At 35.2% G+C, this 72089-nt stretch overlaps 1 protein-coding gene and 1 long non-coding RNA gene across 2 annotated transcripts; one reads left to right on the forward strand and one right to left on the reverse strand.

Annotated features, from left to right (window-relative positions):
- Positions 1-18440: 18440 nt before the first annotated feature.
- Positions 18441-53257, reverse strand: LOC129757672 (adenylate cyclase type 5-like). Its single transcript, XM_055754955.1, has 11 exons — positions 52800-53257; positions 42492-42651; positions 41620-42435; positions 41219-41550; positions 41063-41147; positions 40881-40997; positions 40738-40818; positions 40512-40669; positions 20659-20899; positions 20243-20594; positions 18441-20183 (listed from the first exon to the last, which is right to left on the reverse strand). The coding sequence occupies exons 1-11, from the start codon at positions 53174-53176 to the stop codon at positions 19927-19929; spliced, it is 2976 nt and encodes a 991-aa protein (XP_055610930.1). The 5' UTR covers positions 53177-53257; the 3' UTR covers positions 18441-19926.
- On the forward strand, positions 29829-30812 carry LOC129757678 (uncharacterized). The gene is made up of 3 exons (XR_008739761.1): positions 29829-29953; positions 30046-30245; positions 30638-30812. It is a non-coding gene; the product is annotated as an uncharacterized LOC129757678 (long non-coding RNA).
- Positions 53258-72089: the final 18832 nt, after the last annotated feature.

The raw sequence follows: 72089 nt of genomic DNA on the forward strand, positions 1-72089 counted from the left end.
ACTTTAAAAGAACATGTTGGGGCACTAAGTTTCTTAATTTCCACAAAACACCGCAAAGAGGAGAAATTTTTTTTACTAGGTTCTCTGTGTGACAACTCCAAGAAAGTGTTTCATCCAAGAAAATTCCTAAGTACTTGAAGTAATGAACTCTCTCAATAACAATTCCATCCATAATTGGGTCATTATTTGATAGTATTTTTTTATGTGAAGAACGAAACAACATATATTTGGTTTTTGAATAGTTTAGAGAAAGCAAGTTGCATTTAAAATATTTTGATAGTAACTTCAAATCATTTTCAATTTGTTGAGTTATAACATTCGTTGATGCAGCTGAATAAAAAATAGCTGTATCATCAGCAAATAATCGAGCTGTGCCTTTCAGTGGTAAATTACAAAGATCGTTTACATACAAAAGAAAAAGTAACGGACCAATGTTGCTTCCTTGGGGTACACCAATATCAATGTTTTTCAAATCGCTTCTAGTATTTTCGATCGCTACGAATTGTTTCCTTTCCGATAAATAACTGCGAAGGATGTTGTTAGCAGCACCTCTTATTCCGTATTCATTCAATTTGGACAATAATATGTCGTGGTTTAGTGTGTCAAAGGCTTTTTTAAGATCCAAGAACAAAGCACCAACGATATTCTTTGAATCAATTTTTGAAATAATAGAATCAACTAACTCTGTGATAGCAATTAGCGTACTCGATCCAGGTCTGAAACCGTACTGCAATTTGTACAGTATATTTTCCTGATTTAAGAAATTTTCAATTCTATTCATTAGAAGTTTTTCAAAAACTTTGCTAAAAAAACACTTAAGGTTGAAATTGGACGGTAATTATTTACGTCATGTGGATCACCTGCCTTAAAAATGGGAATAACTTTTGCAACTTTAAGACAATCCGGATAAACTCCTGTCTCTAACATGTGATTAAAATATTGCATGAGTATACCAGAGAAAATTTCGTTGTTATTTTTTAACGCATCTACAGGAAATCCATCAGGTCCACGACTCTTTTTATTTTTAAGAGATAGAATTACTAGTCGAACCTCGTTGACACTAGCTGGACGTAAAAATATTGTATTTTGTACACTATTAATATGCGACAAAGGATCACTGCCGGGATCAGATGGGATTTCATTAGCTAGTTTTTTCCCAATCGTAGAAAAATGTTTGTTAAATTTTTCACAAATCTCAGAATTGTTTGTTGTTACGCCTTCTTCATCAGAAAGATTTATTGGAGCGGTGATTTTATTTTTACCAAGGAGTGTATTTATGTTTTTCCAAAGCTTTGAATGTGGAGTATTGTTTAACAATCGCTCGTAATATTGTTTTTTACATTCTTGTTTTTTAAAGTTTAGCTTTTTGTTTATATGATTCAACATTTCTTTGAGTTGGACATTATCGGGATGTCGTTTACAACGTTTCAAATGGTTATTTTTTATTCTAATCAGTGTCCAAAGGTCTAGTGACATCCATGGACAATAATTGCCTTTTAGTTTTACCTTTTTATTGAGTGTTTTAGTAGACATTGAGAGAAAACGGTTGTAAGTTGTTGTAATGTGCTGTAGGCCATCATTAACATTTTCTGGTAGTTGAATATTATTTAGATAATTTCGAAACAAATCGTTAAGTTTGGAATGATCAATAATTTCTTTCTTCAGAATTGTTTCCTTCTTATCACATAACAATTTTAGGGATGTAACAATTTGTAAATGGTCACTTACATCTGTAAAAATAGTATCGTTTTTAAGTCGGTCTATGTCAATCTGCTTCGAAATAACGTGGTCAAGGATATTTTTAGTTTTTGGTCTTGTTGGAAAAGTATTTGTGCAAGCATAACCGAAAGATTCTAAAATTGATTTATATTTCATCACAGTGTTTAAATTAACTAAATTCACGGGGATATTAAAGTCACCAACAATAAGACTCGAATGGTTAACAGGAACAGATGCTAATAAGGATTCAATTTCATCACAAAACAGGTTAAACGAGAACGCTGGTGGTCTATAAATACCATGAACACTGAAAATTTGACCACTCAGACATATTTCAACACTTATTCTATGAAAACCCTCAACAACTTTGTTTTCAATTTCTTTAAATTTCAAATTCGTTTTAATATACATCACTAAGCCTCCATATGGTTGATCACGACATGAAAATATTGAGGTGTATCCTGGAATGTTATAAATATTACAATTATCTTTGACAAGCCAAGTTTCAGAAATGACAATAACATCAATACAATTATTTAATTGATGAATAGTTTGTAGCACAGAATCAAATTTACATAAACTATTCATACTGCAAATATTCCACTGCAAAATTCTTAAATTACCCAAATCATTAGCACAAGTACTTAAATTAAATTCATCTATATTTTCATAATATTTATTAATTAAACTATCCATTAAATTATCTTTATACTAAGGTTAAACACTTACAATTTTATTTTTGAATTTTATTTACTTTATCCTGAATCAGCATTGTTCCTTTTACGTTTTGGTGACGGAGTTTCTTTTGGAAGTGTGGAACTGCTCTTTCCCTGTTGAATAACGTGTTTGCTCATGAAACGACTCAAATCTAGTTTTGTTTTTATAATCTCAGGTTTAGAAATGTCAGTTTGTTTGATAAGAATGGCACCACCCCTACCAGGCCAAATATATTTAACTCCCAGTAAATCTTGGTACTCGCGTAGTTCATTTAAGATTTCTATAGATAAAGGCGTAAGCTCATCTCTAACTGTGACGTTTAAAGGTTTTCCGTTTACTAAAAATGATGGATCCACTAAGGTAGAAGCAAGTTTTCCAAAACTTCGTTTCTTGCTAAAAATTTCTTCCTTAATAAGTGTATCTTTTAGAAATACTTTGATTGGTGGGAAATAATCGTTTGATTTATTTGAAGAAAACAATCTGACAGCGTTTTCAATGTGCTCAATTTTTAATTCATAGCCGAAAGACCCACAAATTTTACGGACCAAATCTAGGGTGTTCTCGCCACTTTTAAAAGGCACCCCAAAAATCATCATGTTTTTCGAAATAGCTTCTTTATTAAAACGGTCCAGGTTAATTTCTAACTTTTGAACTTGATCCGTAAGTTTAGAATGTTTAGATTTGAGACCAGATAATTCTGTTTCTAGAGCATCATTACGGGATTTTAAATCTTCGAAGTCTGTCTGAATTTCGTCAAATTTCGAAGATAAAAACTCCTGTGACGCCTCTATTGCAGACGTAACTGATCTCATTGTAGTGAATAGACGGGGATATAGAAAATAAATAAAACCTGTCATCCAGAATACACAGCAGCTCAGGTGCATCGTTATGGCATTTATAATTAAATTTATTCAACAAGACACTCACTACGCCCGTTTAAAACTTAAACCTCAAGAGAGTTGCAAAATTATTAGCGTGTAGACTTACATGCTGGGTATTCACGCACGAGTATGAGAGAGAAAGAGAGTGAGTAAGTAAGCAAGGACGTTTAGGAAAAAAGATCATTCTGAGGAATAAATTTGGCAGTAATAGTCGCGTTTTGTTCGAAGTCCAAAAAAAAGTGGTAAAGTGCTAGTTTTCTGTGGTCAGCGTATCAGGAATGGATCCCGAAGGATACGACAATGGCGCAGTCACTGCTCCGATGCGGTAAGTTCCTATTTAGCACCTAAAAAAAGTACGAAATGTTCTCAAAAGCGAAAATAGAGAAAATGGCGGCGTGACCTATAAGTGATTTTTTGGGCACAAGATGGCTGTTAGTCGCGTAAGAATCAACCATATGAATGTGTTAGTGTTACATTGTATTTCGTAGAAAAAAAAAACGACACAGTTCCTGATCATAATTAGAGTGCTAGTCTATACCGATATTTATGATTTTTTTTATAGAACGATAATTTTCATAATAAACTCCCACCGCGCTGTCGAGTTATTGACCCTTGATGAACAAACTTAATCGTTATTCAGAATCATAGTGTTCTACATTGATGATAAAAGTTGCGAGTGCTAGTCTCGATTCCTCGAAATTCATTTCGACTGATAGTTTCGATTGTAATTTTCCAACTCTAAAATAGAATGAAAAAGAAGAAGGAAGAATCAAGTGATAGTCTCGATTTGAAATTGTCCTATTTTGCGATAAACAACATCGAGTGCTAGTCTCGATTATTTAAAAATAACTTCGAGTGATAGTCTCGATTTTAATTAATTTGTTTGATTTCGACTCAAAAAAAGGAAGAATCGAGTGATAGTCTCGATTTCAATCTGTACTAATTTAGTGATAAACAACATCGAGTGCTAGTCTCGATTCTTTAAAATTTCGAGTGATAGTCTCGATATTAATATGTTTATTTGATTCCGACTCAAAAAAAAAGGGAAACGAAAAGGAAGAATCGAGTGATAGTCTCGATTTCAATCTGTACTAATTTAGTGATAAACAACATCGAGTGCTAGTCTCGATTCTTTAAAATTTACTTCGAGTGATAGTCTCGATATTAATATGTTTATTTGATTCCGACTCAAAAAAAAGGGAAACGAAAAGGAAGAATCGAGTGATATTCTCGATTTTAATCGGTACTTATTCCGCAAACAACATCGAGTGCTAGTCTCTGTTGTTCTTTAGTTAATAGTGAGTGATAGTCTCGATCTAAATTTTTCCCCTGTGTTCTTTTCCAGAAAATCGAAGAAGAAAGACAACGATCTTAAATTAAATCAAATGTTGAAGGAACTCACGGAAGAAAGAGCTAAGTGCGAAGAATTGAAATCCCAATTAGATAAGGCCAGGGATACTATCACCTCTTTACAACATACTATAAGAGTGGTAAGACAGGAATCAAATGTCGAATCGAACATGAATGTTGGTACATCCACTTCTCATCGCTCTACCGCTGCACCCAATGTTGATGGATCTCGAATTTTAACAAAAATTAATCAATATTCGTTATCCGGAATAAATATCCCTGAGTGTAAAGCGAATGAAGGCGGCGGTATTGGACGTAGTACGTTTGAGAACTGGATCGATTTGTTAACGGACCATTTCAAGCTGGCTGGAGTAACCGATGAAACAACTAAATACACATTTCTGAAAATAAAAGCAGGAGAAAGATTACTAGAAGTGCTAAAAAGCACTAAATCATCAGTAGAGGCTCCGGATGAAACATCGAAACCGTTTTCGAATGCATTACACCGGTTGAAGGCATATTTCGCAACGAGTTCAGAATCAATGCTCCAACGTCGGAGATTGACACTTGTGACTCAAGGCAAGGACGAATCCGATCTACAGTTTGTCGAACGCGTAGGTGCTATTGCACGCCTGTGTGATTTCGAAGATTCGAAAGAGTTTTCAGAAATTGCTAGTACTCTGGCAGGCCAAGCGCGAAATCTTGAGGTGCGTAAGATGGCATTGAAAATGCTTTCCCGTGGGGGATCATTCACTGATTTGATCGACAAAGTGCGAGAAATTGAAATGTTCAGTATAAACGAACAATATTTTTTGACAAAGTACAACAACGACCAGCAGCAGCAAGCGATTGTCGCGCCAGTTAATATTCATGATCCTAAACCTGGTTCATCGTCACAGTTCTCTTATAACGATGCTACTTACATGCGCTCCCGAGACCATCGTAACCGTTTTTCAACCCGAGGGGGGCCTTCTTGGAATAGGCGACATTCGAACCAAAACAGTATCCCATGGAAACAGTCGTTTAACATAAACGAGTCTTCAGGAAGTCCTGCTTGGAAACAACCTGCTAACTTAGACAGGTCATGGAAACAACCACCGGCGATCAACAATCCACTTTGGAATCAACCGACAAAGATTGGCAAAAGACGCTGCTTTAGATGCTTAAGTATCTTCCATCAGCCTGAGGAATGTGAAGCCCGACACCTGCCATGCAGAAAATGTTTCGAAATAGGCCATTTCGAACGCACGTGTGGCTCGTTCGAGGTTCTCGCAGAACTGTCGACAAGGGCATCCAAACGTCGTGGAGATCCTTTGACTCATCAAGTGGGCTCGAAGAAAATTGCTGCAATAGAAGCACCAGAGGAAAAAATTAATTTTGAGAAAAATGTAGGTGTTGAATAATGAATTATCTAATTCAACAAAAATTTCAGTACATATTTCTACTTGTTTTCTTAAACTGCGTTCAACTTTATATTCATTCAAAAAAAAAATCAATTCGTTATAATTTTCATGAAATACGGTTCAAAGTTGCTAAGTTTTCTAGTACTGGTGTACACAAGAACTTTTCGTTTCAAATAAAGATGTTACTTGAGGTTTAAACATTTTCTTTACTTCAGGTTTGTCAAGAGCACAAAACATCGGCTTGGATATTAATGGCATCCTCCGAAACAGACGCATTTATCATGGCAAAAGTAGCAGGAATGCATTGTCGTTTTTTGATAGACTCCGGGGCTGAAGTCAACACCGTCACCGAAGAAGTTTTTGAAAACTTACAGATGAACAGTGATTTTAAGGATAATATTCTTAATCAAAGTAACCAACCTGATCGTCCTCTTAAAGCGTATGCATCGGCTAATAATTTGAACGTACCCTGGATGTTTGATGCTCCACTATATATATCAGATGATCGTCCTATATTTATTGAGAGGTTCTACGTAGTGAATGCAAGACAGTCTCTTTTAAGTAGAACAACGGCATTGCGTTACAGCATTCTATTGCTAGGACTAAAAGTACCCATCGCTTGGAATAATTGTCGAATCAACAACCAGGGCGAGATTTCCACGATAAGCGGTGAAGTTTTCCCTAAATTTAACATTCCTCCAATCAAGATCGAATACGACAAATCAAAACCGCCTTGTAGAAATGTATTTTTTAATGTACCGATTGCCGTAAAAGCTCTAGTACATGAAAGACTTCGGCAGTTGATATCTGCCAATATAATTGAACACGTTACGGACAACATGGAAACGTCATTTTGTTCGTCCATGATAATAGTACCAAAGGGGAAAACAGATATCCGATTGGTAATTGATTTAAGAGGGCCTAACAAGTACATTAAAAGAACACCTTTTGCTATGCCTACATTAGAGCGTATTCTGGCAGAATTGCACGAAGCCAAATGGTTTTCGACAATTGATTTAGAAAACGCATTTTTTCACATTGAACTAGATGAGAGTTGTCGCCATCTGACGAATTTTTGTACTGAGTTTGGAATGTACAGGTGCGTTAGACTTCCCTTCGGGCTGTGTAACGCACCTGACATTTTCCAAGAAGTAATGCAACGCAAAATTCTTGACGGTTGCGAAGGCGTACGCAACTACCTAGACGATATTTTGGTCTTTGGAAAAACCAGGGAACATGATAAGAGGCTAGAAATCGTTAGACAGAAATTAGATGAGCACAACGTGAGAATTAATACCAGTAAGTGTGTATTCTCGAGCAATACTGTCAAATTTTTGGGTTTTTGTCTAACTCCAGCCGGATGGGAAATTGAGGAGAGTAAACTAAGTGCAATCAAGAACTTCAGAACCCCTGCGAGTTGCGCCGAAGTGAAAAGCTTTTTAGGGTTGCTCACCTTTATGGATAGATTCATTATACACAGAGCGACTATGACTGAACGGCTCCGTCGATTATCAAACGCTGATCAATTTACCTGGTCTGACATGGAACAAAAAGAATTTGATTTCCTCAAGAACGAGGCTCTGAAATCAATTAAGAAGTTAGGATACTAGGGTAACGGACTTATTTTGGACCGGGTACATATTTTGGACCACCTTTCCGCTTTTTTCCAATATTGCACTCAAAAATCATGTTAATCATGAAAATTTTGAACAAATATAGTTCAAGCTACTTCTTCTGATTCTAATCATATCTAACATTTCATTTAAATAAGTTGATAAGGGAGAGAAAATTGAAAATAAAATTTTGATTTTTCACAGTTGGACCGAATCAAGGCCATTTCAGAAGGACGTGTCATTATTTGAGTCAACTTTCAAGAGGTTTTCTGCATAACTGTGATAAATTTAACAATTACATACATGTTCAAAGATCTGATAAAACACTTGAAAACAAGTTTTCCAGCCCGAAGAACCAAAAAAACTTGTTTTAATCTTAATTTGACCCATGTCGAAAATAGGTCCTACTGAATTCAATGGGGACTTATTTTGGACCACTCAACAAAACCTTAATACTAAGGGGACTGCTAAATGTTCAGGGACGTAATAAGACGTTGTACGACTATATGAAAGACATATGCACACTATTTCAATCACATATTGTAATCCATGTTATTGGCAACGGTTTGATAAGCAGTTGTCAAAAGCTACAGCTTAAAGAAGCTTAAAACATGAAACAACTAGACTTGCACCAAGTTCTTATTTTTGATGCTTCATGAAAAATTATTGACAGTTTAGTATAAAAGTTATCACTATTCATGGTTGAGTTTTTAGTAGAAAAAAAACTTGGTTAGGTAGAAGAGACGAAATATATACCCGGAGGGGTTTGGAAAAAACGACCGCAAATCGGCAAATATACAACAAGTTTAATTTTTGTAACAGTTGAATTACCTCAGTTTATGTTTAAAAATTTTTAATAAAAATATATCCAACTATAGTTTTACATGTTTCAAAAATTGGAAGAAAATTGTAGAAATGTGTAAAAATTACAAGCGAAAATGTACTAAAATCCAGTTTTTCAGCCCCTGTGGTTATGCAATTGGAAAAAAAAACTGTTGAAAATTTTACTCCAACGATAATTTTTAATTTGGAACAAAAGTTGTTTTAAAGATGATATTTTGTCGATTTTTCAGTGGAAAAAAATCTGGCTTCTAGATGGTTAAAAAGATAAAATAATTCTCGCACATTTTTATCATTTTGAATCTATGTTTCCTACAGAACTGAAGCCAAACCAAATCAAATAAGTTTTTGGAAGTCAAAATGCCTCAATTGATGTCGCGGAGTTAATGATGTCAGACTTTCTTAACTTATCGTTTGGTCGCCTGAAGGAGATTTGCGTTTTGAAAATTGATCCCAAAGATAAGCCATTGGCCAGTGTTTAACACTGCAGAACAAATTTTGTCGAGATTGCAGTTTGCTATCGGAATTTTTAAAACGTTTGAAACACGCTATATATCGGAGGAGTTTTTCTAGTTTTAACTCTATTCTTATCGAACAAATAAAACTTGACTACAAGAATAAGAAACAACAAGATTAACTGAATTATTTGCATAATTGCGCAACAATCGCTGTCGTAAATATAGCAAAATTTAAAAAAAAACTTATTTAGTTTAAGGGTGGTCCAAAATAGGTCCAGAGGGTGGTCCAAAATAGAAATCTGGTGGTCCAAAATACCAACCAGAGTAATTATCGAAGAAACGCGTTTTTAGGCTTAAATCTTGTTACATTGCAACAAACGACGATATATTTCGAAAGAAAAAGCCTTGATCTTCGTAATGAAAGGATAAAGCAGTCAAAAATTGTAACATGCACTTTTTTATTTCAGAAAATAGCATAGCCACTTCACAAAGCGGTCCAAAATTGGTCCGTTACCCTATAGTCCAACCGACAGAACTGAATTGTATGTCGATGCTTCTCCAGTCGGCTTAGGAGCTGTATTAGTGCAGTTTAATAACGAGAACGTTCCGAGAATAATCGCATGCGCCTCTAAGGCCCTAACACCCACAGAGCAGAAATACCCCCAGACCCAAAAGGAAGCACTGGCGGTTGTCTGGGGAGTAGAGCGGTTTTCGTTTTACTTAATGAGTCGTTCATTTACAATCCGAACTGATGCAGAGGCCAACCAATACATATACGATGGTTATCATAGAATCGGAAAAAGGGCGACGACACGCGCAGAATCATGGGCGCTACGACTCCAGCAATATGATTTTTCGATCGATAGGGTACCCGGAGAACGTAATGTGGCTGATATTCTCTCAAGACTGATACACCGATCACAACAAGCGGAACCTTTTGAAGAAGATAATGACCACCATTTCTTGTTTGCCCTAGACGGCTGTGCTATGGACATAACATTGAACAAATTGAGAAAGCCTCAGAATCCGATGAAAGCATACAAATGGTCATAAAGGCACTAAAATCTAATTCTTGGCCAGTAGAAGTGAAAAAGTTTGAATGTCACAAAAAAGACCTTCACTTCCTAGGAAATCTTCTTTGCAAAGACAACAAAATTGTTCTTCCTTTGTCATTACGTTCTAAAGCGATGGAATCTGCCCATGCAGGTCACGTAGGGGAGGTGGCCATGAAGCGGATCATGCGCGAACATTTTTGGTGGCCGGGAATAGCGAAGTCGACTGAACAATTTGTTAAAACATGCAGCACATGTGCTATGCTTTCAAGGAAAAATCCGCCGGTCCCGCTCTGTAGTAGGGTTATGCCCGAAGGACCTTGGGAGGTCGTACAAATTGACTTCTGTCTTTACCGGGTTTCGGAACTGGTGAGTTTCTCGTCGTAGTCGATTTATACTCGAGATACTTATCTGTAGTAGAAATGACCCACAAAGACTCGGATTCGACTAATAAAGCACTTTGTGAAGTATTCAGACCCTGGGGTTGGCCACGTATCATCCAAAGTGATAACGGCCCACCGTTCCAAGGCAATCCGTTTTGTCATTTCTGGGAATCCAAAGGGGTTAAGGTGAGGAAGTCGATACCCCTAAGTCCCCAATCGAATGGAGGCGTAGAGCGCCAAAATCAGGGGATCACCAAAGCCGTCTCAGCTAGTAGAATCGATGGCACTAATTGGCGCACTGCATTGCAAAAATACATACACAATCATAACACTTTAGTGCCACATGCTAGGCTCAACGTAACTCCATTCGAGTTATTAGCAGGGTGGAAGTATCGAGGTACTTTTCCTGCTTTATGGTCCGGGTTTAATGAAAAACGTTTAGATAGAACAAACGCTCACGAAAAGGATTCGGAAACAAAATTTTTAAGCGAACGTTACGCGAACAAGTCCAGAGGAGCTAAAGAATCTGATATTTCGATAGGCGACAAAGTGCGTTTGGCTCAACTAAAGAAGATCAAAACTGATCCCTCTTTTTCGAATGAACACTTTACCATTTTGGCAAGGCAAGGGGCCAAGGTCGTTGTAGCAAGTAATTCCGGTGTTCAGTATACCAGAAACATCGGAGATGTTAAGAAAGTTGATTGGGAGCAAGTCCCTGATGATAAAAGTCACTCGAAAGCAGATGGAGATCAAACCGGCATAGCAACAAGTTCTGATGGCTCGATGGAAAGTCTCAGCAATCAGCTGACGAGAAAAGAACTTCGAAACAGGAACAGCATAAAAAAACCTCTCCGTTACGATGACAACTTTATATATCGTGTGTTCTGCTAACAGGTGAGCGATTTTTTCAGCTAAAATAAAATGAAATCATTCAATTAATTGAATATGTTAACTTACCATTTCTTTTGCGGTTCTGCAGCCGACGAAGTTTTCAGCTATTTGTTTTGATAGAATATCCCCAAAGAGAAAACGAAATCTACACTAGGAAAAATACTCTCCAAATAATTAAGATTTTTTTCGTGAGTGAACATATCTGTTCGTATGAAAGTGTCGTCGCAAGGGTTAATGAAGCAAAATAGAAGATCAGAGGGCAAGAGGAATTCAATCAATCTTAACCCAAAATCAGCTAACGGGAACAGAGCTTTAAAACGGAATTAAATTACTCGTAAAGAAAATCAAAAGCGCGTGGTTTTTAAACAGGTAAGCAAATTCCTTAGCTGAAATAAAAGCCTTAAAATTATCGGAATGAATTTATAATACTTTCTGTGGTTCGACAGCTGATAAAATTTGTCAAAGCAAAAGATGATATGAACTGTACTTTTACCTACACCAAGAAAAATGCTCGCCAGATAAGTATGGAAAATTTGTCGTAAAGTGAACATATTTGTTTTAATATGAATGTTGGTAAAAGTTTCATGCAAAGAAGCGAAAAAGATGGAAAAAACGGTTCGGAAAAAATCACGAAGAATCAGTCGTCGAGAAACAAAACATACAAGTAAAAAAAAATTAATTCTAGAATTGTTAAATTAGGAAACGTTACTGGTGCGATGACAAATGAACAGGTGTTTGGAGCAACAGCTGATGAAATTTCTGGCATCTGCACGCGAGTAGTTCTGATGTTTTGTTAGATAAGACAAGAAGATAAAAAAACGAAATATAAGTACACATGTTAAATTGACTATAAATTTTTTTCCAATCAACTTTGACATTTATTCTGTTGTTAAAGTAGAGACGAAAGGCAATGTAGTGAATAGACGGGGATATAGAAAATAAATAAAACCTGTCATCCAGAATACACAGCAGCTCAGGTGCATCGTTATGGCATTTATAATTAAATTTATTCAACAAGACACTCACTACGCCCGTTTAAAACTTAAACCTCAAGAGAGTTGCAAAATTATTAGCGTGCAGACTTACATGCTGGGTATTCACGCACGAGTATGAGAGAGAAAGAGAGTGAGTAAGTAAGCAAGGACGTTTAGGAAAAAAGATCATTCTGAGGAATAAATTTGGCAGTAATAGTCGCGTTTTGTTCGAAGTCCAAAAAAAAGTGGTAAAGTGCTAGTTTTCTGTGGTCAGCGTATCAGGAATGGATCCCGAAGGATACGACACTCATATCCGTTTTGATAGAATTCATCTCATTGGAGACAACATTGTGAACAGTCTGCTCTATTTTCATGTTTATGCTTTCTATAATTGTTTCATGATCTTTACGCAACGATATTATTTTGGCATAAATGCACGCGCAATTCGAATCGCAAAAGAATTGTTGTGCCTTCATTTTTCGAGCGGCACTGCCAATCAAATTTTTACAACGCAAATGGACACTTTTAAAACAATACGAACATGTAATGATTTTATCAAGATTGTTTTCCACATTTTTGCATTCAGTACAAATTACTTCATCATCCCCGTCCATGTTCGTCAGACCAAAATAAAATACAGCTACAAAAGATTAAAAAAAGAAACAAAACTTGTTTGGATACCTCACAATCAAAATTTAAATTAAAACTGATATGACTTTTATCAATGTTATATTATTTACAAGGAAAAAAGTATGCGATAAAATGAATAAATAGATAAATAAGATAAATAAGTGGCGAAATTAAAATAGTTCAAGCTGCAAAATACTAAGGACAGCACAGGACAAAGACACGTAAAAGGATAAACAGTTTAAAAAAATAACTCAGTATCAAAATATAATATGTGAAACAAAAATTATGCGGAATCAAATAAAAATATTAAGGACTAATTAATTGGAACATATTAAAATCAGTTTCAGAGAATAAGAATAATAAAAATTATTGAGAAAAGAAAGAGAAAAATCTGTCGATAATTTTTAACATTGCTTTCCAAAAGAAACGATTTCCAAGTTTATACAGTACATTTCACGGCAATCAATCAAAGTACTAGTGACAAGTCACCAATAACCAGCAAGCGCTGATGTTGTGTGCTACTGACGGAAGCAAAAAACTCTTTCGGTCATCTACTCGTGTGTGCTGGCTGCGTTTGCCTAATCTTCACCGCTAGCGATCGAGATTCACTAACAAGCTAGCAAGTGCAAGAAACACAACCCTTTGAAGTGCGCAAATAACAGAGTCACACACTTTCGCTCTACTCGAGTGTTCCGATGTTGGCTAAAAGCTACACCGCTCAGCGACGAGATTCACTAACTGCTGAACAAGTGATAGAACCACAACCGTTTGGGCCAATGGGCCGTTTTTTTAATTGATTAACCGAAACATTAACCGAAACATTTGTATAAAAAAAATCAACGGATCACATGTTGATCCAAATCATAACTTAATGCTAAGTTATTTGGATGAACATGTGATCCGTTGAGTTTTTATACAAATAAACAAATAAACAAATCACTCGGAAGTTAATACAAATTCTGTACGGGAAATTCAAATAGCCGTTTGCTGTCAACACAAAGACACATTCGATTTACGTGAAAATCCAGTGATCCGCTAATTACAAACGGAGTTGATGCATTTTATGTTACTTATGTTCACGTAGTTCTGAATAACTTACGCACATAAAATCTATATGAAAGAGCACATTTCTCAATATGGCTTTCATCTAACAGTTGGTGCAGGCAGTTAGAGAAATTGCGGGTGTGAGAACTGATTTTTCGTAAGTATATACCTTAAAATTTTGTTGTTTGATTTTTGATAACATCTTTTCCCTTTTCAACAGAATTTGGAATTAAACAACTGGGACGAACAGGCAACGGCTAACAAGGGACATCAATGAAATTGTCGCGGCGAAATATTTTTAAATAAAAAAGTGAAGTGAATTCAGTGTATAGTGTGATTATAAATAAGTGCGTGCTTGGTGTTATACCAATTTATCCAAAAAATGAAATGTGTCTGGAAAATCAAAACATTTTTTTTATTTGTTCGGAAAAGACTAACTACGTTAACGTAGTTCATCTTTAACTGAATTTATGTGAAAGGCATGGAGCGGAACGAATCCCTATTCACATTCGATTTGCGTGTTTTCCACATACGGCCTAGTGGCCATTCGGTCTAACATACAAAAAAGCGATACTATGTCTTATATGGCCTAGCATAAATTCGGCCCGACGACCATTCAGCCGAACAACCATTCGGCCTAGTGGCGATTCGGCCTTACGACCATTCAGCGTTATGACCATTCGGCCTAACGACGTTTCGGCCAAGCATCTATTCGTCCTTACGACCATTTGGCCATAATAACCATTCGGCCAAATGGCCATTCGGCCAGAAGACCATTCGGCCTAAAGACCATTCGGCCAAATGCCCATTCGGCCTAATGACCATTCGGCTTGATGACAATTCGGCCTAATGACAATTCCGCCAAATGCCCATTTGACCTAATGACCATTCGGCCTGATGACAATTCGGCCAAACAACCTTCGGCCTAATGTCCCATTCGGCCTATTGTCCTATTCGGCCGAACATCCGTCGGCTTTTTAACTCATTCGGCCTAGCGACCTTCGGCCTAACATCTTTCGGCCTAACATCTTTCGGCCTATCGGCCTTCGGCCGAATGTCCGGCCCCCTAATAATAACAACAAATTAGCAGTATTTGCATGATTTCAAATAACTATTTTTCAATTTTTCTAGAGTTTTCCTTACTCTTTTAGATTTTTTTATATTGTACTCTTCTAAGCATTGCGGGATATGGTAACCCTATGCTAGCCGTTCCATCGGTAAGTACTACATTATTCTGATTATTGGTCCAAGAAATTTATTTATAGTGACCTTGATGCACTTCTAAATTTTTGATTTAGTGATCTTAGTCGGACTACGACATCGCCAAAAAATTCAATGCCGACCGGTGCACCTTTAGAAGGATTCGTCTGCGCGAAGAAATACGATCCTATTGGGCCAGTAAGCAACCAAAACGGACATTGAAGCAGAATTTAGTAGCCAAAGGACGTGCCCGGAAGTTATACGACAAGATTCCAACGAAGTTCGACGGATGCATCCTCATGGATGACGAAACGTACGTGAAAATGGATTTTGGGCAGCTTTTTGGCCAAAAAATTTGTTCTCCACTGCAATGGTGCACTGCACTGGTTGAGGTGATGTCCCCGGCAAGTTCGAATTGGTTTTTGCCGATAAGCTTTTGTGACAAAAAAGACCATGAACTCCGAAATGTACAAAGTGGAGTGCCTGAAAAACGTTTTTTTCCGTGCATTAGATCTCACAAAGGACCAGTAAAGTTTTCGCCAGATTTGGCAAGCTGCCACTACAGTAAAGAGGTACTACCAGTGGTATCGGGCCAACGGGTGGATTTTCTCGAAAAGGACATCAACCCACCCAACTGCCCTCAATTCCGCCCTATAGAAAATTTTTAGGCAATTGTCAAGCAGAAGATTGCGTTTTTTTATGCGCAGATTTTATGCGTTTTTAATTCATAGTTTTACTGCATTAATTTGCATTTGCTCATATATTTTGTCTCATTGGTTTTATTTGGAGCTGCAAAAGCGTACAAAAATTTAAAGATACAAAGGATTACATGTTGTTTTGATCCTCCATTTCAATCTGAAGTATCCACTTTTATCAGACAATCCGGCTTAAACCTATCCGCATGGCGCCGGATGTTATAAAACTTTCACCATCGCTCTGTAGTGAAATATGCCACTAAATCTTTGGCCGAAGTTTTTCGTCGTAATGATGCCCAAATTTTCTTCGTTATCTTGTGGAATAAGTTTGTTTTTGTCGGAGCCAAATTACTATTGTCCGGACAGGTTGAAGCTTGATTGCACAGATTCAGAACTGCAAAAAATGTATTTTTCTTCAAGGAAAACAACGTAAATCATTTTTTTCTGTTTTGATAGGAGTTCAAAACAATTAATATTTAAATTACCACACAATACGCTTTTTTTCGGGGACAAATTTATCAAGTTTCCTCGGGTCATGATTGCCCAGTTCCAACGGTATTTCGGTTCAGACCGGGTCCACGTGGACTGCGCTGTGAATGTCCACCGATCCGATAGTTTGGTATTCGTCGGGGATTATCCTAGAGAGAAGGAAAAATGTTAAGATGATGGAAACAAGCAAAATCCGTTCAACTTACAATTTCATTTGTTGATTTTTGTCCGTTTTTTTTATCTGCTGGCACGCTTGTGCAAGTAAAGTCAAATTTTGGATTAAGTCAAGGTAATTCAAAAAACATCAATTTAATTTATATTTGTTTTTATAATAGGTCGATTTATCTTCAAATACATTTCTAAAATTCAAAAGACTAGCTGAAAAAGTTGAATCATCATGTCGACCTTCTTCTCCGTGATGGAACCAAATTGGAACCAAATGGAACCAAGTTTTCAGAATACCTGGAGAGCTGATCGAGCAAATGGAACCAAATTTGGCATGTAGGATATTTGGACACGAGAAATATTTCTATGATAAATTGAAGCCCCACCTTTTTTGTCTCAGTGGAAAGATAAGAAGGGGGAAATTTTTTGCATAACTCGAGTATTAATCGACCAAATGAAACCAAATTTGGCATTAAAAAGGTATTTCTATGAATATTTCTATGAATATTAAGTTCTTACCCCTCCATTCAATGGGGAGAACGGAAGGGAGGAGGGTAGTCCCTTTCAAGTTTATTCATAGCTCAAGAAGCAAATAAAACCAAATTTGGCATGGGACGGTATTTCAATACGAGAAATATTTCTATGTGAAACAATTCCTATCTTACAGAAGGAGGATAGAATTGGGAATAAAGGAAGGGAAGAGGAAGACTTACATTTAACTTTTTTTTTTCTTACAAAATCCGAGAAATGGACAAACTTTAACATGGAAAATCATTTTAGTCAGATTCTATGATTGTTTGTCACACCATCCTCCTTCCAGTGAGTATGCTAACGAAGCCAACAAATGGAAACATATATAGCATGGGAAAGTATTTGACTACGAGATACATATGTTTCTACCATTGTTATACATCCTTACGCTCTACTGTGTAGAGAGGGGAAGAAAGGAGGGGGCTCCATATAAATTTTGTTGTTAAGCTTATATTTTTTTTTTAATACGAACACAAACACATACAGGATCTCGATGAAACTTTATGTTTCCTCGAAGAGATTCCTTTTCCTTTACTCTAAGCGTACATCTTTCGAGGATATGATAGCTAGCATCTTACAAATGCTAAAACCACCAAGCCACAGAATGTGTACTCTGTATGCCGTGACCAAGATTCGATCTCATGCCCGCTGGCTTAGAAGACCTAAAGGCTATCCTCTACGCCATGAGCTGCGGCAAATTTATCAACCAATGGAACTGTTCTTGATATAAGAGGAATTTTAAGGACGAAAAAAATTGGTATGATTATTGAAGACCTCGACCTCCATTCAGCAGGGGGTGAGGGAAAGGCCAGAGGGCTCTCTTATCAGTTATTTAGCATAAATCCAGAACATATCGAGCGGTTGCGTACGGTTAATTTGAGACCTTCCTTTTTCAGGGCGAAGCTTAAAGAACAAGATTTAAATTATCAGATCTTTAACACAATTTTATAGAACAAGATTCAGAAAATTAGTTTAAGTCATCTTTGTTTTACAATTCGAAACTCCAGCTGCAGCGCTCATTTTATAGCGGTTGCTCATGAATTATGTTATAATTTGATTCAAAATAATGCCAATAAAACAATACAACTTAATTACCGTAATTGTATAATTGTTACTTTAACTTATCCGCCTTATCAGTGAAAAGTGATTTCCTTTTAAGTAGGAACATCTAAAATTATGACATTTTATAGATGGATGGAACTTTAGATGAAATGAAAGATGGTGAAAATGAGTGGGTAAAATTTATGTCGAAAGAATAAATAATTTTAAAAATATGCTGAAGACAAATTAGTAATGTGAACACAATTTTGCTCAATGCAGGGCCTTGTGATAGTTAGAGCAAGAATAAAACAAGGGTTGTAATTTAGATTTATATTTATAGAATCTGCTTTCAACTTTTCCATTTGACTTTCAGTCACCGAAAGTCAAAACAGATACTCACTATAATTTTTTTTTTTGGTTGCTTCTTTTCAATAAATTACACTGACTACTATCTCTTTCTTAGGCAATTTTCGATTTCAACATTTATTTCTGTTTCACCTTCATTCGGTTCAGTTTTGCCGCTAATAAATGAGCATACAGGTATGTATAAATTCCATCTATATTATATTTTAGTAGTAGAATCAACAGAGTATAGTCTATCCAATGTACAACATTTTTCTTCTATATTAGTAAGTAAGTAGCCTCCTAGAGTCCTTCTTTTTTGTTAATCAGATCGGCGTAATACTGTTTCAGCATAGTTTTTTTTTCTTTGGTTAACTTATTCGAAAAAAAAGTTTGCTTTTTTTTATTAACGACAGGTTACGAGTGATTGTTTTAGGCAAAGTTGTATGAAACGAAGCTAAGAGCAAATTTTATTACTTTTTTTCAATTATTTTTGTTTCAAGTATTTCAGTATTTGGTCTTCACTTTGGTTGATGAAAAATGTCTTCGGAAACCTTTTTCTCAAAATATAGCTTTCTTATCTTTTGAAAATCAATTTTTTTTCAAAAATATTTCTCATTCAAACAGTTCTACTGTTTTGTTTTTTACTCTTTCGATTCCAGCTTTGTGGGAGCCCTGCATTTAAGTTTTTGTGATTGATGATGGTTGGATTGTTTTACAAAATTTCCTGTTTCAGGTGGATTTTGGTCAAGTCATGTTTTTGCTGAGCTTTTTGTTTCTATTTTAAATAAATATTTTCCACTGTACAACAGAGCGTGATTTTAATTGACAGAGATAGTCTAGGACTTAATTTTTTTCTCCACGGGATGTAATCTACAACTGTTCATCAACTACAAGATGTTTTGTATTTTTCGGTTCTAACATCGGATGATTGCTACAATCTACGTGCCATGGACTTGGAAGCAGTGAATCTTATTTCGGTTATTTTGATTTAGTTCCTCAGCAATTTGAAGATGTGAAACTCTTAGTTTACGATGTTTTTTGCGTCTTGGTTTTTTTAAACTAATTTCTGTACTCGATCTAAAGGTGGAAAATCAGTCATTTGTTTATATTTTTCCAGTGCAAGAACTAACCAAGAGTGATTTATTCGACTACTATTTCGAACATTTGATGTGAGTTTCATAAATACTTTGGGTGGATTGATCGAACTTCAATTAAGTAGTTTCCTCTTCAATGTTCAAATGAAAACAAAAATATCGTAATTTGATGATTGTTTGATTTACAATAAACTGAAATGGCAACCCTTCAGGCAATAATTAAAACATTTGAACTAAGGACTTCTTAAACTAAACTATTCGTCTTGCTTGATCTCTCCTTTGGACTATTTGTGTGGCTTGACTACAGTAAAATCTTCATGCTTTGATATGTCACAGAATAACACTTTTCGTTTCGGCTTGGAAATGTAAATGGAAACTGCTCTCATCCGCCACTCGACAACTTGCTATCTCTTAGTTCTGGTCCTTGGCAATTCCGGGCATTAAGTAGGTGACCATCGTACCCTTGCCCTTGACGTTGATCGTCCCCCGGCAGGTCAGATTGTAACCCTTGTCCTTCACGATCTCGTAGATGTCTTCCGTGACCTGGATGTGGTCCATTATCCCTGTCGAATCCATCCGGGAAGCTACGTTAACCGCATTACCCCAGATGTCGTACTGGGGCTTCCGGGTCCCGATTACCCCGGCCACTACCGGACCAATGTTGATCCCTAAAATAATCCATTTTATCAACTTATGTTTTTCTCAGACCTTACCTCGAAATACCAACCTATTCTCATCCGGAAGTTGTTGAAGGAATGCTCGTTGACGTCGGTTATCTTCTTGAACAGTTCCAGGGCGTAGTCCATCATGGCGAAAACGTGTCCCGTTTCTTTGACATCATTGGCCCTCAGCGTGAGACCGGAAGCGGCCATATAGGTCGATCCGGTCGTTTTAATCTTCTCGACATGCTTGAACTGATCTAGGCCCAGCAACTCATCGAAATCTACAATAATTTCGTTGAGTAACCGTAGACATTCAACGCCCTCGTTGTTACCCTCCAGTTCGATGTAGAACTCGGAAAAGTTGGGAATCGAGGCGAACATTACGCAAGCCCGATCGCACTGCTCGTGGTAGATTTCCTGTTTAAGACCAAAAACATTAAAAACAATAATCTTCAATCAATTACATAACTCCAATACCCACCTCAATGTTCTTCTCCCTTCGCAGAAAATGATCGGCCACGTGAACAGGCAGGATGTTGGCCAGCAGCTTCCGGTTGTAGGCCTGCAGATGTTCCATGTCCTCCTTCTCCTCGGTGGCCTGCAGCTTCCAGATGAAATCCAACCGCCGGGTGATTTCCGTCTGTTGGCTGTGCATGATCTGACCGATGACGAACACCACCAGAAAGGCCACGTCGATCAGGAACCGTTCGGTCGTTAGGAACCTGTGGTGGTGGAAAAATGGAACATTATTCTGGATTTCGAGAAAAGCTGAGGAAAGTTGAACTGTTGAAATGAATGATCACCAGTGCCTCGAGACCTGTAATTAATTTGATATGAATCCTCAATCCTCAATCCGTCCAGAGGTACGTACACTGAACTTTATTAATTCCGTAGTAGTAACTAAAATTTACAAGGCAATTCCGGCAGATGACATAAGTTGCCGTGTAAAATGTGCACTGACACGTAAATGTCATCCCACATATGCAATGGTTTGCGTGAAACTAGTCAATTTCGTTACCTGTTGTTATCTCATTGAAATAAAATTCTAAGACTATGACTTAAACTATGAAACTTCAGGTTTCAGGTTTCAGAGGTGGAATAGAGCTAGGGTGATTTGCCAATCGTTGCACAGCTAAGCACATAATTTTGGTGATTATGCTGTATTTTAGTCATTTCAACCAAATTCACTCGATTTATTTTGTCGATGCACTCATACAGGATTGGTCAACAAGATCCAAAAGTTCAAGGGTTGAAAAAGGTGACATAAAAATTTAAAAAATCATTTAAAACAGCTTGTCTGTGCCAATAGTTGCACAGGCAAATTTTATGTCGTGCATAATGTTGTCCGATTTTTTCCATTTTAAAAATCAGCCACCATGAGGTCGAATAGGCTGATATTTGTTTCGGAACTTATGAGAACTTCTAGTTCCAATGTAATATAATTTTAAGACGGCCTCTTATGAGGGAGGGGGGGGGGGTCTTCCATATAAACTGTCCAATGCACAATTGAAAAATTCGGACCCAAAATCTAAAAAAAAAAACACAAAACCGCCGGTTTGAGTGTCTGGAATAGCATTTATCATACGTGAAGTTTTCTCAGAAACTCAAATCCACCTCTTAATTTACCCCAAGCCATTTGTGTGGAGTGTTATTTAACCTAATTTGACCAGTGTTGAGCCTTTTTCTTCATATGTCTTACCAACATAAAATTGTATGTCTTTAAAATCCCATAGAATGAACTGAAAGGTATTTAATGCTAAATTTTAAAGTGGCTATTTACAGGTGAAAAGATTAGAAAACGTGATCTGTATTGCCCCCTATGAAGAAGATGCAATTATATAAAACAAATGTTTTAGGACTCACTTGGAAGTCGACCGATTTTTACATAATGAATCTCAATTTGAAACTTGAAAATGGACACAACCACGCCCAAAGTTTCAGATCGTTTGATTGATATATGCTTATGGTACACAATTTTGTTCAAAAATTTATCTTTTCGAAAAGTTAAATGATTCAAATATCTTTTTCATGTAAGTGGGTTTATTTGTAATTAATGTAACCTCTGTAGCATTTCGTCAATCTTCAGGAAACAATCACATCACATAGAAGTGTTTCCCAATAGTTTTCTGGCTGAAAAACGGGTTTGGATCAAATTAAGTTTCACAAAGCTATGACTGTTTATTTTTCTGGATGATAAGGGCCAAATAAAGCTTCACATAGATGTCTCCCGTGACGGCAACTCGACGGCAGATTCGAATTCCTGAGGAAATTGCACGTCAGATAAGTAATATTTTGGTTTTCCAACCTTCGACTTCTAGTTTTTGGGATTAAGGGTCGTAGTTTTCTTCCTGTACAATATTCTGACAATATTATTAACAATATCAAGGGGATCGCTGGCGACATGGAATACAATTCTTTAAGATTTGTTGTCACGAAATTAGAGAAATAGATTTTTTCTGAACAATTTTTAGATTCTTTGCATAAAATGTTGTGTAAATGGTCGCGATAAAGGATTTAAAAATAAATCTGATAAAAAAGTAGTCTCTCAAAGCCAATGCAGTTGGATTGACACTTTTCAGACAATGCAAGTAGCCTGACTTTCATACATACATAAGTTTTTTCAACGAGTTATATGATTTCAAAACTTCATTTTCAAGATTTTTTTAGAAAAAATAAACTTATGGATATATAAAGTGTCTTTTAATTATTGAATTAATTATTAAATTTCAACATTGAGTGCAAAAAATGTGAAAATTCTGAGTGGAAAATACTTAATTAAAGCACAGAATTTACTAAAATTACTAGTTAAACGTAATTATCCACTTATTCGGAACAAAATATGTCATATCAATAGATAATTCGAGTTGTTTTAGTTGCATGCAGTCAATGAACGTGTTCAATGTTGTATGACAATTTGTATGGAAGAAGAACTTTTCGCATATACAAGAAATTCAAATAAGTTTGAAATAAATTTTGTTTTAAATTATTGATTTTGCCCATTCTTAAGATTAATTGTTTGCCAACATGAGAAGAAGCAAAATATTTCATGAAAAAAGTTATAACCATTTCGAAATAAAAAATCGTAATCCATTGAAAAGTATTGTAAAATTGCAGGATTTACTTTCTGGAGCTTTCAATAATTTCATGACATGTTTTTCCGAAAGTTTTAAATCAACACACTTATAGCTTTCAAATTAGCTGTCAAAACACTAAAATTAAAAAATATTCACTTATTTTGAATTTTTTGTATGGCAACGAATATCATTTCTGGGGTACAAGTTAGGTTTAGTTTTTGTTCACATGCAATGTATTGCAAGAACCAAGAAATATTTTAAAAATCCAAAATGATGTTTTTTCGAACTTTCAGTATATCTCTGATGGTTTTTGAATGAAAATTTGAATTTTTCCGTGCAAGCCTCCTTACTAATTCAAAACAAGTTGTTATAATTCAGGACTTAATCAATCGCTTACAACATTTTTATTGCTATTTTTGGCTGTAAAAACAACTAAACAAAGTTATTGGAGGTAGACGGATTTATAAATTTGAAATTTCCAAAGAAATTTGGCAGCGGAATGTTGTACTACAATGGGGCAGGAGGAGATTCAGCGGACCAATTGTTGCACGATCCAACATATTTTCTGGTTAAGTATGGATCATATTTTTTTTTCAAAATCATGGTGTTAAAATTGTTTAGCAAACGTTTCGTATAGAAAACTGATAAGAAAAATGTTTTGTTCTGACGTAAAACCTTATTTGCCGTAGAAGAAATGTTAAGGTTTTTGTTAACAATTAGCACAAAAACCGCGCGAAAAAAACAAGAAAAATTAAAACTGTCGTAGGATACACATTTAACAGCAGAAATTATCACAAAAACCTAATTTCATCAGAAAACATTCCGAATTACATGATTCAGTATTATTTTTGAGGAAAAGTGGAAAAACTGATGAAATATTGACAATTTAAGTCATGCTGTGCAACAACGGGTTAGGGGACAACGATTGGCAAATCATCCTATCATTTATTTCCATTCTTCGTCTAGTCATTATAATATCATCTATTACACTAGCGATTGCTTTTTGTCACTTTCCATTTCTCTCATTCCCTAACCCGGAAACTGCTCATTTCTTAATGAGTAGTTTGATATTTCTACTCAGAATTTATGGCAACACTGCTGTGTTACCAAAAACCTAACTTGAGTAGTTTTGTTTTACCGTTTGAGGATGTAAACATTTGTACTGTCTTCATCATCACTATTCTATTGTTCCCAATCATTAACACACCTAAACTAAAATTGTTTTGGCTTTGCTGGTAGAGCAACAAGCAATGAATCCAAAAATGTATGTCTTCCGGAGGATCCGAAACGTTTTGCTGCTGGAGGAAGCTGATGGTAATTAACATGTAAGCGATGGGCAACTGTAAAGAAAGCTCAAAACTTTTGCCAGGCTCACTGACTGACAACGCAGAGGAGACGAAGCAATTGTAGCTCCTCTTTTTTATTTGATTGTCCAGGTGGTAAATCCGCTTACGGATTGCATTTTAACGCACGGCAAGCCACTGCATCTATTCGTTTTCAAGCCAACTCCAGCAAACTTTTTTATTACGATTCAAGATTGGGACCGCTCCTCTAACGAGTTGAGATCGAGCCTTTACTCGTACCTCGAGGCCCGCTCTCATTCCACAAACTTTCGTGTACTACGCCTCAATTCGAGTCTTCTATCCTAAACTCGATCTCTTCTTTATCGACTTGAGGTCTTGGTTTCAGTGTTGGCTCGAAATCTTCTCTTTCGCTTGTACATGTGCCGTATCGAGAGCATCTTATCCCCTACACGCACCTTCTACAGCACACGTCCGGGACTTTATGGAACCCGGCAAAGACGTCATCCTACACCGACTTGAGTAACCCACTACTCTGCCGGCAATGTTAAGCCACTCTACCCGAAAGCATTCCGCAACGTGGTCCCGTACAAGTTCAACTGCTAAGAAAGGTATTATCCGTCAGATCCAAAAATATTAAATTTGCTTTCGTCAGTGAATATGACGTTCTGCCAGAACTCATCCGGTTCCAGGACAAACTTTTGAGCGTATTCCAGCCGCTTTTTCTTATTCATAGCAGATAAACGCTTCTTACGAGCAACACGACCTCGGTATTTTTTTCTCATGAAGTATGTTCCGTACCGTATGAGGATTAACCTGTAGGTATTCAAAATTCTTTAGGCTGTCAGCTAGTTTTGGGGCACTGATTTTAGGATTCTGACTGATTTCCCTGACAATGATGCGATGGTGACGATCCGTAAGCTTCATTTTACGGCCTCTTCCTGGAGAAGTCTTCAGGGAGTTAGTCTTCTTAAAGTTCTGAAGGACATACTGAACCGACGATCGTGGCCGTTTTACTAAACCTGCAATTTTGGACAAGCTTTTACCATCGTTCTTCAGGTCAACAATCAGTTTCCGGATGTCAACGGGTATTTTTTGTGCGGAGCAGACATTTTCTTGTTAGTTTTTGTGGATTAAATTAACATTAAAATGACTGCTTCTCACAAAAAATACCCGTTGCCATCCGGAAACACGAAAATCTACTGATTTATCCTAAATAAAGTTCATTTTACCGTATTTATAGCTCAGACCACTGGAAATTGTCTTTGCTGAGATTCAACTGACATTTCTGCGTTTGCCAGACTGACTGACTGTTTACTTGACTAATATTTGACAAAGGCCTCAGTGTACGGACAATTTTTGACGTCGTTTTTGGGACTTTCTATACAAAATGAATTGGATTATTTTTAAGGTTTAATTCATACGTATTTTTAATACTGATCTACAAAAAGGACTAGTTTCTGCAGCGAATGATGTATTTGTAGTATTTTTATTGACTGAAAAAGTGCACTTTTTGATTGTTTGGATTTCAAGGTACGTGCTGTACGGATTATTTTTTGATACAGTGTACATGCGGTTTCGAAGAAGACCTTCGGAACAAAACGGCCACCCAGGTCAAGTTGGGATAGGTCGAGGCAGGGAATGAAGGTAACTGTGCCCATTTCTCAACCACTTTGTATGATTTACTGCTAGATTCACATCCCGATGATAAAGTTATCCTGCACCGGTCGTGAACTGACGCTGGTTCCAACTTCTCTGTAGGGCAATCATAATCCGGGCGAACCTATCGCTGCACTGACCATGTGACAAGTATTGGCATCTTTGCATTTCCTCTGCCCGATTCGGCTGTAGGTTCGGGCCACAGGCGATAAGCATGTTCAAACGTACCTCTTCGAATCTTAAACTGCTGAATACTACTTGCTTCGATGTCTCGTCTGAAGCATCCGTAACCAGTTAGGAACTGCATCATATAGAAGTCACTCCGCCATTTGAGATCAAGCGGTGGGTTCACCGGCTTTTTTCAGAGCTGTCCCACAACTGCTGCCAGTTGACCATCGATACCTCTCTAGCATATCTCCGTACATTGGATATGTACTTGTTCTCGTATCCTAAGACATCTTCCTTCAACAAAACTAAGTTGGGCATGACCCCCATCACTACGCAAGTCGCTACCGAGTAGACGGTCCGATATCTGTTGGTCACCTGCAGGTGTGCGCCAAATCGCGGAAAGGACGAGGTTACAATTGCCTGGACTCGACGTGACTCGTAAAGCTCAGACGGTTATAAATCATCGTGCCCAGATATTTGGCTGCGTACTTGGACTCGATTTGGCACGTTCCAATTGTAATCGTGCCTGTTTGTGTAGAAATCGTATTGCTGATCAGTGCCATCTGGGGTTTGTGAAGAGCCAGGTGTAGGCTCTTGTAGCGCATCCAGCTTTCACCCCTTTCGATCTTTACTGTGCAGCTGTGGCACGAAGCTGAACATTCTCTGTGGAGAAGCCCGACGCTACGAGGACCACATCATCCGCAAATCCAGTCAGTCTCACTCCCGTGGAGCGACACAACCTCAACCATTTGTCGTAGACGATATTCCACAGTACTGTTAGTTGTTGTATCCATCCAGTTGTTTATGCTTGATTGTGACGTAACGTGACGCCATCAGGGAGTCAAGTATTAGGCGTTGTTTATTATTTAGAACTCATAGCGTCGTCGTACTAGGCGTCAAGAAGAAAAAGCGGAAATAAAAGGGTGCTTTGATTGTGATTTTTCAAATAACATGAAACGTTGCATGTCGTCGATAAACGGCGACTTTAACGTCGAGACGTTCATGAACGTTTGTGATGTAGCAATCAAAACATTGAAAAAACTGATTCTCACACTCGTGCAAGGGTAGCCTTGTCCTCACCTATAGATAAACCACATAGGGTGCATAGTACTGTTATAACCCCCTAACAAGCCATATACTACAGTTGACTCTTATCGAAGTAGCCCATCCTACACATTAAGTTCACTTTTATTTTTTTGACTTTTGCACATTCACCTCTTAAATTGAAACCCTTGAAAAGGTAATATTTTGAAATGTTCAAATGCTTTTCTAAGAATGTTTAAGTGATTTAGTGAGACATTTCGCTTAATTGGCGGCAGGCTTTATTGAGCCTTTTGGTTTAAAGGAAATAGACAACTTGCTGATAAATATGGAGAAAGCCTATTTTAAAGGCCTAACACAAAACATGTTGAAAATAAAGGAACCAGTTTAACTCTGTTCAGGATTGCTCTTACCCAGGTAAACAAAAGTATCATACAACGAACTTTCAACACGTTCGTCGCCCAAAAATTCTCGGAGCGTGAAAGTGAAGATAGAGAGCTCCAGATTTCCAACGCGTGGCGGAATTGAGCGGCTATCTTGAGTAAGAGAGCCGTCACCCGTTTATGGGTCCTATGGCAACGAACGTGTTAAGAGTTTACTCAGCCTTCTAAAAAAATATCTGCTACACAGCTTAAATCTTAAGTTCTTATCGATACTTTTTAAGTCTCAAAATAAAGCTGAATAGCTTTCTTATTCAGCTTTCCTGTAAGACCAATTAAAATGTACAAATTTGAAGAAATTTTTATTATTTTTCTGAATTCATGTTTTATTTATTTTCATAGTATTCCGTATTACGACTTAACTTGAAGAACATAATTCCTAAAATAATTCTGAATTTTATGTTACCTTTTTTTTGCAATATTGAGAAGTTCCAAACTATAATAAAACTTCCCAAGCAACTAGAAGTTCGGATATCACTTCAGGAACGAACTCATAAGTTCCCATAGAGCTGAAAAAAGTTCCGTGAAACTTTTTTGTTGTTCAAAATGATATTTCGAGGTATATGGAACTTTATTATCTATCAAGTTCAGCCAAAACTCAAAAAAAGCTTTAAAGTACTGTGTTGGTTTCTTTTTCTACTTTTTGGGAACTTTAAAGTTGGTCTGAAGAAAAAAACAATCTACTTTTTACGTACTTCTATTTTTTTAACATCAAGTAGCTAGCAAAGATTTGCAAGACATTTTGTATAGCTCAATAGTTCGTAAAAAATCTCTGTTGTACTCTTTTGTAAACTTGAAAGTTTTGAATTAGTTCAGGCGTTCAAAAGCAACTGCGCAATACGGGAACTTTCAAGTAGATTTAGAGGCTTACATCTACTTGTTTCGAACTTACCTTTGTTTGCATAAACAAACACATAGATACTTGAGAAACGATAATGTGAAGTACTAAAGAGACTAAAGTAACCAAAGAGGCGCCAGTACACATTTAGTTTTGGATGAACTTTTTAACAACTTGAAAGTGAGAATAAGGTAGAAATTAAGAACCGGAAAGTCGTTTTAAAGAAAACCATCACATCAAGTAACATCGTTGCTTACTCATGAATATTAAAAAGAGCAGCAACTATGAATCTCGATTTTCAAACGGTGAGCTCGGATTCGAGGCTTGGTAAGAAGATGTTATTTAAATCTGAGTGAGAACGAATATGACTGTACAATTTGGAACAAATTGACGGATTTTAATAACTTCGAGGCATATAAGGGTACAAAAAAGTATTTTTTTTGATTTTTTGTACTGTTTATAAAAGTTCTTTTTCAAGCTGGTTAGAAGTAGTTTAACAATTTATGCGAACTTTTTGTCAACTTTAAAGTTCGTCTAGCTACTTAAAAATTAAGCTGAAAAGAAGAAATATTACAAAACACGACTGAGCTGATCAAACCTGATAGAGGAATGTTATACGAACTTTTGTTTGCTTGGGAATCTATGATATGAGCCTGATGTCTAGCTTGTGGCCTAATTACAACGAGAGACTGATTTCAATTCTTGATCGGAGGCCTTAGTTGAAATTCTTAACAGGATTTGGTCCTCTATTGGAGCTAGAATGCTGAATTGCAGATGAAGTCGAGGCCATATGTACTGTGAGTCTGAGGTCTGAATTTGAACAGGGGATCTACGTCGGATGTTTGTGCCTGTTATATGGTTCTAAATAAGGTCCAAATCATATTCTTAGCCTACACGGAAAAACTCAGTTACTTATAAAATGTGTTGTAATAACACCTTCGATATAACTAATCGTCTGATGCTCATAATATGTATAACTCAAATTCAAATTTGGGTAGCCCAAATACAGAAGTAACTAAAAAATTACCATCGTTTAGGCAATTCTGAATAAAAAGTTGTTGTTGTTGGAATCGTATTAAAAAGGGATGCCAAAACCATCCAAAACAATTTGTAGAAGTAGATAGCAGTAAAAGAGTGGTAGAAGTTAACGTTTCATATTGGCATTTTAAGGTGATCATGAATCGATTGGCCTTTTGCTTAATGTTGTTATTTTGAGTTCCGGTTAATTTACTTCGAAAATCGGTATAAGAATCAGGTAAATACAAGTGAAAAATCCGAGCTTCTTCCGTTGCATTTCCTCCGGTGAAAAAATTCTCAAACTATTTTTCCTTCTATGATCTTATCTAGAGTTCTCTGTGTTAGGAGTTCGACGGACAGTGTTTGCATACCAACATCGCAGCGTAAAATGAAGTATCATGGTACGGTCGTTTCCGGACAGCGGGTTCGCCATACGAAGCGGAAGTTGAATCATCCGGAACTGTTTTTTCGATCTTCGTACAAATCAACCAGTTTGATTCGGTGCTGACCGTAAATGAAAAATTGAAAAGGTATCAAATTTGTTAGTTTATTTGTTTTCTAAAACCACCTTGTAGAATAATTTCTAAGCACTTGCAAAGTGGGATCAAAAATTTCCCCATCAATTATATTATAGTATTGAATTACTCAAGTTTGAAACGTTTATTGGAAACATATGTAGCACTTTTTTGTACGGGGTTTTCAACCTCTGAACTTAAATCTGAATTAAATTAAAATTTTAAAATATTCAAGTTGAATTTTTTTTAAAGGATATTAACCGCAATCAGCACTGTATTTTTTAACATTGAATGTCGAGTTTCGATGTGTTTTGATGTGACTTGTTTCAATTTAAATTTAAGAACTTATTGTATAAAATTCTTTTTCTTATATTCATAATTAATTCAGTCTAAACTTTTTTTTTCAGGTACCGATGAGGAAATGCGCTTCTCCTATATTCCAATACCGATGAACATCCAAGGACAGATTTTTATCCAGTTTACCGCCACGAGTCTATAGGGCTTGATGATGGATCCGGAAGCTAATTGCATTAGGATTGGTTCCGACGGAACCGGATGAACAATGACAATCCGTTAATGATTGCCCAAGTGTTTTAGGTTTATGATGTTTTACATATTTATTGGTAAATTTGTTATTCTGTTATTTAGAAATAAAGAATTAACATGCATAAAATACTTCTTATTGTATCTTGAAGAAATTTCAAGATCATATTTATGTGGAAATAAATTATTTGAATGCTGGCATCCCTTCAAAATATACAGAATTGACTAACTGGATGGAAGCTCAAAATGTATTAAAGCTTTTTGCTCACGCTCTGTGTAAAGCGCCCAAACATAAAACTAAGTGGAGACACTTTTCTTGAAACTGTATAGATTTTTATACAGAACTAGGTAACTTTGGTTACCGTGTAACGTCTGGGTCTGATCAGGGCTTTTATAGCTACGGGTAGTGTAAAGTGCCAAATAGCCCAATCAGCCATGCTGTGACATTGTTTACAAAACAAGAAGGGATCAAAGTACATAAAAATTGCAGGTAAGTAATTGCTAAAAGTCAAACAAAAATGGTAAAAGCATTTTGTTTTATTTCAGATTTAATTTTGAGAGCAGTGTTGCAGCAGAGAAAACTGAATCGAATTTTGGTAAGAAAAATATTTTTATATCCGAACATGTTGATTTTATTCATTTCTTTTTGTAGACGACTCAGGAGAACATACCATCTGAATAAAAGCTTCTAGCAGTAAAGCTGGAACCTCCGGGTAGGAGAGGTAATGAGCCAGCTCGAGAAGGAACGCGATCAGGAGTTGCAAAGCTACGAGTGGGGCCTAAAAGAAAACTCATGTCTTAACTGCAGGTGGCCATCGAGGAAGACAAAAGCAATCGTCAAGTGTTACGAGAAAGTGTTGAAAATTCATGGAAATGGTTCCGAAGAGTTTTAACGATGGACTTGGATTACTGTCTACAGCTCTGTACGGACGACAACATCCGGAAGATTTCATAATTTTCAACTTTCGCAAATAACAACAAACCACTATCTATTTCCTTCGGCAACTTGGGCATTCTTTTTCAGTTCGTTATCTTACGTTTTTTTCCCAATCAACCGTACCAAAGGGAGGAAACTCTGGCCATTCATCTTGCTGTTGGACTAACAGTCCAGTTGGAAATTCTGGTTCAAATCGGAAAGTGGAAGCTACGTAAGTTGAAACGTTAAGCTTTTAAGGAAGATTCAACACTTACCTCGATATTAATATTCGCCGTTCTGTTGATGGTTGACGTCATATAATTGATGATTGATGGTGACGTCATATAATACACCACTACCAAAGCACAACCGTTTCGTCATACTTTTTATTAATTTTCTTTGGCACGAAACGTAAACGTCATAGCATGTCAAAATTTCGGCTTCCGTGCCCACTTCTTCACCGCGCCTACTTTGTGTCAAAGTTGTTCCACCCCTAGATTTAAAAGCCCTGGGTCTGATAATGGCTAAGGTTGCCAGATTGCCCGTTTTATCCTGGATTTCCCGGATATTTACACGCAAAACAATCTGCACATAGCGGCTACATGAAACTACATAATTTTTATCCGAATGATTTTCACGAAAATGCTACGAAATGAATATGTAAACGCGCCCCTATAGGAATTGATACTTGTGAGTAAGTGTGATATACTGTTAGTCTTCCAACGATGAATGCTCTTGTGTTGCTGCAGTTTTAACAGCATAAAATCAAGTAAGCTTATCGACATCAAGAACGGTTCCCGAATGGTTGGATCCCCGTGGCGAACATGGGGAAATTCTTTTCCTTCGTTTAAAACCTGTTAGCCCTTCCAAGCTTCCAAAAAACCCATTCACCATCTCCACATCCGTCGAGCAGCTAGTGGGTAAAATCGAAGGAGGTAATCCAATCGATGGTGGTTCCAACTACCTGCTTAAAGTACGGAATCCGACCCAAGCTGCGAAACTGATGAAGCTCAATCGCCTCACCGATGGAACTCCAATCATCATCGAACAACACCCAACCCTAAACTCGTGTCACTGCGTCGTCTCTTGTAATAGCGTCGACGGCCTCACCAACGACGAACTTCAAAAATCCCTGGCCGATCAAGGAGTCACCAAGGTTTTCCGTTTCCTAAGAAAGACGGGAGAAAACACCACCCCCACCAACTCCATGGTACTTACACTACAAGGTTCTGTCCCTCCCCCGCATATCTATTTCGGGTTCCTCCGAGTGACCACCAGACCGTACTACCCACGGCCGCTTATGTGCTACCGATGCGGAAAGTTTGGTCACTCCAAGAACCGATGCCCCAACACCCCAATTTGCATTGACTGCGGAGAATCAAGCCCACACGATGAATGCCCAAACCCCCCACACTGCGCCAACTGCGGAGGCAACCATTCAGCAATGAATCGCTCCTGCCCCCTCTTCAAACAAGAACAATCCATTGTCCGGCTGAAGGTTGACTTTGGCCTCAATCATACCGAAGCAACGAAAATGTTCCGCCAACAAATGAACAATCATCCGGTAATTACTCCGCCCGCCCAAATTTCCAACAACGACAAGGACCTCCGAATCGCTGAACTTGAGCTTCTAGTCTCCCAACTGAAGGAACAGCTGAAGAAACAAGCCAAGGAAAGCGACAACGAATCCACCCTGGTAGGCAACTCTACCACCTCACAAGACTCCGAGGTTTCTGAATCCGAAGACTCCCAATCCGACACCGAACGTCACACGATGACCCCCAACACTCAGTGCCACACCTCAACTCCGAAACGTAGCCGACAAAACAGCTCCATGGACAGTCCCCCCCCAACAAATGACGAAAGTGAGCCGCCAAAAGAACCAACCACCCCAGGCCCGACCCCCACAATCGGCAGGTAAACCCCCACCCACCCACCCATCCAAACGGTAAGTCCTTTCGCCATTTTAAAGTAAACTCTCTTACCCGCACATAATCTTCCCTACTTCATATACAAATGGCCAATACAAACCATAATAGCCACCCCCACAACAATAATCCCGCAAATAATAGACAGCCCCACGGTAAGAGATGCAACAATCCCCCAACCCAGAAAAAGTCCACCAATTTTGCAATACAGTGGAACACCAGAGGTCTTGTCGTTAGGCTTCCGGAAATCCAAATGATTATCAAGGATTTTTCCCCCCTAGTCTTAGCTATACTGGATATCCTTAGCAACACCACAATACCCGCAAACCTCATTCGAGGATACCACCTGTACACCGTCTCAAACCCGAATTCCCGCCAAGGTGCCAGACTTGCCATTAAAAATAACATCCCCCATCAGCTATTGAACATCAATACTGATCTTAACGCAATATGCGCTCGTCTACACGCCCCTCTAGAAATAACTACTGTTTCATTGTATATCCCCCCTCAAATGTCCTATCGTGACTTCGTCGACAAACTAGAAGATCTTTTCCCACAATTGCCCCCTCCAATAATAATAATGACCGACCCCAATGCACATTCCACCTTTTGGGGAAGCTCCCACACATCCTACAAAGGAGCTTTCCTAGAAAATCTTGCTGTCGCTCAAAACTTAACCATCTTAAACAACTGTCAGCCTACCCGTGTTGACCCTGCAACCGGTAACATGGCCGCCTTGGACCTGTCCCTTGTCTCATGGGAGCTGGGACCAAGGTTCAGCTGGGAGGTATTGGACGATTGTCACGGTAGTGATCACCTACCAATTCTAATTAAACTACAACAACCCACACCCAAAGTTTTAACCCGCCCTAGATTGAAGTACAACGAAGCAAACTGGCCCGAATACCAACTCACTGTTGACAGCCTTATCTCCGCTAAAAAACCAGCAACAATAACATCCTTTACCGAAATCTTATCCGAAGCAGCTTCTCTATCCATCCCCCGAACCAGTGGCATTCCCGGGCGATCCACCGTCCCATGGTGGGGCCCCGAAGTAAGAGATGCGGTGAAAAACCGCCGTAAGAAGCTCCGCGCTTTGAAAAGATGTACCATCGACGGCCCCCTAAAACTCGCCGCCCTCAATGAATTTAAAATCGCCCGATCTCAGACCAGACGAATTGTCAGAGATGCCAAAACCAAGTGCTGGCAAGAGTTCACTGAACAAATCAACCCGAACACACCCTCCACTGTCCTATGGTCTAAAATTAAAATTCTTAACGGTGGCTGCCGCAAAGATACATTCCACATCCTCCTTAACAAACAATACATTAATGATCCCTCAAGGCTGGCCGATTCATTCTGTGACCATTTTTCTAATATCTCCACCCCCTCCAATTCTGTCATCCTCCCCTTTCCCTCCCCATCAAATCAGAACTCCGACTATAATTGTCGCTTCACCCTAAACGAACTTGATTTCGCCCTGCGAAAAGTTAAAGGACTCTCTGCTGGCCCAGACGATATTGGCTACCCATGTCTCAAAAACCTATCTCTATCTGGAAAACTAACATTTCTCGAAATATTAAATAAGATCTGGACAGAGGGCGTGTTCCCCGATAGCTGGAAGGTGGGACTTGTCATACCCATCCAAAAACCCAACCAGAACCCCCAAATAATCGACAACTACCGTCCTATCACCCTCCTTGATTGCTCAGGCAAGATTATGGAGAGAATTGTCAATCGCCGCCTTCACACCATCTTAGAAAAACAACAACTCCTTGACCCCCGACAGTACGCTTTTCGGGCCGGAAAGTCAACAGATGACTATTTCGATGACCTTGAAATTCTCTTTGAGACCCACTTGAACCAACACCACCACATTGAATGTCTTTCCCTAGACCTTTCTAAGGCCTTCGATCGGGTTGATCGCATTGCCATTATCAACCAACTGGTCAAATGGAACATAGGTGGGCGCCTGTTGCATTGCAATACATCAACAATTTCCTCACGAACAGGCGTATCCAAGTACTCATTAACGGCGTACGCTCTCAAATGAAACCCATCCACGGCGGGGTCCCCCAAGGCTCCGTCATCGCCCCCACCCTGTTCCTCATAGCAATAAATACCCTTTTCCAAACAATTCCCAACAACATAATAACCCTAACCTACGCAGACGACATACTCCTCATTTCCACCTCCCCTTTCCCCATCCTAGCCCGCAGAAGACTCCAATCTGCCGTCCACCTTGTCGAAACTTGGGCTCCCACTGTTGGCTTTGAATTCTCCCCAGCAAAATCAAAACTACTACATCTGGGGCCCAATCGAAGAAAACTTCGAAAACTCCCCCCTCTCACCATGCTGAGCTAAACCATCCCCCTTGTACACTCCTTCCGCTTACTAGGAGTCTGGGTAGATGACCGGCTCAATTTTAGTTGCCATCTCAACAAAATAAGAAAAAACTCCACCAACAAAATTAACATCCTCAAAATACTAACCAACAAAACCAGTTTAGCACATCGAGACTCCCTATTTCGCTTTCTGCACGGCTGGCTGATCCCCTCCCTTCTGTACGGCCTTGGATTTATCAGCCGAGAACTAGAGGAAGTGTGCGAAAAACTTGAGCCATTATATAATGAGTGTGTTCGCCTTATCAGCTCAGCCTTTCGAACCAGTCCCATACCCTCCCTAATGGCCGAAAGTGGTCAACTACCCTTCAAGTATCTAATAGCCAAACACCTATCATCAAAAGCCCTACGCACCATGGCTAACAGTCCATCTAACGGCTCATTAATGGTAAAAAGAACCAACATCCTGCTAACTGAACTAACAGGTGACCCTCTCCCCAACATCTGTCCTAGACTTGGAACCAAGATCCGGCACTGGAATGATCCCATTCCCAAAGTCGACCTTTCCCTCAAGCAACAAATCAAAGCGGGAAATCCCCCAGCAATAGTCCTTCCCAACTTTCTCCAACTCATTCAAGACAAATATCATGCCCTACCTCACATATACACCGATGGGTCCAAGGACAGCAGTGGCAATGTAGGATGTGGCATATTCGATAATATGAATAATAGGAGCCTTGGCCTACCCAACATGTGCACTGTCTTTAGCGCAGAAGCTTATGCTCTACTCGACGCAATTGAACGCTCAAACCCACACTCCATCATATTTTCCGACTCAGCTAGTGTGCTTTCAGCTATAGCTGCCGGAAATTCTAAACATGCGTGGATTTACTCCATCTCGGAGGCAGCCCCCAGAAAAAATATCACCCTTTGTTGGGTACCCGGACACTGCGGGATCCCCGGCAACGAGGCAGCCGACCGTTTGGCCTCTGCCGGTACCAGTCTCTCATCAACCGTCAACTCCATCCCCCAGTCCGATGCCATGCTATACATGAAAAGCAGAATCAACAACTCATGGGGCAGCGAATGGACTGCCACCCCACAGAACAAGCTCCGAGAGGTGAAAAATACCACCGAAAAATGGCAAGACAGACAAAACATCACCGAGAGAAGAGTCCTCACCAGACTCCGAATCGGCCATACAAGGCTTACACAGATCCACCTTATCACTAAAGAAGATCCTCCCAACTGCCCATCCTGTCAAGTACCAATAACCATTAAACATATCCTTACCTCCTGCCTTCAATACCAACCCCATAGACTCTCCTGCTCTTTAGCAACTTCCCTACGACAAATCCTTTCCTGCTGCCTTGAAGAAGAGAAAAAACTATTAAGCTTCCTCAAAAAGTCCCAACTCCTTCATCAAATATAAACCCTAACCCCCCCCCCCCCCCCACAAAAAAAAATACAAAAATATACAAAAAAAAAACACAAAAAAAATACAAAAAAAAAACAAAAACAAAAAAAAAATTACAAAAAAATTACCTCCAATACGTGAAACAACCCACTTCGGGATGAATAAGCCAGTGATGCTTAAAATCCCTTGAGAAAAAAAAAAAAATCCCGGTTTCATTTGTTTTTTGGGCATTCTCTCGTGTGGTCGAGCGACCAAACTTTCGTGAGCGCTGCTGTTTGCTTTGCTGATGCTACGTATGTGCGACCAATCTTGCCGATTGCTACCCATGGGAGCGACTTAAGGTGCTTCTCACACAGTCGAGAACAAGAATCAATAGGCTCTCACGGAGATAGGGAACCTGGTGCTGGCGGTCAAAATAATACGCTGAAGGAGCCCAACGAGTCATATCCATGTATGACCTTATTTTCAGGATTTTTACTCGTTGTCCCCCGATTCAAGTTTTTGACGTGGCCATTTTTTTCATCTAGAAGGCTTTGGAGCAACCAAGGGGTGTGGTACGTCAAAAAGCCAACAAAATTAAAACCAATCCTACTCAGGACAGGACGAAAACCAAATGTAAAATGCTACAAGTATCATTTTCTGCAGTATTTTTTTACCACGTCAAATGGCGGCACCAGCTACAGTTTTGTTTTCAAATAATTTCATGACAATTTTGTTTCAATTAAAGCTGGTACTTGTTCCCAGAACTAAGAACATGATAGTTATTCTTCTATAGAGTAGTTGGTGTACCTACACTGCCGGCAAAAAGTTTGGAAACAAATTTTGGCTGAGATGGCCATCTCAGCAAATTTATGACACATGGCATATCGTATCTTCGTATATATTTAGCTAAAATTATATATTCAGCCCAACAGATTCGCAAGAACTTGTAAGATGACAGAGCTATAGGAGAAAAAAGAATTCCAGGCTTTTTTTAAGTCTCGGTAAAAATGATCGGGAAATAATAAATCTTAATGAAGCAGAAAGAATTTAACTAAACAAAAATAGGTTTAACAGATTAGCGATATGTTCTTTGGTATCAGGGATAAAGATGATATAAAGTTGCATATTTTTTAAGATCGATCCCGAATTTGGCCGATACACCATACTGCGAGAGGATCCCAAACATTTGATCGATAACTTACTCTGATGGGCAGAAGTATTCGAAAAATGCTAACTCATCACATTTACATAACCCCTGAAAAATTTGTGATATTTGCATATTTTTAATGTGAATAGATTTCGGGAAATGTTCTCAATCTAAGGGCTTTCATTTTATGTTAAAGCAACGAAAATTTCAACATAACACTAAAAGTGTCGAATGTTTATGTCCATCAGTAGCTATTTTGATAATTTGAAGTAAATTTAATAAATATGTTTTGATAAGCATGTTTTCACCTTTTAAAAGGGGTGATCAAAACTTTTGATAATTTGAAATAAATTTAACAAATATGTTTTGATAAGTATGTTTTCACGTGTTAGAAGGGGTGATTCCAAACTTTTGACCAGCAGTGTGCTTTTAATTGATCCCGAAGAAAAATCAATGGATCAAAGCAAGCTTTTGTTCGTCCATACTCACACGTGTGCTCTACCTTTTTTCGTTATTATTCTTTGAACTTTACCTTCATTTTGCGTGTGCTAAGATATTTTTGGCATATAAAATAAAATTTTTAGCGATTTTGATTAGTTGCTCAGCAACTTCTGAACTAAACACTTGCAAGTTCAAAGAGGGCTTGGCTCTATCGCCTTTGCGGTAGTGTAGCAATGCTTAGGGAGTCGGCGCTAGAGCTGGTGCTTATTTGGTTTACATATTGCAGTGTTAAGGAGTCAGGGCTAACTGCACTAGCAATAACAAGAACAATATAAAAGTAAAATTTATTCAAATTCAACAAATTCGTAATAAAGTTCGTAAAAAGTTTATTGAATTTTTTGTGAAATGTAAAAAAAGAAGCCGTAATTCTATGTAAACCTTGTGGTCGTGTCTAATATACAACCTCTTAAACTTTTTGAGCAAGTTTTATAAAAATAATCAAAACAAAAATCTTTTTCTAAAAGCTTATAGTACGATTTAAAAACTGCTGATGGGATATGATGAAATAAATGTGTTTTGATATCAAGTTCTTTTTCATGATTAGTGTTGAATTTTTTTTTGGGTTTTGACCAATTTCACCCGGATATTACCCGGTTTTTTGGTCGAAATTTTTTAAATCAAATGCCCAGGTTCTGCCACGTTTTTAGATAAAATATCCCAGATTTGTCCGGCCCGGGTACATGCTGGAAAAGTTCTGGCAACTTTAGTCAAAGCGGAGCCTTTATATTGAAATCGTCATTACTTATTTTTATAGCGTTTTAGAAACTTGCATTTTCGACATGTTAATTTGTGGATCTTTAGCATAAACATCGCAGCTTTCTAAAATTGGATTTAACCTAATGTTAACACAATTTTTTCAACAAATAAGTCACTTTTTTATACAAATTCTCAATTTTTTTTTTCATTTTTTACTACAGTCCATTTCAAATCCAAAAGCGACCAAAATTCGCTCAGTTGTTAAGAACTCAAAACCATTGGAATCTTTTCGTTCTAATAGTCTAGTATACAATCGTTTTACCAACACCATCACTTTCATACAAATGTTCCAGAGAGTGCAACACCACTTGCTCCTAGTAGCAAAAAAGACATTCCCGGAGACAAAAAATGATTAAGAACAGCACCATTAGGGCGTGAAATTAAAAATTAACTTCTTGCCCGACTTCTGTCTCGAAACGACGACGACGCGACGGAGCACACACAGAAACGCTTTGACGCGAAACTTTAACTTTTTCCCGGTCGTAGAAACTCTTCTGGCGGATGGGGATGTTTTCGGTTGAGGAAAACGAGAACCGAAAGTTTGCTAAACGATATGCTAGCCTGATGATGAGGTGATGAACGTGAAAATATTTGTTTTCAAAACAGTTTTAATTACATCACAGCAAAAACCGGTTTTGAAAGGGGGTTTCATAAGGCTAATGTCAATCAAATGGAACCCGTTGATTACTTCCAGTTGATTGGTGAAAAACTTATTTCACCACTTATGAAAAAAAAAAAATGTCACTTACCAAGGTTCGCAATGTCGATCGAAGATCAGCGCCAGCACGACGATCGATGCGATGTAGCACACCAAGATGACTACCAGCAGGACAATCTTGAACAGAATGCGAATAAACTGATGGACCGCACAGGTCAGTAAGGCAAGCAGGGTTAGAAGCAATAGAATCTGTTGGAATAAAAATAGGAATTAAATTTTGACTCTAGGGTTTCCACATCGACGGGGAAAAAACTCACATTAACGTATTTAGACTCTTTACAATTACTAGGCCACTCTAAGAAATAATTGTCGTTAAGCGATTGGTAGAAGAATAAAGTCTGAAATGAGATGTTAAGATTGAATAAGAGATTTTTTTTTCAAAAAATAGGGTTTAAATTACCAGTTTATAGTAAGCTAAACATATCACAGTGACGACAACGCATAACGATATCACTTGAGCCAACTCCCTTCGACCGTGAATTTTCTGTGACATCGTTCGGAAGAAGCTTGAAATTTTCTGAAATTGATGTTTACATCAATTTTAAAGTGGATTAAGTAAATTTGAAAGATTTCAAAACCTACCGTATCTTCTCTAGAGAAAACAGGAACACATGACACCAGTAGCGTTACGGTTAGAACACCGTAAACCCAATAGCTGTACTGGTCCCTGAAAATGGAAGGAACATTGTTGAAGTTCTTGATTACCTACACTAATTTAAGAACCCTTGATCAACTCACATAGGAAACACTAGCACCTGGATCGACATGATCCCAAAGAAGATGATGATACTACAGTAGAAGTAGACATTGAGCATCGGGTCCGGCTCCCGGCAGTACTTCTGCTCGATGTCGTCCTTGATGAAGGTAAGATGGAAGCGCTTGCAGTGATCCATCCGCAGCCGATCGATCGACCGGGCATCGATCGCCTTTATGAGATAGTCGTTTACCTCCTCCTCGGTGCTCTTTGGCTCCTGCTTGTCGTTGAACCCCATCTTGGACCAGTGGCCCATCATCCGTAGCTCCTTACTGATGTTCCCATTTACCGCCGAGGACTGCTTCGAGATCGTGTGCTGAGGAGTTGAAAATAGAACAGTTTAGAGTTAAGAGATCTTCCGAAAAACTTTGGATTAACGTCTTACCGCCCGGAATTCCTTAGGAACTATAAGATATGTCTGGATCTGGTGATCCTTAAGGTAGTTGTTCCGATCGGCTCCTCGACCTTCCTCGACCTCGTAGTGATCACCCAAACACTTTAGCGTCTCTTTGGTGATGTGAACCCTTCCGGGGATCCCTCCACTCTCCATGTAGTTCGCAAGCGTAACATCGTTGGACCACACATCGAATTGCCACTTTCGGAGCCCTAAGACCCCGCAATGAACCCGACCGGTGTGAATCCCGACCCTCATGTTCACATTAACTGCCATGACTTCCCGCACCAAAGCAATGGCGTCGATCATGTCTAGGCCCATTTCTACCGCACAGGCCGCGTGATCAGGCCGAGCTTCCGGAAGTCCGGAAACACAGTAGTAGCAATCCCCCAACAGCTTGATCCTCAAGCAGTGATGCTCTTGCGCTAGCCGATCAAATCTGGCGAACAGTTCGTTCAATAACCTCACCAACTCCTCCGCTGTACACTGGTCCGACAAACACGTAAACCCACAGATGTCAGCGAACAGAATGCTAACATTCTCATGCCGCTGAATGTAGATCTTATGAAACTGAGCCTCCTCCCGATGCTGAACAGCAATATCGCTCTTCATCTCCATCGCCACATGTCTCGGTAGCACCGAGAGCAGCAGCTGTTCCTGCTTCTGATTCTCGCGCTGTATTCGAAGCCTCGCTTCGACGCACTGACGCGTTTCCATGAACGCATTCCGCTGGGACTTCTCCTTGGGCCAGTGCAGTAGAATGCCGGTTGCGTTGGTACAGCCCAGCGTTATGAGATCGGAGTAAAGCTGTAAAAAACCAATAGTAAAAATCAAAATACCCAAAGTGTAGAAAGACAACTTACAACGTCGAAATCATCCGATTCGTTCATGAAGAAGGTAAGCAGGAAGTGGGTCACCGAAAGGAGCGTTCCACCGACTACGGCTTCCCGCAGCCTGATGGGAAGCATCGTGTAGATGATGTAGATGGCCATCACGGTGCAACCGCCGGAAGATGTGAATTTTCTGTGAACGAATCATTAAAAAAAAAGGAAAATTGAGCAAAAAATGAAAATATTCCAATTGACTAATCGACAAATTGAAAAACTACAAATCGACTGATCGAAAAATTGACAAATCGACAAAACGACAAATCAACTAATCAAAAACCGACAAATCGACAAATCGACAAATCGACAAATCGACAAATCGACAAATCGACAAATCGACAAATCGACAAATCGACAAATCGACAAATCAACAAATCAACAAATCGACATATCGACAAATCTACAAATCGATAAATCGACAAATCGACAAATCGACAAATCGACAAATCGACAAATCGACAAATCGGCAAATCGATAAATCGTCAAATCAACAAATCGACAAATCGACAAACAGAAAATTTTGACAATTTTGACAATTTTGACAATTTTGACAATTTTGACAATTTTGACAATTTTGACAATTTTGACAATTTTGACAATTTTGACAATTTTGACAATTTTGACAATTTTGACAATTTTGACAATTTTGACAATTTTGACAATTTTGACAATTTTGACAATTTTGACAATTTTGACAATTTTGACAATTTTGACAATTTTGACAATTTTGACAATTTTGACAATTTTGACAATTTTGACAATTTTGACAATTTTGACAATTTTGACAATTTTGACAATTTTGACAATTTTGACAATTTTGACAATTTTGACAATTTTGACAATTTTGACAATTTTGACAATTTTGACAATTTTGACAATTTTGACAATTTTGACAATTTTGACAATTTTGACAATTTTGACAATTTTGACAATTTTGACAATTTTGACAATTTTGACAATTTTGACAATTTTGACAATTTTGACAATTTTGACAATTTTGACAATTTTGACAATTTTGACAATTTTGACAATTTTGACAATTTTGACAATTTTGACAATTTTGACAATTTTGACAATTTTGACAATTTTGACAATTTTGACAATTTTGACAATTTTGACAATTTTGACAATTTTGACAATTTTGACAATTTTGACAATTTTGACAATTTTGACAATTTTGACAATTTTGACAATTTTGACAATTTTGACAATTTTGACAATTTTGACAATTTTGACAATTTTGACAATTTTGACAATTTTGACAATTTTGACAATTTTGACAATTTTGACAATTTTGACAATTTTGACAATTTTGACAATTTTGACAATTTTGACAATTTTGACAATTTTGACAATTTTGACAATTTTGACAATTTTGACAATTTTGACAATTTTGACAATTTTGACAATTTTGACAATTTTGACAATTTTGACAATTTTGACAATTTTGACAATTTTGACAATTTTGACAATTTTGACAATTTTGACAATTTTGACAATTTTGACAATTTTGACAATTTTGACAATTTTGACAATTTTGACAATTTTGACAATTTTGACAATTTTGACAATTTTGACAATTTTGACAATTTTGACAATTTTGACAATTTTGACAATTTTGACAATTTTGACAATTTTGACAATTTTGACAATTTTGACAATTTTGACAATTTTGACAATTTTGACAATTTTGACAATTTTGACAATTTTGACAATTATGACAATTTTGACAATTTTGACAATTTTGACAATTTTGACAATTTTGACAATTTTGACAATTTTGACAATTTTGACAATTTTGACAATTTTGACAATTTTGACAATTTTGACAATTTTGACAATTTTGACAATTTTGATAATTTTGACAATTTTGACAATTTTGACAATTTTGACAATTTTGACAATTTTGACAATTTTGACAATTTTGACAATTTTGACAATTTTGACAATTTTGACAATTTTGAGAATTTTGACAATTTTGACAATTTTGACAATTTTGACAATTTTGACAATTATGACAATTTTGACAATTTTGACAATTTTGACAATTTTGACAATTTTGACAATTTTGACAATTTTGACAATTTTGACAATTTTGACAATTTTGACAATTTTGACAATTTTGACAATTTTGACAATTTTGACAATTTTGACAATTTTGACAATTTTGACAATTTTGACATTCTAGGTTTAGTCGTGAGAAATTGAATTTTATTTTAACTAAGCTATCCACTGTAAGTCATTTGCGTAACCCTTTTTTCTAGTTAGAATCAAAAGAAATCTAAACGCATTTGCTCGATGCAATGGATTGAAAAAAAAACCCCATTTTAGTAGTTAGAAACATTGATAATTTGACATATCGTTGAATATGGAAATCGATTGGAAATCCATAAATCTTATCAGTTTAACGGCTTAAATTTTAAAAGACTTGAGAAATGGAGGTTACGAATTTCAACATTGGCAAACCATTGTTTTTTAGATGCAAGAAGATTCGCCTTTCAAAATTTGTGTTTTTTTTCGTTTTTTTTTGTTTTATTTGTGATAATAACGGCGATTGTGTCAAAAAAACACTTTCAAAATAATCAATTTATATATTTTATGTTTATCTTCATTGTCTCTCGTTTATTTGATGTGAATTTATGACAAAAGTCCAAGGCTCAGTTATGAAAAATTTACAGACCACTCATCTTGATGCAAACCTATTTATTTAAATTTAGCAGATTTTTATAATTTCTTTAAAGCTTAATCATCTGGGAAAACCTTTCTTTCCAGTTTGAACCAAGGGAAATCAAAATTCATTTGTTCGATGCAATCGATTTTTAAAAAATTCACATTTTTGTGATTAGAAACAGCTGAAATTTAAAATAGTTGAGAACTAGAAATCAGGAATTTTAAAATTGACTGATGAAATTAATTAAATCGCCATTTGAAACAAAGTTTCATCAGAACAAATGGTTCGCAAATTGTAACAAACAGAGAAAAACCATAAGGATCGTTGATTTTTATCCGCCATGAGAGGCAACTGTAAGTATTCCCACGCGCTTCTACCAATTTCGGAATTGTTACCGGGTTAATGAAGCATATTCAACAATGTTGAAAATTTGTTCACTAAAATGTATCCCTCCCTCAGCTCCTATATTCCCGCAGCACTTTCAACCGACAGCCAACAAACTTTCAAGTGTGTACCATTTAATTCAATTAAACTACCCATGTTATTTTCGAAGCTTTGACAAACATAGGTATATGGTAGGATTGCTGACAATGTGATACAATTAACAGCCCTCAATTTACCTCCCCATTTCGGTCCTTAAAACCGTTTTCCTGCGGCATTTTCCGAACTTTTAATGAATTTTCGAGGTTTGTTTGTTCGTGAAATCAGCAACTGATTGAATCGCACTGGTAGGGAAAGGTGGAGGTGAGAGTTTTGGTTGTTTCTGATCCGATGTGGTGTTGACAACATTATTGAACCTTGTTTTCGTCTGATTAAAAACAACATGGTTTGACTTTAATTTCAATTAAGGGGTACACTCAAATGTTTCTAATTGACAAATAGAAAATTGGAAAGGGTGTCCATAACAAAAAGGTCGTAGGATTTGATAAAAACAACATATTTTTTTAAAATATCATAGGTAAACTATCTCCAAGAAACAATTTCGCAACTCGTATCATTCGTCCATATCAATATTCATTTTGTTTTTCCCACTTGCTCCAACATCAGAAGGAAAAAAAATATTTGAACGCAACCTATGAGCAAAAAAAACTCCCATCAGCTATCAATATTCACGCAGCGGATACAACTTTTCAGCAGCCAATATCCCGATAATCGCCAGTTGGCCACAATTTGTGGGCCCCCGAAGAACTTTCCCAAGCCTTCATCCTAGTATGAGTATGAGTATGTGTTCGTTCTGGTTAAAACCGCCCGGATTCAATATCGGTAATCGGGAAATTCCGTTTTGGATGAGAGATTTTATATCTGCCAAATGGGGAAGAAGCAAAAAAAAAAACAAAACACAGGAGGATGGTTTTGGCGATTGGTTTTGTTTCGGAAACTCATACTCACTATTATAATTTTCGGGACCACTCTAGATGGTTCACGTGTTTCGGATTGAAAATCGCTTTTGTAGTTTGCGATCAAAATATTTATGTTTAATTTTGTACACCCGAATAAAGATCAGAAAGCACAAACTTAGGCCAGTAATCTTTACAAAGCGACCGTAAAAAAAATTATATGACTGTCTTGATACTCAAAATGTAAAATTGTCAAAATTGTCAAAAATTGTCAAAATTGTCAAAATTGTCAAAATTGTCAAAATTGTCAAAATTGTCAAAATTGTCAAAATTGTCAAAATTGTCAAAATTGTCAAAATTGTCAAAATTGTCAAAATTGTCAAAAATTGTCAAAATTGTCAAAATTGTCAAAATTGTCAAAATTGTCAAAATTGTCAAAATTGTCAAAATTGTCAAAATTGTCAAAATGGTCAAAATTGTCAAAATTGTCAAAATTGTCAAAATTGTCAAAATTGTCAAAATTGTCAAAATTGTCAAAATTGTCAAAATTGTCAAAATTGTCAAAATTGTCAAAATTGTCAAAATTATGCAATACTCTATCAAACCTATCAAACTTTTGTCAATATTGTTAAATTGTGTCTCAACTCTGTCATACTAATGTCCAAATTGGCAAAATGTTGTTAATTCCGTCAAAGTTATATCAATTCTGTATTAGAAATGGGTCAAAATTTCGTGAACATTGGTTAAAATAATAATAAAAAATGGTTGTGTCAGATGAAGTCCAATTTTTTTTCAAAATCGCTTCGAAATTGTTTCAAAACTGTTTATAAAAGTGACAAATCTTTGTTTAGATTGTGTTGAATTCTTTCAAAATGTTTCTAAACTTTTTCAAAATTTTGCCAATATTATTTTGAAACTATGCTATTTTTGTACTTAAATGATGAGAAAATTGATTATTTTTAGGATCTATTGATTGATTAGGACATTGAAAAAAAAAATTAAAAATTAAAAATGTAAATTGAATTGCTAAAACTGTGTCATAAGTAAGATTGCCAGAATTTTTTCAGCACGAATCCGGGCCGGCTATTTTTATCTAAAAACCTGGCAAAATCCGGACATTTGATTTTAAAATGGTCGGCCAAAATCTTGGCAAAATCCGGGCAAATTTGGTCAAAACCTAAAAATTATTCATCAAAAATCAATAAAAAAAAGTTGAAATTTTATTTTTTTTTCACTCAAATTTATCAACAGATTTAAATCGTATTTAAGACTTTCAAAAACCTTTCATTATTATTTTTATGCAACCTGTTCAGAAAATTTCGTTTTGGAAGCAAAAATATAAAAAAATTATTACACAACTTGTTTCTTTAAAGTTTGATTTCAGAATAAAAATGAGAATAAACCCGGGCAAAATCTGGGCTTCTCCAATGAAATCCGGGCAACCGGGCTGGACTGGACTTTTTAAAAATTTTATATTAAATATCCGGGCAAACCCGGCTAAAACCGGGCAATCTGGCAACCTTAGTCATAAGTAAACCAAAAATTGTTCAAAAATCGTTTCACAATATTGTTAATTTTTTTCTCTAAATTGTGTCAAAATTGTGTCAAAATTTTGTCAAAATTGTGTCAAAATTATGTCAATATTGTTTAAAATTTGTGATTAAACTGTTTCAAAACTGTATCGAAATTTACAAAAAATCTATCGGAATAGTGTCAATTTTTCAAAACTTGTATTAAAATTTTGTCAATATAGTGTAAAAATATTGTTAATATTCTATCTAACTTTAATAAAAAAATTGCCAAAATTGTGTGTTTGTCAAAAGTGTGTGAAACTTCTGTCAAAATTGTGTCATTATTTTGTCAAGTTTTTTGTATAAATGGTGTCAAAACCATATCAAAATAGTTTCAGAATCGTGTAAAAATTTTGCCAAAACCGTTTAAAAATTATTTTGAAATTTTGTCAAAATTGTGCCAAAATTGGGTTGAACTTGTTTAAAAATGGTTATCAAAATTACGATAAAATTGTGTATAAATTGTATCAAATTGTTTTCAAAATTGTGTCATAATTGTGCCAAAATCGTGTCAAAATATTTTTATTTCTAAATTAATGTTCAGAATGGGTATCAGAATGGGGGCAGGCTTAATAGCGGCACGTTATCAAAACATACGGGAAAATTGTGCCTAAATTATATCAAAATCGATCCTGAATAAAAATTGTGCAACATTGTGTTAAAATTGTGCCAAAATTGTGCCAAAATAATTCCAAAATTATGCCCAAAATTGAGTTCAAATTGTGTCAAAATAGTTCAATTTTTATGAAAAGTATCACAATAACATTAAAAATATGTCAAAGTTGTGCCCAAATTTAAAAAAAATTGTGTTAAAAATTGTTTTTTTTTAATCGTGTTACAGTTGAGTCAATGCTTTTTTTTCCAAAATTGTAAAATGTGTTGAAATTATGTCAAATTTAGAAAAATTGTGTAAAAATATAGGGAAGTGTGGGGTACCATTGCAAAGAGAAGATGAGTTTAGATTCCTCTTGATTCTAACTAGAAAGAAAGGTTTTCCCTGATGGTTTACAGTGGATTGGGCGATAAATTGGAGATAAATAGGTACTTCCTTTGCATCGAAATGAAAGATCTTTTAATTTTTCAAGACTGGATTTTTGTCATAAATTCTCATTAAATACACTAGAGAATTATATAAATTTACAAATCGTTTATTATTGCTTTTATTGATTTTTTTAAAGTTTTTTTTTTTGGAAAGTTGAGGTTTTTTTTCTTTAATTTTGAAATGATAATTTTCTTGCATCTAATGAGACATTCTTTGTAGAATTAAAAAAAACGTGTTGAAATTATATTTTTAACTGTAATGAGTAAGACTTTTCAAAAAACTAAAAAAAATGACATATAAAAATACAATATTAAAAATTGTCAAAATTGTCAAAATTGTCAAAATTGTCAAAACTGCCAAAATTGTCTAGATTGAATGAAAATTTTTTAAAAAATTGACGAGTTTTTCATAAAGTAGAAAAAAGGCTTTCGACATTGTCGCAAAATTGTGTCAAGTTTGTTTTACAAAATGTGACAATTTGGTCCAAGATGTATGAAAATTATTTCGAAATTTTGTCATTTTTTTTTTTATTTCATCAAAATTGCATCTTTATTGTTTTAAATTTATGTTAAAATTTCTGGAAAATTTTTATTGAAACTTTGTGTAAATTTTGCCACAATTGTGTAAAATATTTATCAAGTTGTTCCAAAATTTCACAAAAAATGTTCAAAGCTTATATACATTTGTTTTGAAGTTTAAGCAAATTTATGTCAAAATTGTCTCAAAATGGTGTCAAAATTGTAATTTTCTAAAAAAGTGCAGAATTTGTTTCAAATTTGATTAAAATTTATTTCACAATTGGAACAAAATTGTTCCTTAGCTCTGTCGAATTTATTAAAAAATTAGGTATGTCTCAATTGTATTCATGTTGTGTTCAAATTATGTCAAACTGGGCAAAAATAGTATCAATCATATCAATCAAAAGTATAAAAATGGAGTAAAATGATCAGCCTTAAGTCAAATTGATTAAAAATATTCCAAAAATATATTATTATTTTTAAAGTTTTTCGAGAAATTGTTCCAAAATGGTGTGAAAACTTTGTTAAACATTTGTTTCTTAATTTATCGGCCTTATCGGTGAAAACTTATGTCCTTTTAGTAAGAACGTCTTAGGATTATGAAATTTTTAAAGATGCTTCTAATATAATTCTTCCCGCCCATTTGAATCATCTTTCATTTCTTCTAGCTTTCTATCCGTCTATAAAAAGTTCATAATCTTGAGATGTTCTTCTTAAAAAGGACATCAATTTTCACCAATAAGGCCGATAAATTAAGTAACAAACAAAAATTAACCCTTTCATAAAATTAGGAATAAATATGTTCCAAATTGTATAAGAAATGAAATGAAATTGTTTCAAGGTTGTAATAAAATTGTGAATGGTTTTATTCAAAATGGTGTCAAAATTTTATAAAAATTTCGTCTAAACTATTTCAAAATAATGTTAACATTATGTGAAAATATGGTGAAAACTGTGTCAAATCATGTCAAAAATCACTGACCCGGTAATCTTCGTTTTACCTTTAACATATAAAAATCGTTATGAATGTTTCATCTACATGTTTTTATCATCTTCATGATCCTGAATCAGTTTTTATAGAAATCGTCTTGAATTTTTTTTGAGTTGTGTCCCATTTTAAGTTGATTTTGTTTGGGGGCACTCTTTCATAAAAAAGTGAGGTTTTTGAAACTTTTTTTCAAACCATCTCTGACCTGAAAAACTCTCGATACAAAATTTCACTTCATTCTGATCCGTTTATATTTGATGGTGCCACAAAGAAAAAGCCTCCATTTTTTTAATATAAGAAGATATTCTTCAATTTGAATTAAAATTGAATCTCAATTGTGATGAATTTGTTTCAGAAGGATGTCAAAATCTGTCAAAATTAAGTTAAAAATATGTCGAAAATCGAAATGATATCAGAATTATGCCAACCCAACATTATGTGAAAATTGTATCAAAATTGTTTCCAAATTTTGTCAAGTTGTGTCAAAATTATAAATAAGAAATTCAAAATAGGTTTAAATTTGTGTCAATATTTCATTGAAATTTTCAATATTGTGTCGAAGTTATGTAAAAAATGAGAAAAAATTACTAATTAATCGTGTCAGAATGGTGTCAACATTATATAAAAATTGTATCAAAATGGTTTCAAGATTGTTTCAAAATTGTTTCAAAATGTTTTCAAAATTGTTTCAAATTTGTTCCAAAATTGTGTCAAATCTGTGTCATTATTTTATCAAAATTTTGTCAAAATAAATTAAAAAAATAAAATTGGATCAAAATTGAACCAAAATAATGTTAATTTTTTTTCAAGTTGATAAAATTTAACGTCAAAATTGTTGAAAAAAATTGTCATAATACCTATAAAAATAAAAAAAATAATTTTGAATTATGTTCAATATTATCAGCACCATGTCAAAATTGTTTAAAAATCGTTTTAAAATTGTTTCAATATGGTGTAAAATTTTTTCAAAGTTCACAATCATATTAAAAATTGTGTCAAAATGTGTGAATTTGATGTATACAAACATTTAATCAAACATGTTAAAAGGTTGTGTCAAAATTATGTCACATTGTTTTGAAATTATATCTAAATGTGACAACATTGTGTCAAAATGTATCGGAATTTATTCACAATTGTTTTAAAATTATCACAATATTATGTCAAAAGTGTCGAAGAAGTTTTGAAGCTGTGTTCAAATTGCGTCCAAATTGTGTCAAAATGGAATCCAAATGGCGTTGAAATTTTGTCAAAATTTTGACAAGACTGTATCAAATATGCTTCATAACTGAGACAACATTGTGTGTTTCAAAGCTATACCAAAACAGTATCAAAAAAATGTTAAAATTATGTTAAAACTTTGTAAAGAGTATCTTCAGGTGTGTGAAAATTTTGTTATATTTGTGTCAAAATTGTATCAAAATTGTTTCAGAATTGTGTCAAAATTTTGTGAGTGTAGTGTCACATTTAGTTCAAACTTCTGTCAAAATTGTGTCAAATCTATGTGTAAATTTTGTTAAATTGTATCAAAAATATGTCGAAATGTTATAAAAAATGGTGAAAATTGTGTTAAATTTCGACCAAATTTTAAGTCATATTTACGTCAAAATTCAATCAAAATTCAATAGAAGTTTGCTAAAATTGTGTCAAAATAAGGTGAAAATTCTGGCAAAGATTGTGTCAAAGTTTTGTCAAAATTGAGATAAAGTTACATACCTTAAATATGCCAAATGTGAAAATTATGTAGAAATTGTGTCAAAACTGTATCAAAATTGTTTCAGAATGCTGTCAAAACTGTGTCAAATCTATGTCTGAATTGTGTTAAATTGTATCAAAACTATGTCGAAATTTTATCAAAAATGGTCAAAATTGTGTCAAATTTGGACCAAATTTTGTGTCATATTTAAGTCAAAATTATGTCAAAATTCTATCAAAATTCAATAGAAGTTTGCTAAAATTGTGTCAAAATAAGGTGAAAATTCTGGCAAAATTTTTCAATTGTTAAAATTATGTTAAAATTGTGTCAAAGTTTTGTCAAAATTGAGATAAAGTTACATACCTAAAACATGCCAAAATTATGTGAAAATTGTGTAGAAATTGTGTCAAAATTATATCAAAATTGTTTCAGAATCCTTTCAAAACTGTGTTTTTGCTACTTACTTGGCCGAAGGAGCAAAACTGAAGCAGACATCCAGCGCCAGGAGCGTCACCATGACCACGTACGAAACCTGGAACAGGTAGATTTCATTGATCCGCCGTTTGTAGAGACAAGCCAGCAGCACCGCATAAACAGTGGCACAAACTCCAATCAGGATCAGCTGGGTCATGTTGTCCTTCAGCAGGGTGAAATAATCCCGGCTGCAAATGTCTTCCATCATATCCGGTAGGGTTTTGTTCCGGCTCCTCGGAATTGTTCCGGCTCCCGTCGCTGATTCGATGATGATGGTGGATCCGGTCAGATTCAGCTGCGGGGTGGCCGGAGTTCCCGGCTGGCTCGAAGGACCATCACCATTCTCGTCGAGGTCGTCATTAGCCATGGCAGCAGCATCTTCTGCTTCTGCTTCTTCGTCTGCCGGGCTGCTAATAACATCGTTATCACTGCTAGCCAGGTCGTTAATGGAGCTGAAAATAGCACAATAAAAACACACACAGTTGTTGAGGAGAGTTTAGTGAGGAATTTACAATCAACTTGGGGTGAAGGGCATGTTTCGAGAGCCATGTTTATGATTTTGTAGAAATACGACCATGTTTTGTTAGGCATTGAGAAAGTGAAACAGCTTAGTTTATTGCTCTATCAAACCTCGACAGGGAGAGCGGTTGGCGCTGAGGCGTTTTGTGATGGCTCATTGTGTCGTAAGAACAAGGTCGTTTGAGTTTCAATTAACACGTAAAATAACTTTTTTGGTGTTAGTTGAAATTAGAACAGCATACTGTTGGTTTTCAATTTAGAATGATGATAGAATTTCCGAACAATAAACTTTATATCAAGTAAAATGAATCTTTCATTAAATCACAAGAATCATTAAAAGTAAATTTGATTGTGATTGAAGAAAATTTTGAGTTTCAAATTGTTTCGGTTGATTCCGTTGGGCATAAGATTCAGAATTACCAAATCACTTATATCATACAAATTTAAACTAAACAACCTATAGATTTCAACAAGGTTCGATAAATTCCTCAAATGGTATTATTGAAACACTGAATTTACTGAAATATTTTTACAATTTTACAAAATATTCAAAAATATTTTAATTTTCCAAAGTATTAAAACCGTATCTGAACGAAGAACCCGTATAGTATTTGTTTTTTTTTTCTAACATTTTAAGAAGAGAAATCACCGTGAGTTTGTTTTATGAAATTAATTTGCGGCTTTATCGGTGAAAGTTAAAGAGTTGAAATGAAAGACGGATAGAATATCAGAAGAAAATTCTAAGGTGGTGAAAAGAGCGAAGAGCATTTGAAATAGAAGCTTGACCACATACTAAATTCTTTGTCCCACACCAATTAACTGTATTGAAGAAGTAGTACCCAATAGAGAAGGCACTACGTTTTTCGATACAGTTAATTATGGATGGTTCGACCGCCATGTGAATGCACATGTGTCAAACGGACAAAAAAATTTAGCATGTGGTTGCTCTGTTAAGTCAAGCTTCTATTTCAAATGCTCTTTTCACCACCTTAGAATTTTCTTCTGATCTTCTATCCGTCTTTTATTTCAACTCTTTAATTTCACCGATAAAGCAGCAAATTAATTTCATAAAGTTTTTTTTAAACTTTTTCCAAGCAGCGTTTTGAAGGATCATTTTTCAAAATTGATAAAAAGTAGTGGCTCCAGAGAGCTATGCTATTTCTTTAGTGTTAATATTGGGTGATTTTTTTTGAGCTTTTTTGAGGTCTTCATATTTTCATCAAATTCTAAAATTCAGTTTTGCACTCAGTTTCAAAATGTTTAATTTTTGAGATACTTGGGGTTAGATTTTTTTGCAAAAAAAAAAATGTTAAACATATTTGTAATGCTGACACCTTTATCATTTTTAAACAGTAATTTGACCCTGTGCTAATTTTGATGCCAACCCACGCAACCAAAAGTCTCGTTTAAAAGGATGAACACAGCTTAATCAGCATAATCAATGTGCTGAAGTTCGTTTTATTCAGCCCAAAATTTAAGTTCTTAATGAAACTTTGAAGTTCCATTAAAGATTTGAACGGCCTTCTATTCAGCCCACAAGTAAACGTTTAATCAGCGAAAACAAAAAAAATAATTATCCTCTCCTCTCTTTCTTTGGTCACCACCAGCCCATGTGGTTCTGCCGGTTTCTCGGCATCCATATTTATTCCTCCCATGACCTCCCTCAATTGATCTTACTTAATTGCTTCGTTTTTAACTTTGTTCGATACATGCCAGCACGCACGCCAGTCTTGCTGCACAATTATTTAATTCGCTTACTCAAGCAATCAAACATCCTAATGGAAAAAATTAGTCCTGGTACCAGATTTGAATCCGATCCTCCGAGATGATAGCCAAACACGCTGCCACGAAGCACACAGGGGTAAATGCACATAATAAGCGATCAAAATTATTTGCGGACAAACGGTAAACAGTAGACATTTGATGTCTTCGCAACATTTTTATATTTTTTGATGATCTATCAAATTCTTGAAAGAAAATAGCGACTTTTTTCACCTGGAAGGGAGATAAAAAAATTATTTCTTGAAATGATTAGTTTAGAGACTTGATGTCTTCACAAAAGTTGTAGATCTTATTATTTTAAGCAACTTTTTAGAAGACACCATCAAGATCGCATGAAAATCATAAAAAGTTACGAGCTCCTCAAAATAACAAGCATTTTAACAAGTAACTTTGAGTTTTTATTTAATATCTTTTTTAGTATACGATTCACAAACTTAATCTATTTGAGAAAGTTGTTCAAATTGTTAAAACACACCATTTTGTGGAACATTTTAAATACATATTTCAACTAAGAAAGGAGATATACTACAAAATATCCAAAATAATGCCTGTTTTCAGTAAGTTAACCTTAAAAGTTCGGACGAGTTCGTTTAATTTTTTGAGTGGGTTTTGTTGGCCAAGTTACTAGCTTTCTATTGATATATAAATTTAACATTAGTTTTAGATAGATTTTTTGCAAACTAGCAATCAATAATGCGCTTTTTCCTCTAGAAACATTTAAAATTCGAAAAAAAAAACCATCATTTTTTTCTTTTTTTAGAGGAAAAGGTCATTGTTGATTGCTAGTTTGTAAAAATTCTATCTAAAACTAATGTTAAATTTATATATCAAAGGAAAGCCAATAACTTGACTAACAAAACCCACTCAAAAAACTATACGAACTCGTTCGAACTCTTAAGGTTATAACTGAAAACAGGCATTATTTTGGATATTTTGTAGTATATCTCCTTTCTTAGTTGAAATATGTATTTTAAATGTTACACAAAATTGTGTGTTTTAACAATTTGAACAACTTTCTCAAATAGATTAAATTTGTGAATCGTATACTAAAAAAGATATTAATGCCCGTTATTCCTAAAATGCACGTAACTTTTCATGATTTTCATGCGATCTTGATGGTGTCTTCTAATAAGTTGCTTAATATAATAAGATCTACAATTTTTGTGAAGACATCAAGTCTCTAAACTAATTATTTCATGAAATAATAATAGAAATAATAAATCGCTATTTTCTTTCAAGAATTTGATAGATCATCAAAAAATATAAAAATGTTGCGAAGACATCAAATGTCTACTGTTTACCGTTTGTCCGTAAATAATTTTGATCTCTGAGTTTATTTTGATATGTAATTTATGAATTGCTTCAACTGACTTTCAACGTGTGATAAATTCGTGGTAAGTAAATACAGTTGGACAAAATTTTATAAAGTCAAAATATTTACTCTTTTCAAAAACAATCATTTGCGAGTTAGTTTTATCTTAGTTGTTCTGAATTAAAGTTTCAATATAAATTATACATTTCAACAATTTTCGAGGTCCAAACAATGATTTATTTATTATATCCCCTTTTGTGATGTTCGTTCGCATTTCATATTTATGAAATAGCGTACATGCCTCAAAAAATCTATTTGAGGAACTTTTCGAAACTTCGAGTCTATAGAAGGCTATTTGAGACCCAATTTGTAACTATAATTCTGAATGATGCGATTGACATGTCACAAAAAAGGCTATTTGAGGAACTTCTTAGAACTTGAAGTTCACAGAAGGATATTTAAGACCTAATTTGTAACTTTTATACTGTGTGGATGTGATTGACATGTCACAAAAAAGGCTATTTGAGAAACTTTATGGAACTTGGAATCCACTGAAGGCTATTTGAGACCTAATTTGTAACATTTATACAAAGTGAATGCAATTGACATTTCACAAAAAAGCTATTTGAGGAACTTTTTGGAACTTCAAGTCCATAGAAGGCTATTTGAGGAACCTTTCCTAACTTTCATGCTCACATTCGAGAAAATTCGGTACCTATTCCCTTTGGAACCTTTGTTCAGCGAAATTCGAACTTTGGAGGCACGAGTTTAAGTAGATATGAGACTTTTGGTTGCTTGGGAAATGACTTAGAAATGCATGAAACGTCAAGATCTGGTGTTATGTATGTATCCATGGCTGTAGGCAGGGGATGGGGGCTTGGGGGTTAAACCCTCCTCCATGAGGGTCCAGAAAAGCAAGTGATATACTCTTCACCTAAAATTTGAAATTTTCAATCAAATTTTGATCAACGAGTAAAGTTATTCAAGAGTAACAATCTTGACTCAGAGATAATGCCAAAACTTCTGAAATTAATCACAGGTTCAGAACTCTGCTTCAGTTTTAAAAAAAAATTCTTGTTTGATAATAGAAACTCGTTTCTGAAGTGACTTTTGTTCAGAATATTCAATTTTAAAGAAGTATTACCTCATTCCAGAGGTTCTGGTTCCATGCTATCAAAATCCTTATTGTGTTTCTGTTTTCATTAAAATTAATTGTCCAGTTTGGAATTTTAGATTTTCGGTTCGAATAATTATAAAAAAATTAGAAATGAAAAGCTGTTATGAAACCGTTTAAATTTAGTTTAGCATTTCATTCACAATTTCATTAAGAATTTTCGAAACTTACATGCCTTTTCAATATTTAAATAATAATTTTCGTCAGAAGTAAAATTATAGATTCATGGTTGAGAGTCTGAAACAAATTTCCACTCTTGACTCGTAATGGAAACGTTGATTTGGAATCCAATTTAAAGAATCGTTTTTTCTGTATATTTCAGAAATTGTATTGAAATTCGGAAACATATCCAAAATTCGAATTCTGAGATCAAGTGCACAGTTAAAATTTAAATCGAATATGTTTGCAAAATTAAGATTCAGCTTCAGCTCGTAAATAAGTTTCACAATCCAGATATAATTACCAATATGACTATTTCGTTGGGGATTTCTAATAGCAAGAAATCGCATACTTATAATCATTATATATTTCCAAAAATTTCTTTTATTTAGGACATTTTAACAACTTTTTGGCATTCTTGAATATTTCCGTAATATTTCTGTCAAATGATGCTCTTTTAGCACCCGACTTATTTTAGATGGTGTATTTTGCTGCTCTGAACCAAACTTCTTCAAAGAAAAAATAAGTTGAAAGGGGGTTTCACTATCAATTTTAATTTCTGAATTGAGATTCATGAGAGTCGTAGAATCACGTCAACGGCGTGGTTGGTAGAATAAGGACAGATAGCGCAGATTTTCAAGGCTGCTGCTACCAAAAAAATATTTCTGATTCGGCCTCCGGTATGAAAGACGGATTGGCACAGGGAGCACATATTTTAAAGGCTGCTGCCACGAACAAAGTTGTTTCTGATTCTGATACTGAAAAAAAATGAAATGGATTTAGAAGCGCAGATTTTTAAGATTGTTGCTGCTTTTTGTTTGTTTTAGTTTGGCTTCCGGTGGGAAAAAATGGAATTGGCTTTTGAAGCGCATTCAGGCAGCTTCTGCTGATTGCTAACTATGATTTGTGCTACCGGTAAAAAAACGGAATTGGCTCAGAAAGCGCAGATATTGAAGGCTGCTTCTGCTGATTTTTTGCTTTGATTTGGCTTTCCGGTAGAAAAAGACGAAATTGGCTTAGGAAGTACAGATATTTAAGGCTTCCGTGCTGATTGTTTGTATTGAATTCGCCCTTCGGTGTAAAAAGACGGAATGGCTTTCGAAGCGCAATTTTTAAAGACTGTTACTGCTGCTGCTGATTGTTTGATTTGGCATTCTGGTGGAAAAGACAGAATTGGCATAGGAAGCGCAGATTTTTAAGGCTGCTGCTTCTGATTTTTTATTTTGATTGGATTGGATTTTTAAGGCTACTGCTGCTGATTGTTTGTTTCAAATTGGCCTTCTGGTTGGGAAGGCTGTTATTTAGAATACAATCGAATTCTTCCAGCTCTCGTTAACACAGTGAAAGACAAGAAAAGTACAGTTCGAGAAACCTGTTGCTATGAATGTTTTCGGATTGTTCCAGATCTGGTTAACAAAAACAGAGCGACAAGAAGTGCACAAATTGAAAGGGCTTTTGTGAAGAATATTTTCGAATTGAACGAAGAATATGCAGAAAATAAATAAAAAAATTTAGATTTGAAAAGCTTTGACAGAGAATGTAAGCTGGCAACTGATTGAACATTCTTATTATGTAGCCAGTTATAAGGGGAAACACATTTAACTTGTCGGCTAAGTAGCCCACAAGTATGGGGTTTGAACCCAAAAGTTTTTTCTTGCCGATTCCGGGAATCGATCCCAGTACGCCTGGCATACCAAAACCAGACTCACGTCAACCTATCCGCTAGGCTACTTCGATGCTTGAAACGTCGAGATCTGGTGTTATCTCGAAAAAAAAAATTCGGTTAAAAATCAACTTTCTGGAATTTCATAGGTTTTCCGAGAAAATCTGATTTTTAACAAATTGTTTTTTTTTTTCGAAATAACACCAGATCTCGACGTCTCATGCATTTCTGTCATTTGGCATCAATCAACAATAAAATTTCAATTTTACGATTTCCCTTTGGTTCCCCCTTTGATGATTTTTAAGGGTCTTTAAAACCGAAACATTGAGTGCTTTGAGGCATCAAATTCAAGTTCAAATCAAGTCTGATTGAGATAAAATTTCGCACAGGTGAATTTTTTGGGCCAATCTAAAATATGTATTCGGTCGGTTTCCGAGATTTGACATGACTTATTTGGCTACCACCCTAACCTGCATATGTGATTGTAGTTGTTCAATGTGTGAACCCTCTGAGAAAGCTGATTTTTCTCCAAACTACCTTTCAATTTTAAATCTCCAAATTCGCCATAAAATAGTGTTAAGATATAGTAGAAATAGTGTTCCACCTGATTTCAAAGGGGGTTTTAAAGTTTTTCAAAACCAGAGGCTTAGAAAAGAGTTCATTTTTATAACATGTAGTCGGCATTTTCAGTCACATTTCCAAGACAGTCTTTTTTGAACGACCGGAAAAAAATGCAATTGAGCGTCGTAATGCAATTCGCTCAACTGGATGTCAAGATTTCTCACTCTAATGCCACTTTTGCCTCGTTGCGGAGGATTATTCTGTTAATTCTGTCGAAATAAAATTCTTTGCTCGATTTTAACTTGAGGTTTCAACTGTTTTGAAGTTTATCTTCAATGATGGTCAAAACTAACAAATTTAGCTACAAAAATTAAATGCAAATAATATCCCACAAATTAAAAGATTCTAACAAAAAAACCGAAAAAAACTTTCAATAAACTTAAGCTTTCGCGTTATTCACCGATGTCAAGTTTCAAGATTCTATAGTTGATTTTAATGCTTTTCCGCGTGTTCTTCAATACTATCAGATCAAACAAACATTACGCAACCTCTGAATGAAGACCAAGTATCAATATGAATGGTCATAAAAAGCCTGGACTCCCTCGGTCAAAATTACCAATGAATCGGCAATGAATGATGCAGTCCAACTGCGTGAAACCACCGACCACCATCAGAGAGCGTAGTTAGGAAGTGGTTTTCCGTTCGATTCACCATAAATGCCATCTGCAAACATTGCTGATCCGCAATCCGAGCTCGAACCTACATACCTGTAGAATGTGGCCAAACGTTTCGGGGTGCATGAATGAGAGTCGACACAGATTATTCACACATTTCCATACACTATCATCATCGGTGGGATATCGGTACGGGTATGAATTTAACAAAATCCTTCCTGACCATCTCCATTGGAATGGGAAGCTAATCAAAACCATACTATTATAGGAAAGAAACTATCCGCGGATTAGTTTGAATATTTTTGCTTTTGCAGATTTGCAATGCATATCATGTATGAATGTCATTTAGATCGTTCTATTTTGAAAAAAGTTTTTCTATCTCTTTTTTCAAGCTTAAATAATTAATCAGCGAAGTTGAATTCACTGTACACTGGATATTGGAATCTTCGGTTGGAAATATTCATTTAGGAGGTGTTATACCCTGCTAATATCCAGGGAATTTAATCTCATGAGTTAACAACTTGTGTATCAATTACCAAAACCTTTCAGTTATAATGTTTGTTCTCAAGTAACAACACAAATTTAAGATTTTGCTATCCAGCTTTTAAACTGGGCATGAATTAAATTTTGAGTTTAATAACCCCCTCGAATCAAATGCTTATAAAAAACCCTACTACCAGGGCCAGATTAAGCCATGCATCGAGGGGCTCTATGAATCAATTTTGTTTTCATATGCTGTCACAGAGAACACATATAATTTTAAAAATACAAAGAAACTATGAAAGGTTCGTTATATTGCCTTCAAATAACTATTATGTCTGTTATCTTCAAACAATAATTGTTAATCCATCACGAGCAAACATTGTGGAAGAATGAATCAACTAATCGAAGATGAAAATGCTGAAAAGAGCTGTTAACTGCAGAATTCAACTCACAGCAAATTTAATAACTCTATCACCACCCAAAAATCTCTGAATTAGAAAAATTTCCAGATAGCTATTTAAATTTTTTCATTTAATTATCCAACACTTGGTATGAGTTTCATCGATAGAAGATTAAATATTTCTCTCATGATTATTGGGACATAACATTAAGGTTGCAGACAAAGACTTTAAAGTAAAAAAAAAACACCAGAATTAAAACAAAATTATATGGAGATACAGACAATTCAACAGTGAAATTCAAAACTTAACATCGGATTTTATTCAGACCCACAATTCATTTTCTGTGGGTTGATTCTCGGCTTTTAGTTTTTTTTTAGTAAAAACGACTTTATTTTAACATATCCAACGTTTCGTTCCTTATAGGATCTTTTTCTTCTTTTCTTCACTAAAATTTATTACAAAAAAAGAGACCCACAATTCAAAGTATCAATTTGAAACCGTACTATCAAATTACAAATGATATTCGAATACAAAATTGAGAATGAAAGTTACAGTCAGAGGAAAGCAGAAATTGCAAAATTTACAATTCAAATCCAAATGTTTATTTCATTTTCTTTCTTTAAAACACAAACAAATCGTGTTCATGTTATATGTTGCAATTTTTTAAAAGAAATGTGGATTCGAACTTAAAATTTAAAATCTTTTATTTATTTAAAAAATGATCCAAGAAAAATTAGGAAGTTTTTGTCAAAAGTTCATCTAAATATGACAAAAGTTACCTTCAAAAACAAAATTTTAGGATGGAATTAAATTTCCAAGACACAGAATCATAAACTTGGAATTAGATGAGAATGAAATATAGAAATATTCATGTTTACAGAATTGCTCAATAAAATTCGCAATTGAACTATGAGAGCGTTTCTTTTATAATAATAATTTGAGATTGGTCATCTAGAGAATCATATGCTGAATTCAGGGTATTTTTTTAGTAGAGGATAACTTAAAATAATGTACCGTATACTGGGGGAACTTTGATCACCGGGTTAACTTTGATCAACATGAAAGTTCTGCAGATAATCATCATTAACAAAGTCTAAATCTAAAATATCTGAAAACTGTTTTCTAAGTTTGAAAGCCTTATATTGAGCTAAATTTGGTTTGAAGTTGGAGATTTTTTTTATATTACTGAAAAGTTTGAAAATTAGTTTGAAATTTCCTTTTTCTATAATTTTATTTGAGACTTATCCAAAACTTAGTGTTTATTCAAATGTTTGTACATAAAAAATTACTTTATCAAAAAATAAAACTATACATCATGTTTTTTATGCTATTTTACGAATAAACAGTACTTGTTTTGCGAACGATAATAGCAAATTTTATTGGAATTGGTTTACCAAAATTCAGATCGGATCGGATTCAGATGTTATTATAATACTTTTATTTTAATTTAAGCAATTGTCCAGGGATTTTATTTTTTCTGAATTTCTTTCTCGAGGATTGAAGTAATTTATTTTGATAGTATTTTGATGGAATTCTGAATTATGTTTCGCTACAGTTGGTAGGTTATGTGTTGGCTTTTTGGTCTAATGAAGTGAATTGGGCTTGTGATATAGCACAGTTGGCAAGTCAGTTGCTTCCTGAGCCTATGTCCGTGAGTTAGAGCCCAAAAGTAAACATCGATCACAGTTGTACCGGAAAAGTTTTTCTTTGACTGTCCGCCAACTGCTTCATTGATATAAGTCGCCAACGACATAAAGATATTAAAACGACTTCAATCGAAACAAAAAAAAAAGAATTATAGCAACATTTATATGTGCTTCATTAAACCTTTTCCAATTATACTACAATGAAATGTCAAAAACTATTGTTTTTCAACGATCCCAATAAGCCTTTTTCGAAATATTAGAAAAAAAGCTCAGGGGGTGTTGAGCTCACAAATATAGCAAATGGGGGCGGTGAGAGAAAAAAGTTTGACAACCACTGATCAAGATTGTATAAAAAGGTATTAAAATTGCTTTGTATAACTCTGACAAACCCTTCAAATGAATCTTTAAAAAATAAAATAAATTGAGAGTTTTACAAAAAGTTTGCTATAGTTTTGCTTGCTGTCTTGTTGGACTATATGAAAGATTTTTATTGAAAAAACACCTAACAACATAGAGTATGTTTTGAATTTTATATTTGCTTACAAAATAGCTTAGCTTGTTTGACTACTCATATCCACCCTAAATTATTCAACCCGAAATGCTTCTCACACATTGTATTCCTAATATTATAATTTTTTGATTATTTGAAACAAAAAATATATTGAATACGCTTCGAGCTTCATGATCGCTGACGTGGCTAAGTAGAACGAGTTCCACATCGCCAATGGTTGCTACTCCGTGATTGATCCAGGCCATCAATTTTGTGCAAGGACCAAAAGAATGCAGCTTGGGATTAGCAATTCATTCTCAATGTACAAAACTCATGCTCTCCCTTTAAAAAATTATCAATAACGACCGCGGCCACGTCCTAGTAGTCAATGAGGGATGAAGGAAGGATTGTTAGTGAGATACTTTTTAGGATCAATTATAAATCTGTTATTTCAGTTTTCTTCAAAAGCTTGTTTTGAAAAACTCTGAAACAATGATAAGTCAGTTTCACCAGCTAAAGAAACCGTCTATACGTATGCGAATCTATATTCCAGTATCTAAGGAATATAGTTTTTTTTTCTAAAATGGTGCGATTTATCTACACCTCCTATGCTCCTAGACATTTCCTGAGAAATCTTCTATTAATACCTACGGACTACGGTGCGTTATTAATTTCATTATCCAAAAATAAATATGAACACTCAAATTATTGGGAAAGCAATTATTCAAATTTCTTACAAGAAAGCTGTTTCTCTCATTAAAATCTCTATAACATCATCCTAGCAAATCAATTTTTGGTAGGACTAACTTGCGTAGAGATTTATTTTTTTATAATCTACACTGTTAACTAGAACAACAAACAAGACAAGAATCATGTTCAAAAATTTGTAACTATTTGCATTTCAAATCGAATACCTTATATGCACCCTAAATCTAACAATAATTTTTTCATATCCTATCAATTGCAATCTTCTACAATGCGTTCAAATTATTATTGAATGAATTACATCTCAGTAGAAATTTAAAATTATTTTTATGAAAAAAATCATTTTTCACGGCAAAAAATTTAAGGAAATTGATTTTTAATTTTACCTATTATTTAAAAACTTGTTTTTTTACAATGTTGAACTGCGTAAAAAACAAAACTTTAAACGTAACCATTAGTTTGAAATTCTATAAATAAAAATTTTAAATCATCCCTGTCTAATCTTCAATTGATTGAATATGGAGAGAATGTGATCTGATGAGATTGCAAAGTTGAGCCTTTCTTTTCTAATTTTTGTATAAAGCTAACAAAAATATTTTTTTTTTCAAACGGTTGCAATCGCCAAAATTCAAAAATGTTAGCAGAAGTTCAATTTTCTACAAATAAAACTGAATTACTGACAAAATGTTTATCTTGGAGCAAAACATAAAATTTTTTCAATGATTTTTAAAACATCATTGAAGAATAAATGAAGAGGCGAATTGTTAGTATTTTTTTCTAACAATTAATCATCACTAGAAGAATCTAATTTATTTTTGGTCCTGCTAATGAAATTCATAAAAAACAAATTCTTCTAATCGAATGATAAAAAAAATCCAATTGAGAACAATAAAATTGAAATAAACTGATTTCGTTACTCTTTTTAAAATCTGAATGTGAGTTAGAGCAGGTTTCATCGCCATACCTCGATCCCGATAACATCACATTTTAAACTGCCGTAACACCATCACTTCTTGGTCCAGAACCGGGCAAAGAGGTTTCAATCTTGTCACTAGTGGTTCTCACACTATTCTTATACTAATAAGTATAGTAACTTAATCGAGGACAAGTTTGAAATTTTCGGCAAATTTTCATCAGCTTGTTGAAACACGTCATCTTTTATATTTGCTTACAAAATATAGAAACAAGTTTGATGTATTGTTTGGAACTTAAATGCAATAGCCATAAAAAAATATTGATAGTTTTCTCTAAGTAAATTACGATTAATTTCGTGAAAGGACCAATATCAGCATCCATTGAGTCAGTTTTTGTTCTTGCTGATGTTCTCTTTACGGAACAGTGAAATCTGTGTATATTTATGAGCACTAATTGGAAGGCTAAAGAGTGTCTCCAAGATAACCCTACCGAGAACGAGAGCAAATGAAGCCTTTCGGGGAAGATGGTTCGGGCCACATGGGCCAAACTTACCCGAACAAACAAAATTTTCCATTATTTTTTTATTCTCGACAAAATTATAATTTTTATGATCAAACGAAAATTTCTATTGAGATTTAATAAAAATTTAAAATTGATAGCGTTAAAAATTAAAAAAAAAATTGAAAATTTCAATAATTAAAATTTAATTTCTGGCTATTTCATATTAATTTCAATAATTTCCAACTTTTTTTGACGTTTCGACATTATATTTTTGACTTTTACAAGGGGCTTTTTTTGACAAATTGTTTCAATCATATTATAAATATTAATTTTTATCTATAACTGTTAAACTTTTTTTGGATTTCATTGAACACAATCAAAGAGTTTCATTTGTCCTACTCGGGTACTCAGACACCGGTAAAAGGAACCGCGCAAAGACGCCGGATGCCACAAAGGGGGACCTCCGTTTTCTTTCAACAATGAAGGAGGGTCACCCTTTGAGGGTTTCGTCGACGCTCACGTCCTGGCGGATGACAAACAACAGCACTCGCTGCTGCTCATCCACCCACGCACAGCGTCGCCGAGATGGAGGAACTTAATTAATTATGATAAACGGTGTTCCGGCACAAGAAAGAAAGAACGGGAAAAAACGGAAGAATGGAACCTTTGACCGTTTTGTTGTTTGTTATATTGTCTTCGAGCGAGCGATGCGGAAAATGTTGAACACCTGACACCACTGTTTGCATTTTATTTCCCTCTTGAATACCGTCATTAAGGACAACAAAATGGTCTAATATTTTGAAGAAATTAGACAAATTTAACTGGAGAAGGAAAAAAGCAAAATGAGCTTATTTGAATGTTTGGCACTTGTTTCAGAACAGATTGCATAATTTTTTTTTATTTTTTTTCTATTTCAAATTTATTGTGAAAGATGCTCTGAAATGAACTTCCTCTAATACACATAGACATCAATTAGACTCACATAAATTGATTATTTGTCATTCAAATAAATATGACAATATGACCCCGAAGATAAAATTCAACAGCCTTTCATTCTTCAAGTTAACTATTATCGATGAGTAGTAACACTACCCCCTGATTATCGACTCTTATTTTGGTACCTACATAAAAAAACTTTTCCAAACATTTACAACAGGTTAAAATTTTACGCCCTCGGCGTCAAGTTTATCAACTTCATTGGGACATAAAAATTATGATGGGTGACAGAGAAGTAGTTTCGGAGAAGTTTGCCCAAATTAATGGCCTCATTAAGATACCGTAAAAGCAAGAGCGAGCAAATTGTTAGCACATAGCAAACCCGATGCCGTTAATTGGAGCTCGGAATGAAACTTCATAAAAGAAACACTTTGTTTACTTTCCATATTATTGTAAAATCTAATTAAAACATCAGCACCAATTTAAATAAAAATAAGGGTTTTAAATTATAATTTTTAAACGCTTGAAAATTAAACAGTTCAAATTTAAAGTAGTCGATACGTGACGAACTTATATTAAAAATTTTAATTGTGAACGAAAAAATTTTTTGAATCAATAATTGCACTTTATTTCAGATTGTACACCTACATTTTTAAGTTTCATAAACAAAACAATTTTAAAAAAAATCTCCCAGTTCTAGAAAATTCTTTAGATGTACTCCTAATTATTTCAGTCATGATTGTAGGCCAGGTCTGATTATGAAGTTTTTCATTTTATTTTGCAACGTGCTTGAAGATCAAAATACGTTTCAGAATCAGAATCAGGTGGGTACTTTTTGTAGGGATTAGGATTGGGTAGAAAAATGACAGAGTTATAATCGGATTTACCATGTACTAGAATGAGTATGATATCAAGGTATTGATTATAAATCGAAAATAACTATACTAAAATTGCCAGATTGCCCGGTTTTATCCTGATTTTCACGGATATTGAAAACAAAATTTTGGAAAAGTCCAGTCCAGCCCGGTTGCCCGGATTTTATTGACTTATTCACTTTATTTGCCAAATCAAATAAAAAACACAATTGTGTTGATCGTTTTTTTTTATTTATGCGTCCAAATCGAAATTTTCTGAGCAATTTTTGAAAAATAATCTTCAAAGATTTTTTCGGAAGCCTAAAATACGATATTAAATATGCTTATTAGTTTTAGTAAAAAAAATATTTCAAGTTTTCTTTTCTTGACTTTTGTGGAGTAGATCCTGGGTTTTAAACAAAGTTGCAATTTCGGAAAAATGCCCGGATTTTGCCAGGTTTTTAGATAAAACTGCTGGTTCATAGAAAAAAACTGGCATCCTTAGTAGACTGAGTCGATTTGGGGTCATTTTCGAATTTCTCAAACCCTGGGGTCTCAAAAGCTGCGTTTTGGTCCAAAACTCATCCATGATTTTTTGCAGAATTTTTAAGTAGTGTTTACATGAGTAAATTTGGAATTTTAAGTTTGTATGGGAAAATTGAATATTTTGTACTGAAAAATCAACATAGTTTTTGTTTCTTCTGTACAACCGAGCCTGCTTATGGTTTTTGTGCCAATTTAAAAATTCTTCAAAGGAAATTTTCCGCTGAAAAACTTTGTCAAAGACCGTAAATTCGTATCTTATTAGACAAAAAAGTTATTAGCTGTTTAACAGCTGTATGTCTTTTGGCATTGATAAACAATAAATTCAATAGACACCACTGTTGTGTGCCTTGCGAGGTATTGCATGTCCACTTTTCATGCAATACTTCGCGAGGCACAAGCAGTGGTGTCAATTGAATTTATTGTTTATCAATGCCAAAAGACATACAGCTGTTAAAAAGCTAATAACTTTTTTGTCTAATAAGATACGAATTTACGGTCTTCGACCAAGTTGTTCAGCGGAAAATTTCCTTCAGGAATTTTATAAATTGGCACAAAAACCACCAGCTGGCTTGGTTGCACAGAAGAAACAAAAATGATTTTGATTTTTCAGTACAAAATATTCAATTTTCCCATACAAACCTAAAAGTCCAAATTTACTCATGTAAATGTTACTTAAAAATTCTGCAAAAAATCATGGATAAGTTTTGGACCAAAACGAAGCTTTTGAGACCCCAGGGTTTGAGAAATTCGAAAATGACCCCAAATCTACTCAGTTCAATCCTTAGACTATATACATATAAGCTTGTATTCAAACGTTCAGCAACGGATTTCATCATTTCATTTCAAGCATAAGTTTGCTCGAGCAAATTTATGCTTACAAGTTTGAGTAAATACGTGTTGGGAAAAAAAGAAAATATGCCTCCACTCTTTCTAGCTTCGTATTTGAGGGGTGAAGTCAGTTAATAAACGAAATTGGAGGAGTATAGACGCTTAGAAGTAGTATTGTTTGTGAACTGAGATGTTGTGTTTTGAACCAATACGAAAAATATCATGAATCTCCAAACGAAAAACGAAACACAACATACAAAACTTAAAATTTTCTGAAAGTTAGAAAAAAATGAAAATTTAAACGTCATACGAAAAGTAAAAAAGAAAAAAGCAGAAAACCCAAAGATTTGCTGAAGTTTTTTTTTTGAAACAATAAATTTAACAAAAAATTATAAAAAAAAGAAATTATTTGAAGGTTTTTTCAAAGTCTGTCGTTGAAGGGTTAAAATTAATAAAAATTGAGGAGGAAGTAATTTAGATACGACCGCTAAACGTAGAATTACGCAAATTTTTCTTGTCAATGAAACTATACATTGACAAGAAAAATTTGCGTAATTGCGTATAGAATTGTATAGAATACCTTATTCTTATGGTATATTCACATAATGATCAACATGTGGCAATATCTGACTATGCCAAATTTCAACCATATGCAGACCCCGTTCGTTTATTGCAACATTCGATTTTGATAACATTCGATTTCGGTAACATCACATGTGCCAAAAACGAACGGTTTTTAGAAACAACATGACCTTCTAGTTTTCGTTATAACAGCACCAATTAAATTTAGATAAACACCATAAATACGTTTTTATGTTCTGAAATGGTGATTTCATGCAACAATGAAAAGTGACAAAAAGTTGAAAAACAAATTCAAACAAAAGACTTAAAATGTCAAAAAAAAAACCACTAACAAATGATGAAGAATAAAAAACAGCAAATATGACAAATGAAAATAACCATAATAAACGAAACAAGAAAAGTGCAAAATGCAACAGAAACATGAGGAAAAAAATAACTAAAAATGGTCGAAAATGGACTAAAAATAACGTTTTTGATAATAATTACAGTTATTCTGTAAAAATAACTGAAGAAAAAGTTGAGAAAAAATACCGTTCGATGTTGGCAACATTCGATTTTGACAATAAAATATATATGGGCATTAGACCGCTGCAAAAAATGACTTTTTGCTCCCATACGTTTTTTCGATGCCTTTTGGGTCACCAAGCATCAGTGTAAAATTTGAGATGATTCGGTTGATTCCTGAGTTAGCGCAACGCGTTTCAATTTTGTATGGAAATTTGTATGGAAGAAGAATTTTTTGCACATTAAATTATCCAGAAAATTCAGATAAACTTGAGATGAAATAGGTCTTTAATTTTTGGTTTTGACTATTCTCAAGCTTCATTTTTTGCTTACATGACAAGCAGCTAAGAATTTCATGAAAAAAGCTATAACCGTTTCAAAATAAAAAAATCTGAATCCATTGAAAAGTACTCAAAAATGGAAGACTTTGCTTGCTAGAGCTGTTAATAATTGCATGAAATTGTTTTTGCAAAGGCTTTATAAATCGATAAATTCTCTGGCAATGCAAAACAGTTTTTGGAGATTTTTTATTTCCATCCTACTGTTACACAGCTTTCAAACAAGTAGTCAAAAACGATAAAATTAAATAAATGAATTTTGAAAACAAAAATTTTATATAACAATGAATATCTTTTCTGGGGTACCATTTAGGTTGGTGCTTTGTTGACATGAAATGTAATGCAAGAATCAAGGAACTTTTTTCATCCAAAGTTATATTTTTTGGAACTTTCAGAACATCTCTGACGATTTTTGAATGAAAAAATTGGTTTTCCCATACAAATTTCCATACAAAATTATAACTCGTTGCGCTAATTCAAGACTGGATGGATCGCTTCCAAAATTTTTATTGCTATTTCTGGCAGCAAAACCAACCAAAAAAAGTTATGGGAGGTGTAAAAATTAAAGAATTTGAAATTTTCATACAAAGCTTGCAGCGGTCTAATGGGCATGTTGCCAAAATCAAATGGTGTCTGTAACAGAATTTAACCATGTGATATAATCTTATCATGATACATAATTTGAGCAAGCATTATAATCAGTCCATGTGACATAATCTGACTATGCAACATAATCGACCATGTGACATAATACGATCATGCAGCATAATTGAATATGTGACATAATCTGACTATATAACATAATCGGACCATGTGACATAATCCGATCATGCAACTTAATATATCACGTGTTATAAAAGGACCATGCAACAAAATAAACCATGTGACAAAATCGGACCATGTGACATAATCCAATCACGCAACATAATCGACCATGTGACATAATCTGACTATGCAACATAATCGTACCATGTGACATAATCTGACTATGCAACATAATCGACCATGTGACATAATCCAATCATGCAACATAATCGATCATGTGACATAATCCGATCAAGCAACATAATCGAATATGTGACATAATCTGACTAAGCAACATAATCGTACCATGTGACATAATCCGATCATGCAACATAATCTACCATGTGACCTAATCTGCTATACTCTATCAATCATTCTGTTTCTCTTTTTTTCTGTTGTCTTTATCCTAAAACTTATTCAGTCATTTTGTTTGTTCCTCTTACCATTTAGTGGCAGTGTTTAATTTATGCTCTTCAGAAAACATTCTTCATATCATTTGATATTTTGTTTTTTTTTGGCTCACCTTTCCGTAGGCAACAAGGAAAAAAATATTTGTTTTTTAAAACTTAATAATTCTGTTTTCTTTTTTTTTACTTCATTGTCACTTTTAATCAGCAGAGTTTTAAAATTTTTGATTTTTTATATCTTTAAATCAAGCTGTTCTCATGCAAAACAATCGATCATGTGACATAATCGGACCATGTGACATAATCCGATCATGTAACGAAATCTGATCATGTAACATAGCCGACCTTGTGACATAATCAGACCATGCAACATAATCGACTATGTGACATTATCAGACCATGCAACAAAATCTGAATATGCAACACAATTGACCATGGGACATAATTCGAGCATGCAAAATAATCGGACCGTGTGATAAAATTCAATCATGCAACA

This window comes from Uranotaenia lowii, chromosome 3 (assembly GCF_029784155.1).
Source record: "Uranotaenia lowii strain MFRU-FL chromosome 3, ASM2978415v1, whole genome shotgun sequence".
NCBI lineage: Eukaryota > Metazoa > Arthropoda > Insecta > Diptera > Culicidae > Uranotaenia > Uranotaenia lowii.

Bases quoted from the DNA above. Each gene is read 5' to 3' on its own strand.
- LOC129757672 (XM_055754955.1), bottom strand. From the start codon at position 53,176: ATGGCTAATGACGACCTCGACGAGAATGGTGATGGTCCTTCGAGCCAG. The intron at 42,436-42,491 runs GTAAGTTGTCTT...GGTTTTTTACAG, and splicing joins AATCGGATGATTTCGACGTT to CTTTACTCCGATCTCATAAC. The intron at 41,551-41,619 runs GTAAGACGTTAA...TCAACTCCTCAG, and splicing joins TTCCTAAGGAATTCCGGGCG to CACACGATCTCGAAGCAGTC.